Source organism: Malus domestica, chromosome 16 (assembly GCF_042453785.1).
Source record: "Malus domestica chromosome 16, GDT2T_hap1".
NCBI lineage: Eukaryota > Viridiplantae > Streptophyta > Magnoliopsida > Rosales > Rosaceae > Malus > Malus domestica.
The window spans coordinates 34,240,894-34,312,982 of record NC_091676.1 but is presented as its reverse complement, the minus strand read 5'-3'; the positions used below and the strand labels follow the sequence as shown (position 1 = coordinate 34,312,982).

General features: G+C 37.3%; 5 protein-coding genes and 1 long non-coding RNA gene across 13 annotated transcripts; 3 read left to right on the top strand and 3 right to left on the bottom strand.

Moving 5' to 3' along the window:
- Window positions 1–97: 97 nt before the first annotated feature.
- LOC139192775 (zinc finger CCCH domain-containing protein 56-like) lies at window positions 98–4,416 on the bottom strand. The gene is made up of 2 exons (XM_070815444.1): window positions 3,004–4,416; window positions 98–618 (listed from the first exon to the last, which is right to left on the bottom strand). Exons 1-2 carry the CDS (start codon window positions 3,764–3,766, stop codon window positions 338–340), a joined length of 1,044 nt encoding a protein of 347 aa, XP_070671545.1. The 5' UTR covers window positions 3,767–4,416; the 3' UTR covers window positions 98–337.
- Window positions 4,417–35,627: 31,211 nt separating this feature from the next.
- LOC139193128 (uncharacterized) lies at window positions 35,628–38,054 on the top strand. The gene is made up of 4 exons (XM_070816101.1): window positions 35,628–36,973; window positions 37,064–37,460; window positions 37,565–37,819; window positions 37,977–38,054. The coding sequence occupies exons 1-4, from the start codon at window positions 35,628–35,630 to the stop codon at window positions 38,052–38,054; spliced, it is 2,076 nt and encodes a 691-aa protein (XP_070672202.1).
- A 1,638-nt stretch (window positions 38,055–39,692) lies between these two features.
- On the bottom strand, window positions 39,693–41,255 carry LOC103435712 (DEAD-box ATP-dependent RNA helicase 22-like). Of its 8 annotated transcripts, none has more exons than XM_070815442.1 (4): window positions 41,090–41,227; window positions 40,920–40,977; window positions 40,529–40,792; window positions 39,693–40,347 (listed from the first exon to the last, which is right to left on the bottom strand). In XM_070815442.1, the coding sequence occupies exons 3-4, from the start codon at window positions 40,733–40,735 to the stop codon at window positions 40,222–40,224; spliced, it is 333 nt and encodes a 110-aa protein (XP_070671543.1). In that variant the 5' UTR covers window positions 40,736–40,792; window positions 40,920–40,977; window positions 41,090–41,227; the 3' UTR covers window positions 39,693–40,221. The 8 variants fall into 8 exon arrangements, 7 of the variants coding, with proteins under 7 accessions (XP_070671543.1, XP_028954354.1, XP_028954353.1 ...); XM_029098521.2 differs by having other exon boundaries at window positions 40,529–40,643; window positions 40,920–40,970; window positions 41,090–41,225; XM_029098520.2 differs by having other exon boundaries at window positions 40,529–40,643; window positions 41,090–41,221.
- An 8,731-nt stretch (window positions 41,256–49,986) lies between these two features.
- On the top strand, window positions 49,987–52,772 carry LOC139192872 (uncharacterized). The gene is made up of 6 exons (XR_011577379.1): window positions 49,987–50,231; window positions 50,570–50,701; window positions 50,811–50,976; window positions 51,794–51,869; window positions 51,965–52,302; window positions 52,535–52,772. It is a non-coding gene; the product is annotated as an uncharacterized lncRNA (long non-coding RNA).
- Window positions 52,773–52,980: 208 nt separating this feature from the next.
- LOC139193127 (uncharacterized) lies at window positions 52,981–55,322 on the top strand. The gene is made up of 5 exons (XM_070816100.1): window positions 52,981–53,004; window positions 53,053–53,163; window positions 53,278–53,376; window positions 53,455–53,535; window positions 54,739–55,322. Exons 1-5 carry the CDS (start codon window positions 52,981–52,983, stop codon window positions 55,072–55,074), a joined length of 651 nt encoding a protein of 216 aa, XP_070672201.1. The 3' UTR covers window positions 55,075–55,322.
- Window positions 55,323–67,430: 12,108 nt separating this feature from the next.
- On the bottom strand, window positions 67,431–68,482 carry LOC114823147 (uncharacterized). Its single transcript, XM_070816099.1, has 3 exons — window positions 68,211–68,482; window positions 67,898–67,987; window positions 67,431–67,551 (listed from the first exon to the last, which is right to left on the bottom strand). The coding sequence occupies exons 1-3, from the start codon at window positions 68,480–68,482 to the stop codon at window positions 67,431–67,433; spliced, it is 483 nt and encodes a 160-aa protein (XP_070672200.1).
- Between the last annotated feature and the right edge of the window lie 3,607 nt (window positions 68,483–72,089).

The window sequence follows — 72,089 nt, the reverse complement described above, 5'->3', positions numbered from 1 at the left end:
GCCGTACAGCTTCCCGGGCCGAAAGTGACTCCTCCCTCGGCCCAAACTGTTATTTTGGGCCTAAACAATATGGTAACAAGGAAGACTCAGATTAGGATAGTGATACAAAGCTTCAAGTTCTATTTGTAGCAAAAAAATTCTCACATGAAACAAACACATCGGATGTGACTTAACAAGCCCGCGATTAACCTGAACTCGAAGCGAGGATACAGAAACTTTTGCAGAAGTGTTACAGCTACATGATGATACCGTAATCTCTTACAAAGACTAGGTATCTAGTTTTCTATCTAATTTATGTAAGCGACCGCAGTGCATTGCAGGCGAGCAATCTGAAATTCTATTCGATGTCATCAATCCAGTCACCGTATATCCTACTGATTTTGTCTGGTCCCTTCCATTTCTGATGGGCTCTCGGCCCTGATCTCTGAATTACAATAGATGGTCTTTGTGACGGAACTCCAAGGTGATAAACATCAGAAAATGAGAGTAGAGGGACCGATACTACCACAGCATCTCCTGGAGTTTTCGAAGGCATTACTCCCTGCTTATTGTCAGGAGCGACTGAAGAAGAATCTTTAGTTTCTCCCTCCACAAGCCCACCACCATACCGGTGTAATTCTGCAGTCAGAATTTCAGGATTTCAAAGTCAGATACTGAAAGCACTAAACGATTAGTCATGATAGATATTGCACACAAGTTCAAACTGAAACAAAAATATAGTCCTCAGATAGCGGAAGACAAATCATCCAGATTCCAGACAACACATTAGCATGCTACTCTTCAGTGGCAGAAAAGTTTAAGTTGAACAGATGTTGTCAAGTGCGTTCTCGTAAGAGCATATTTGCATTTATTGTCAACTAACTGTGAATACTTGTGATCTTAACAGGAGCATCACCATGCCAATTTTTATGAACACTTTCTAATCTTTCATTTTTCGGCCAGAACTTGTACCGATACTTCAGTAGCCAATAAACAAAAAATTAGAGAAAACAAGTAAACAAACAAATGCACAATCTAGTATCATTACTCATAATACAACAGTAACAGCACTGCGTAGCCAGACTGGATCAAGTTGTACAACAATAGTATGCATCTACATGATCCTTGCTTAAACTTTATATTTTGAGGGTAAATTCCATTGTGCCTTTCCTCATGGAAGATGCACAATATTTCCCTAGACTTCAATGCACAAGTCAAACCACCAATAAGAAAAAGTTGATCAGCTCAAAAGTGTGGCCACATCTCTCTTAAGCTGGTTGCTAATTTGAATTTGTCGCCATCTGTATAGTTGGTCAGGTGATATACATTGTTGGTTTACCACTACCCAAAACCTTAAGTTCATAGGAATGTGCCCATTCTGCACGTGGAGAGGCAGAGGAGAAACATAGGTCCAGCCCCACCCTGCACCTTGCAATCCTACAATAAAGTAAGAATGGGGATTGGATTTTGAACCAATGACCTCCTACTACCAATGCTCTAGTACCATGCTAGACAACCAGATCCCAAAACCCTAAGCTGTTACGATTGTGAACCAATAATTGTTTTAAACTTTAACAGTGGGAATATGCCCTCTGTTTCTGAGAAATTTCCACTGAAGGCATGAGAGAGTCTGGATTTGTCTTCTCCCTCATTAAAGACATGATAGGAGTTAGAAACTTATATCACTTATATTTTTTTATAAAGTCCTCTCACACATATATATGCTCAGAGGCAGATCCAGACAATAAGAATTCCACAAATATCTGTGTCAGCAGTGTAGATTCGATACACCATCTCATTCTCTACCGCTAATTATGTCAAAATCTTTGTTTCTTCTAAACTTACAGAGGCTCAGGTGGTATGTTTTATCACAAGGAATGAAAAAATGGAATAGAGCTTCTAACTAGGAACTTCCCTAGCCTACAATAAAAGATGCTCTTATTAATGATTATCATAATACGAGTGGCCTTCTTAGTTAGATGTAAGCCTCTTTTGGACTGATTGTTCTGTACCAGCCTCTTTGTTAAGGTTTTTCAGTGGGTTGGAGAACAGCCCTAGACCCCCCCTGATGACTTGCTGATTGTTCGATCTAGTGATGGTAACATCGACTCCGCTGCTGGAATCCGAAGGGTATTATTCAGCTGACCTTCTTCCTTCGTATTCTCTAATCATACCCATGTAAATTATAATAATAATTAAGAAACGGACAAACCATCCAGTTGTCCAAATCAGCATAGGCAACTTCAATAACATCTTGGTTCAAGGCCATGGATGGTTAAGAAAAATGAAAGATTGAAGAGCTTATGGGAGATTTCTTCCCACCACCATAATGAGTTCACTCTTTCCTGTCATAATCAATAACACAGGTGAACAAGTAAGCAATAATTCAACAGCATATTTCTGCTACGGAAACAATTCCTCTAAATTCCACTATAGATTGGCTCAAATAAAAGACGGGATGAGCAGCTTCGAATAAAGTCTTATGTTCTTGCAATCCAGAACCTCTGTCCTAACATCGGAATTGGGCTTTCCCAGGCTCTCAATGAAAGACAACAGAACAAAGAAAGGTGTTGACAAGCATCTTTGTCTTATGATGAAAAAGAAACATTCTTTTGTTAAAAGAAACATTCCTGTGTTAATGTTTCCTTTTTACAGGGGGGGGAACACAGGTAACAAAGTCTTTGTTAATGATGCACCAAAACAAAAAGTAAACCAGTACCATGATTTTGAAACTATTGGAAAATAAACTTAAATAGTAGTTGATCATAATTGAATCACTTAACATACTCAAGTACTTTTCAAAATCAAGAGCAAAACAAGAACAGGCGTGGGACATAAATGATGTATCAAATTATAATTTTACAACAATTATTTAGAGTTCGCTCAATGTCTTACTTATTTGGGACAACGGAAGTTGAGAACATCAAGCATCCATGTAAAGAAACTGAAACCAGTATTTCTTAAGTCCTAGAATGGAAGCATAAGCAAGACGGCTAGCTCTATGAAAAAGTATATAAATCATACCTGCTACACCATGAGCAAAATGGCATTTGCTTCCAAATGGGCAATATCCTGTCAATTCCCACTTATTGCAAACCCTTGTTTTCCAGTTTGATGGCTTGTTACTTGCTCCATTCGCAGCAGCAGCACCACCACCATACCCTCCAGGACCTAAACTTATTGCCACACTCTCTCTATTCTTGGACTGCTCATCATGTAGAAAAGTGCAATTATCCCCATAAGGACACCCTTCCTCAGTATAAAACTTTTTGCAATGCCTCCCTTTATAGGATCTTGGAGTCTCCACACCATAACCTGTAGAGACGATTGGAATTTGGTACTCTTCCCTTGGCTCTGAAGATACAGCCTTTTCTTCCTCGTGGGCAGCCACAATTTCTTGCCAATTTGGTGGCGGCCTCCGAAGCTCTTCAATGCTATGAGCAAAGTTACAATTGGTAACATAGGGGCACGTCCCAGCACGGAATTTGCAACAAAGTTTGGTTTTGAAAAACATTTTCCCAATGGCTTTTGACCGGTTAGATGAAGTTGCATCTTGGGAGTTCCTTGATTTCTTATTTGGGGGTTCGCTTCCAGAGCGACTTTGCGACTGCCTTTGATCATAATTTGAGTTGGACATGGTGTCCGCCAACGCGTCACCATTATTCCAAACACGGTACTCATCCTCAGTAGCCCAAACTGCCTGGTCACTAGACCAAATATCACCACCACCACCACCACTATTCCCAGTGATTACATGGACTACATTGCTCTCTCTACCATAATCCATTGGAATTTGGAAGTACAATTCCTCAACAACAAAGTAGAGTGCTTGAAACAAAACAAGACTGCTCTACAAAAACCCGAATACCAAAACACCCACAAGTTAAATTCACTAAAATTCTATCAAAGTTTTAGAAATTTTGAATGGAAAAAAAAAAAACCAACAATCTGAGAAATGGGCATTTCAAGAACCCACCTCTAACACACAAATTACACAGCTTTTAGCTATGAAACTTCCCCAGAAATAACAAGTACCTACTACTACTACTGCAACAACAACAACTACAAGAGATCAAAGAAACATACAAAGGGGGGAAATGGGAAAGTGAAACACTTTACCAAGTTGGAATTGCAGTTGGATCTACAGCCTCAAAATGTCCAAAACATAATTACCAGAAAAGTGGCAGAAAAGTGGCAGAGCAAAATGGGTAACTGTTAATGCATTAATAAGGGGAAAGTGGTAGATAAATTGATAGGAGTGTTCAAATTAATGAGGCAATAAAGCAAGAAAGAAAGAATGAGAGTTTAAAGAGAGAATTGATTCAGAGATCCCTCAGATGGAGGAGATTTCCAACTTTTCACATCAAAGGTTGTAAATTTTTAGAGGAAAGGCTTGGACGAGACTCTCTACTTTTGTTCCATTTTTAGTCATTTCCTATTTTCTTTTCCAACTTTTTGTCTTTTACTTTGGAGGCGATCCTGAGCGTGCGTTAGTATTGAAAGAGTATCTCAGGAAAATGTAAAAATAGTTGGTCTTCTGAAAGGAATTTACCATTACATGATATTTTAATGGGAAATTTTATTTGAACTCAGCTATCTTATTTCTACATCTAATTAAAAAGTTTTCTCTACTAAACTTTTAAGTTTGCCCTTAAATAAATGAGAATAAGAAAATAAACATTGGTGTTTATATCTCTACACCCAATAACTAAAAAAACTGACACACATCTACACTCTTCCATTATTTCTCGCAAAACACACCCAAATGACAACAAAATATGCTCCTGAGTTCATCAACAAGTAAGCTTGCTAGAAACCCGTGTTGCAATAAACCCTTAGTGGCCCTCATTTATAATTTCAGCGGAAAAAACTTCTTACCAATTTGTTGGACATTAAACAAATTTCGAGAAAAAAGCTTTCATGTCAGTGTCTATTTAGATGAGATAGCAACAAGGGTTTCTAGAAAGATGACTTATTAGTTTTAATAATTTATGCAAGTAGCCAACTCCCAGATAACGGTTCAAACAAACAAACATATCAACCTAAAACCTACACTGAAATTATAAAGGATGGCTAATAAGGGCTTTTAGCAAGCTGATTCATTGATGAACTCGAGAGAATATTTTGTTGTTATTTAGGTGGGTTTTGCCGAAAATAATGGAGGAGTGCACCGACGTGCCAATTTTGGAGTTATAGGGTGTAGAGATAAAAACACCAATGTTTATTTTCTTTTCTTTTCTTATTCTTATTTATTTAAGGGTAAACTTGGACGTTTGGTAGATAAAACTTGTTAGTTAGGTGTAGAGATAAAATAACTGGGTCCAAATAAAATTAGCAAAACTAATGAAAATGACTTGAAAACTTTAAGTTTTAACAATAAGGACAAAATAAAGGGTAAAATGAATAGTACCAGGATTGACTTTTTAGTGTAAAAATATGGTTTTTCGTTAAAGTGAACAGTACCAGGAGCTTTTCATTAAAGTTCCCAATAAAATTTCCCTATTTTAATTTAGTAATGCACTATTATGTGTATATATTCTTATTTCATTGGAATGAGATGCTAACGGTAAATTCTTTGCATGTAAATTTTTGTGACGACCCGTCCCAAATTTTATTATTTTATAAATTTTAAAATGTGAAATTTACGAAAATACCCTTAGAGGCGAGGGTATTGACTTTCGTGGATCAGCATATAGTGAGGTGTATGAATTAATCCTTTAATGTTTTCCTAAAGTACTCGATAAGTATTTTTGGTTTAAGTCACTATTTATATATTTTCATATATTTTTATAATGTTTATAATTATTTTTCATATTTAATTATTTGAAAAGAGGAAGAAGAAACGGAGAAAAAGGGACTGGGCAGAACTACCCAATCTAAGAAGGAGAGGAAGAGAACATGAGGGACCGGGAGAAAAAGTGCAACGAATCGGGAGAAGAGAGAAGGAAAGGATGGCCCAATCAGAGAAGGAGAAAGGAGGGGGAAAGGAGAGAGTGAGATGCACGAGATCATGGATCCTTCACCAGATCCTTGCGACCCAACCCTTAAAGCAGTGGAACTCAATGGGTTCCAATGGTTTTTCAGGTCCTATTATAAAATACAGTGTACTAACTATTAATCATTAAAACATAAAGTTAAAACGCACATTTTTCACCAATATCCCTCACATTGCTCAATTCCTTAAACAAAGCTATTGTCTCTATTATTTAATCTCATTTCTTATATGGATGCATCTAACGTCTCATTAGACTGCCTACGTACCCTAAACAGGGATCAAGCCATTCGTAGTTCACGACAGTGTGTCAAAACATTCACAGTAATCATAAGCAATAATCAATTTATAAACATTTATGGAATTGTCAATCTCATATATATAATATACAACAGAAAGGAAAAGACCCACTCACCTAAGGTCCGCGCTACGACTCCCTAGCACGCATATCGAGACATCACGAACCATCGTCGCCTGTGACCAATTATTAAATCACATCTCAGAGTTCTAACTGATAAAATATATAATTTACATAAAACCCATCCCTACGTAATTCAGTTTGAGAGATCTGTATCATGGATTTCCGATCCGTTGCTTCCAAAGATACACATTATACTTCTAGAATAACATCCTAAGGTTTCATTATGATCCAACGGTCGGATCTCCGCCAATTACCAAAATCAAGTGGCGGTCAACATTTTATTTTATGAACTTACAAATCCAATTCGGGAAGATCCGTATGTCGGATTCCCGATCCGTATGTTTCTATGGTCCTTAAATATTATGTGCTATAATATATTAAAGTTTGGTGACGATCCAACGGTTGGATCGTCGATTCACATCTTTACCAAGTAACGTATCTTAATGAATTTAGGTCCAAACGATCAACCTATGATATAAAATCACCACAACTGAACTCAAGACATCTAATTTAGCCTAAGAATGACATCGGCGGTCCCTTGGCCACACGTCGCCGCGGGTGGCGGTCGGCCGCCTCGGCTCGCAAGAAAATTCAACTATTTCTAAAAATTACCAAATTTTGCAGAAATGAAGATCTCAGTGAGTGGAGCAAATTTCATACCTGCGACCAAGGCCAATTTGGCCATGAAGAGCTCTAATTTCACTCAAATCCGCAGGAAACCCTAGAATGGGTTTTCTTCAATTCGACATCCTCGGTGTTCCAATGTCTTCCCCACTGCTTGGGGTTTTTTCCTGGGGTTGAGTAGAGTCCCTTGGTGGTGGTGATTGACGGAGTTAGCTTCACGATCATAAGATTTCCTCCATGCACCCCCGGAACCTACGAGTTCTATTTTTCTTAAAATCAAGGCAATATCTAGTGAAATTTGATTGGAAATGGAAGATAGGAAGTCATGGAAGGTTTCTCAGGTGGTAAATCGGTGTAGCAAGAATTTCGCCTGAAAAACCATCGGAACCTATTGAGTTCCATTGCTTCGTAGGTTGGGTCGCAAGGATTCGATAAGGGATCCATGATCCCGTGCATCTCACTCTCTCATTTCCCCCTCATTTCTCCTTCTCTGATTGGGCCATCCTTTCCTTCTCTCTTCTCCCGATTCATTGCACTTTCTCTCCCGGTCCCTCATGTTCCCTTCCTCTCCTTCTTAGATTGGGCAGTTCTGCCCAGTCCATTTTTCTCTGTTTCTTCTTCCTCTTTTCAAATAATTAAATATGAAAAATAATTATAAACATTATAAAAATATATGAAAATATATAAATAGTGACTTAAACCAAAAATACTTCTCGAGTACTTCAGGAAAACGTTAAAGGATTAATTCATACACCTCACTATATCTTGATCCACGAAAATCAATACCCTCGCCTCTAAGGGTATTTTCGTAGATTTCACATTTTAAAATTTATAAAATAATAAAATTTGGGACGGATCGTCACAATTTTTCTCTTACATAAGTCATTATTTTATTAGATACTAGTATGTACTCACACACAAAGTGTGAAATTTTTTACTTTTGTTGTTAAAATAGAAGGAGTTAGTAAGGACTATGCCTATAGCATCCTGAAGGAAAAGCAAGTCCTAGGGGGATGCTTTGTTGATCTTCTAGCAGCTCTTGGATGCTTAGTTTGGTGTTATGTTGAGTGCCTCCGGCGCCGATAAGGTGTTTCCATTGACTTTGAGGAGCTTCTCATGGCAATCAGATATTTTTGGCACTGGTAAGGTGTTTCCCTCGGCACTGACCAAAAAGTGATTTACGCTGCCATGAAAGCTGAGGTAATGATGGCAGCCAAAGCTTGTTTAGCTGCAAAAAAGATTGAAAATTTAGAGTCTAAGCTCAACCATTTGATAGGGTCCAATGTCTCTACCCTTACTTTCGGCGCATGTCAATCCTTAGAGTGCAAAGACTCCAAAATTATTGGAAACCTGGTGATTCTTTGCTTGATTAGGTTCCCAAATCTTGTGGAACAAGCATGGTCTATCTTAGCAAAATCTACGAGCTTCACCCACTAATTCTAGAACATGATGATGGTGGCATCACTGATCCGTTTAGTCAGCTTTGTGATGGAAGCTGTTGAATTCATGACTGGATTTCTGAGGTGGGCATATTTCAATCCACCTTACTCCGACATGAAAAATCATGGTCCTATAATTGCTCCTAACTATGCATCTAAAAGGACTTGTTCCCTTTGAAGATGGATAGTTATCTAGAGACCATGCCTTTCATAGTAAGTCGAAATATGAACCTTTTTTTTCTTTCTTCAGTCATGTGGCATCTCAGCTTCGTTTTTGGTGAACCTTTGGACATCAAGGTGTTTCGTGTATTAGCGCACTACCTTGTAAATCGTGTTATCAATATCGCAATAATGAGGATTATCATAGTTGCTTGTGAGCAAAAACCGAAGCTTTGTCCGTTGTTTTCTCTAGCCGAATCCAGTTGTCGAATATGTTGATTACGATCTGTATTAAATGGTTAGGCGATTCTAAGACATCATCTTTAAACACCATCTGATTGTCAGGCTTCTTAAAAATTTCTAAACTTTTCCAAAAAGCCTTGAATTTTCTCCCTACAAACCAAGTATGAGATTTCCGTTCTTTTCATCGATCTTACTCAAATCCTTTGACTTTATCCTAAAATCGATGGATACCCCTTCCAATGAACTTTATGCTTATATCACTAACTATGATTCTTAATTTGAGCCTCTTATGGTAAAGGTACAAAGTGAAGAAGAAGCGAAAGTTTTTATCAGTCTCCTTCAACACTTCCTAAATGGTTATCGGTTTGATGGGAAGTTGGCCACCATGTTCAGAATCCTCTCCCTATGCCTGCGGACCATAAACGCCTATGTACCAGGATTCACCTTGGGTACCCAGATCTAGGATTGAAGTTCCATTTGTCTCATTTCTTAAAATAGGTATTAAGCTATCATGACATTGCCCTCTGCAACCTTACTCCAGCATCATTTTGCATTCTTACATGCTTTGAGCTTTTAAACAAATGGTATGGGACGAAGTTAGGAATTCAAGAATTCCATATGCTGTACACTATGCATAAGAGCTTTGATCCTCACTACTTATTCCAATTGCATTGCAGTGTTAGATGGGCCGCCAATATAACCAATCTGCCATGCCATGATAAGGACTGATATAAAGACATTCTAGTTGTGGACAGAAACTAGGAATGGGATATTTCCGGAACCAGAATTCGAAATACTCCTTTTGCCGGTCTTAACTGTAATAATAATGTCACAAACATCAGTCAATGTAGTCCACAACTAATCAACAAGGACTTCAACAACATTCATCTTGCACACCGGAATTGAAGATGGCTAATAGCTCTGGAGAGAACTAAGGAGCATGAGCGAGACGCCATTATCAATTTATGTTCTAATTATCATATCAAAAACTTGGTATGATCAATGCAATGGACGCAAAAGATGAGAAATACCTAGTGAAGATCCTTGATGTCCCGACGTCGGAGAAAAAGAAAAGAAAACACCTTGAAATTGTAGCTGAGAAATATGGTGGTAGTAAGCCTTCAAAAAAGAAGACTATCAAATCGGAAAAATCCATCATCCATGCAAGTTATAGGGTACTAGTGATCCAAGATGCTACCCCTTTGAGTTAAGGCTTATTGAATACGAAAAGCAGCAAACCATGGTGGTTAGAGACAAAGTAGTGTCAACATTACTCGAAGATGAGGATCTCACTGATGGCTCTTGTGGAGCCTAAAATGATCCCAAAAATTCTGGAGGTGACACGTGGACTTTTATTCAAAAAAGACAAGATTGCCCTCAATAAATGGGTTGGCTTCTCAGATTCTCCCATGTGCAGCTCACACCCCTGGAGGTCTCAGCAGCTAAATACGACTGCCCGCATCTCAGCTACCCTTGGCAAGGTATTAAAGATAAGGATTAATTACCCAAATCCTATCTTTAATACATTCCTAATTGAAATTGACTTTAACCAAGTAAGTAATACGAATTTAAATAAATTAGGGATAATTACACCATTATCTAAAGATATTATTTCTTATTTAATATCTTGGGAATATTTAGAGAATATCTCTCCATTAAACATTATATGGCCGGCCCTAGCCCTATAAATACCCCATATTCTACCAAATTTTCAAAGTTTTTGCAACCCTAAAAAAGCCCTAAACACTTTACTCTCTAAGAGAAACTAACTTTGGCATTGGAGATCCGTTGACCTAACCCCCCCCCCCACCTTGTGGGCACGTGAGGCTTTGGTCTCTAATCAAAGGTGTTGATCGTTTTGCAGGTGCATTTTCGTCAAGACTGAAGACGATGAAAATTTGCATCGACAAATTGGTGCTTTCATTAAAAGCTGATTCAAAATACTCGAAGAAGCATCTTGCATTAATTTCTTGAATTTTCTGTTACGTTAAATTTCTCACATGTTGTATCAATTAATTTTTCCTAGAAAAGTTTCTTGATCAGTCCCTGGAGAAAGGATACAATGGTAGGAAATTCAGAAACTTCAACGAACGGAACCCTGTACGTGCAAGGATTTGGATCGAAGAGTGGAGATGAAGACATAGTCCCATGACGGAGATCCTCAAGGCTCAACACGACAGCAGGAGGAGCCCTACCACTACGGAGCTGCATCACCTTTATTGTCATGACCCAATAGCCGCGGTAAGGCCACCAGGCCACGGCCCAAGCCTCAACAATGTTGCCCTTGCAGCACACAGACCAAAACTTAGCAGCTACCACAACAGGCCTAGAGCAGGTGGCCCAGCCCAATGCAATAGGTATTGTTGCACAGTAAGCCCAGACCCAAGCCCAGAATGCGGCAGTTGTTGCCAACTAGGCAGCTCAACGAGCCTAAGCCCAAGCCACTTAGCCAGCAGGCCATGATGTGGCAACCCAACGGCCGGGAGGGTCTACGGCCATATAGGCCCAAGGCGAGGCGCAAGATTGGTTCCATACCCTGCCGCCACGTTCAATCTGGAAGTTCAACAAATTTTCCTTGGTTTGTACTAAGGAATATTCGTCCTACCGCTCAATCAAGAAAAAGTTTGACCATTTCTTCAACATGAAGAATGACCCGAAGTAGTCACTCCGCACTTACGTCAAGAGATTCAAGATGAAGAAGGCGAAGATTGTCGGATATGATGGCAACATCGCATACTCAGCTTTTCGAAAAGAGCTCCCAGCAGATCACCCGTTTTTTGGAGAATTGATTATAGGCGAGAACCTGTCCATGGCAAACTCTTATGCTTTGGCAAAAAAGTACTCCCTCTAGGATGAAGAAAAGCGCTCCTAGAAGCCGCTTGAGCAGTTGTGCAAAGAGGCTGAACCGACCTAGAAAAAGGTGAGTGATAAACCGCTCAATAACAAAAGCAAGCCAGGAGATACACGCAGGGACTGGTCTCCGGCAAAGGGAGGCACAACGCCCAAGACGTACACCAAGTTCTCAAGGAGTCAACGAAGAAGTCTTTCACCCCAGAAATAGTAGTTAAATTGCAGAAGGACGACTCTACCTTCACCCAATAGCAATCACAGCAAGCAGGTCAGGAATATGGCGTTAAGGTCAACAATGTTCTGGTAGATGAATCAGGATGAAACTCGAAGAAGTCACCGAGCACATCTTCCTTGACCTTAAGCAACGGTCAGACCATGCTGAACACACATCCAAAGAAGATTTGAGCGATCCTCGATATCAAGTCCCTTGCTACTCTAAAAGAGATCCAAGGTCTAACCTGATGAGCAGTTGCACTCAGCTAATTCCTCTCACGATCTGCCGACCGATCCGAGCCGAAAGTAGCAGAGAATCTATGCATCTATGTGGCGGTAATTGAGTAACAATGAGCTTTACCTTCATATGAGAAGAGTCGGGGATGCGACCACCTGTATTCAATAGTTCAAAAGCTTTCTTCGATGCGGAAACCAAAAAGTTAAAACTTTAATTTTGGCGCTAGTTGTTACAACGCAAAAGCTCAGGCCGTACCTTTAGACATACGCAATCATCGTCATGACGTGATATTCCACACAATCCAAAGGCACGACGTTAAAGGCGTGAAAAATGGCGGACATTTCCAACGCTTGCACGTCGACGTATCATCCAACTACCAAGGATCGAAGGCAGGCCTAGTTCTTATTACTTCGGACGGTTCGATGCTTGAGCAGGCAATCATTCTAAGCTTCCGATTAGCGTACGAAGCCCTACTAGCAAGTCTTCGATTAGCGAAAAACCTAGCGATGAAGAAGCTCACAATCTATTCTGATTCCCAGCTGATCACCAACCAAGCTTCGGGGGAGTACGTAACAAAGCATCCAAGGATGGCCCGATACCTCCAGAAGGTACGAGAGTAGCTAGCGACGTTCTCAGCGTACACAACCACTTAGGTTCCATAAACAGAAAATGCCCATGCAGACGCACTAGCAAGCCTAGAGTCCACACTAGACCATCAGCTCATGCGCTTCATCCGAGTCGAGTACTTGGAAAAGCCAAACATAGATGAGAAATCAATAGTCGAGGTGGCGTAGATCAACACAACCCCGAGTCGGCAAGATCCTATCATCAACTTATAGTCAATGGAACGCTCCCAACAGATTGTAGTCCAGGAAGCTCCATATAAAGGCAACACATTATTACATGTGGAACAACATCCTCATTCCTAGATCCTTCTCAAGACCACATCTTCGTTGCCTATCGCCTCCCAACGACCTAAAGATTTTTAGTTCAATCCACAAAGGCGTCTGTGGAAACCACTCTAGAGGCCGCTCTTTAGCGCAGAAAAGCTCTTAACGCTGGTTATTATTGGCCAACCAGGCATCAAGACGCCAAAGAGTATGTACAAAAGTGCGACAGATGCCAGTGCTTTAAGCCTATACCTGCACTACCTATCAGTGAACTCCACCGGCTGACGATTCAAGTCATGTAGTGGGCAATTGGCCTGGTATGACTAATGCAACCTTCTACTGAGGGCAAATGCATGATGATTGTAGCGATCAACTACTTCACAAAATATGTCGAAGCCGAACCTATAACTATAACCACCCAAACGGACATAGAACGCTTCATATGAAATAACATCATCTGCTACTTCGGCGTCTCACACTCTATCGTCATCGATAATGGTCCACAGTTCACGGGCAAAGACTTGGTGAAGTTCTTCGAAAAATATGGCATCAAGTAGCATATATCCACGCTTCGATATCTGCAGGGCAACGGGCAAGCCGAGGTGTCCAACAAGGCCATCCTCAACTGCCTTAAGAAGACCCTCTCAGACAAGAAGGGCAAGTGGCCAGACGAGCTCCCTGGTGTTCTATAGACATATCGCACCATCAAAAGACGAGCAACTGACGAAACTCCATTCTCCTTGGTGTATTCTGAGACAATCATTCCTTCCAACGTTGTGGTGCCAGGTATCAACACTGTACTGACAAACTTTGAGCAGAACGAAAAAGAGATGGCCATCAACCTTGACCTGGCAGAGGAAGAACGCGAGAAGGTTATCACCCGCATTGCAACCTATTAGCAGCAGCTCATCTCTAGCTACAACAATAGGGCAAAAATCTAGTAGTTCCAGCTAGGAGACCTAGTCCTCAGAAAAGCCTTCATCACCGCCCTACGGGAAGGCTCTTAAAAGATGGCTCCCATATGGGAAGGTCCGTACAAAATCAGCCGAGTAGGCGAAAATGGTAGCTACACCCTAACCATTATTAGCGACAAAGAAATTGACAAGCAGTGGAATGCCTCCAACCTGAGAAAGTACTATGTGTAATCTCCCACCATTCCTTAGACCCCGTCCAATACAAAAAAATGTTCGAAGACTTAAGCAGCTTGACGAACAAGACCTCGCATGCGGCTAAGAATTATCAGTTGTTATGCCATTACTGCCTACAAGCAAAGTTAATAAAAGTCTCTATCTTCAACGAAGATTGACGGAATTATTCACAAGCCTGGGCTGAATGCATAAACAAACTGACCAACTCCTACGATAAGCAGAAGACACCTGCTGCCTGGCAGACATGGTACAAGACACCCACTGCCCAGCAGACATGGTGTAAGACAACTGCTGCCCGACAGACATGGCATGAGATGCCCGCTGCCCTGCAGACATGGCGTAAAACGCCCGCTGCCTCGCAGACATGGCATAACCACCCATGTGACAAGCAGAAGACGTAATCTGCACGTTCAGACATGGCATATCTGGAATATCCAGACGTGGATGGGTGGTACGACTGCTCAATTTCCCCTGATGTCAGTGACTACCTGAGCCGGATAACTCCCCAAAATTGGCCAAAATAGTCCTTCCACTGGAATAGACTTAGCCAACTGAAGGATTCAATTTTGCGGGATCCTCGGTCTCTAACCGGAAAAGACGCTAAGTGCAGGACCCCAACCCATGAAAGAGTTTGCGTGACAAGATGGTTCGTCCTCAACGTACAAATCTTCATGAAATGGCTTGATTTTAAAGTGTTGCAATACTAGTTAAGCGACTTGCGAGATCAAAGTTGTGACTCGAAAGGATATGGCCTCTGATGAGGGATTTCGCCTACACCTTATGCCATAAAAACACCTCTAAGAGCTAAGAATGACACCTGAAGTAGTTACACGGGTCGTTTACTTTTGTAAGTAAGACACCTGGCTGACAACTAGACATCTAAAAGCCCAAGGCAGCCTGTAAGTTGAAACTTACGCCTGCTATGACTACGCAGACTCACCTGGTTATTTACAAGCAGCACTTCCAGCCAACGGTCTATGGTTTAAGTTTTGCTAGGATAAAGTCAAGTGTCACAACTATAGCAGCTACGCGGACCTCTTTTTCTTCATACATGAAGCACGAGTCTGGCTAACGGCTCTATAAATAAAAAATCCCGCAACATGCCCTAGGAGGCCCAAAGCTCAATAAGCCACAAAGTTGAGTGTCACGACTATAGCAGCTACGCGGACCTCTTCTGCTTCTTACAAGAAGCACGAGTCCGGCTGACGACTTTATAAGTAAAAAATCTTGCAACATGCCCTAGGAGGGCCAAAGCTTAAGAAGCCACAAAGTCGAATGTCACGACTATAGCAGCTACGCAGACCTCCTCTGCTTCCTACGAGAAGCATAAGTCCGGTTGTCGACTCTATAAGTCAAAAATCTCGCAACATGCCCTGGGAGGGCCAAAGCTCAAGAAGCCACAAAGTCGAGTGTCACGACCATAACAGCTATGCGGACCTCCTCTGCTTTCTAAGAGAAGCACGAGTCTGTCCGACTGCTCTATAAGTAAAAAATCTCGCAACATGCTCTGGGAAGGCCAAAGCTTAAGAAGCCATTCGAAAGCCAGAATACAACCATAGTGACCACAAGAACTCCTCTGCTTTCTACGCAAAGCACATGTTTGACTGCTGACCCTATAAGTTAAAAAATTTCGCAATACGCCTCGAGAGGGCTTAAGCTCACGAAGCTACCCAAAGCCAAGATTCACAGCTATGGTAGCTATGCAAACACGCATACCTCTTATAAAGACAACAAGTTCGGTCGCAAGCTCTATAAGTTGGAAATCTCGCATTTATTCCTTTTGCAGGTAAAGCTTTAGAGACCCCAAAGCCAAAACTAAAGCCTAAAGTGACCGCGCGAGTCAACTGTTCCATCGAAGTAGCCAACTCAACTGCCCGTCCTATGACAAAGTTTTACAAGATGCCTCAAGCAGGCAAGGCTCCCGAAGCCCCGAAGCTGAAACTAAAACCTAAGTGACGACGTGGGATCAACTGCTTCGTTGAAGTAGCTCACCCAGCCGCCCGTCCTACGGTAAGTTTCAAGAAAGACATGGCAAAATAGAAAGATGAAGCAAAAACAAGGAAAGCTGTTAATTAAATTTCTAGCAAATTGATAAACCAGCTCGAATGCTAACAAAGTTCAAATAAAGTAGAACAAAAAGGAAAAGAAGAAAACTCCAAAGTTTAAGCAAAAAGACTACTCTTTAGTAGCTTGCATAACCACTGGTTCCTCGACTACCACGCCTTCAGTAGCTGTGGCATTCCTAGCAGCCAAAGCTTCCATCAACTCATCCTTAACTGCCCTTGCCTGGACTGCCTGACCCTCAGCTGCTCCACCAAAGGCAGCCTCAAACGAGAAATGAAGCAGATCAACTAGAGAAATGGAAAAACTTTAGAAGTCCTTCTCGGAAAACTCATAATCCAACGGCTTACCCTGAAGATGATTTACATAGCGAAGCTTGTAGAAATCGATCTGACAAGAAGCAAGGGCCACTTCGTGACCAACTTTCTCATTCTTTATCTGCGCATTGTCATCAACAAGCCCAATGTGAGCACCCTGCAGCTTATCCAATTCCTTTTTCAGGTTCTCACTAGCAAATAATGTACCTTGTAGGTCCATCCCTTGGAATTAAGCTTACTGGCAACCTCCTTGAGACAAGACACTTCGGCATGCATGAAGATAAGCTCATCGTCCTTAGTAAATCAAACTGATCGTAGCTTTGAGTTGACATGCTCAAGGTTATTGACCATTGGAGAAACATGACTGATTTCCTTTTTTACAGCTTCCAACATCGCTTGAGTCGCACTAAGCCTAGCATTCAAATGGGCGACCTCTTGATGAGCGATCTTCAGTTACAAATAAGTGGAGGCAAAGACATCAGACCCCTTCAAAACAGCGAGTTCAAATTCGAGCTTCTCGATCTTTTCAGTAGCTAAACGAAGCTGAGGCACTAACACCACTTTGGCCTCATTAGAACACTTAACAGCATCTTGATCAACGTGCATAAACTCAGTTGCCAGGATCTTATGCATTGTAGCAATCAGGAAAGACCTTCTTGAGTAGGCAAGACACTTCGTAAAGGAATCTAAATGGATGATAACTTTCCCGACACTATCAACAAACTTGGCACATGCATCGACGTCTGCAAGCAGGTCAGCCTTCAGTAGCACACAAACCTCGAGAAACTCTCTAGCCTTAGATTCGGTGGATCTCTCACAACTGCTCGTGCGAGCAGATTTCCCCTTCTCAGCAAACAAGTCAGTCACGGTAGAATGAGGAACTAGCCCAGGCGCCACTTTCCCACTCTTAATAGAGGCAAGCCTCTCAGAAGTCGATCCAGACTTGCCTTTCGATGGACGCTTCGATATAAACCCGAACACCGGAGCCGTCATCGAACCATTTCACTGGGCAAGCCTTTCAGCAATGGATGCGGTCATTTTCAGAACAACAGGTTTCACAAGCTCAGACTCAACCGTCTTCTTGGCCCCCTTGGGGGAAGTTAGATCAATGACAAGCTTTTCGGCAGCAGACAAGCTCCCACAAAAAGCTAAATAGGTCCTTGGCTTATTCTCAACCGAAGGTTCACAAACGGGTGAAGAATACCTTTTCTTTCCATCATCATTGGCAGCAGGTTTTGCAGTAGTAATCAGACGAGCCAACGCCTTATCCTTTATCCGTTTTATCCCTTCCTTCGGAGGCAAGCCATCTTTCTCTCGATGAAAAGGGCTAAGCAGCTAGCGCCACTCAATGTACTCAGCATGAATGCCCAAGGCGACGTGCACTTTCTTCATATCTGCTGAAGTCCTTAGAGTTGAGCCAAACTCTGAATCTACACAAAGTAAGAAAGACGATAAAAAAATTGAAGTCATGAAGTAGCTCAACAAAAATTCAAGCAAGACAAGAATGAAGCAGTTCACTTACCATTAATAAAGGTAGTTGGGACACGTAGCTCAGGAGAAGAGTCAGATTCCCACTCTCCTTCCCTCATCCAATTTCCAGCAGGCCCGAGCCCAGCATCATGTCACCTGGCCCATGCTAACCTCGTGCTGCCAGCACCTCGGCCAAGTCGAGCTGACCCGTGCCACGCCACTAAGTAGCCCCGTGGCTCCTTGTCATGTGTCACCCATACCCAGAGTCCTTGTTGAGCTAATTTTTCAAGTCCCGAGACTCCAAAAATTTCAAGAAGAAGAATATTCAAAATTTTCTTACCTTGGTGCGGCACGGAGAAGAAGAAGAACAACAAGAAACAACTCTTTGCAAGGGCAAAAAAAGAAGAACGCTAGGAGAGAGGGAATAAAACTTTCCTCTGTCTTCTCTTTCTTGTTGGGATAATAATTGTTCTCCAAATTTATTTAATCCCCTGCTTAAGGCAGAGTTAATTAAGTATTGGGAATAATTATTTTCCTTTTCCTAGAAGAAGTCTATCTCAAAATCAAGAAAGAAGATCAAGTTCAAACTAGGAAACAATTCTACAAGCCCAAGCAGCTTGGGATTCCTACACCTACTATCCCTTTCTTGCATGTAGCACAGTAGGTGTGGGGCATTTATGGAGCCTAAAATGATCCCAAAAATTCTAGAGGCAACACATGAACTTTTATTCAAGGAGGACAAGATTGCCCTCAATAAATGGGTTGGCTTCTTAGATTCTCCCGCGCGCAGCTCACACCCCTAAAGGTCTCAGCAGCTGAATATGATTGCCCGCATCTCACCTGCCCTTGGTAAGGAATTAAAGATAAGAATTAATTACCCAAATCCTATCTTTAATACATTCCTAATTGAAGATTGACTCCAATCAAGTAAGTAATCTTAATTTAAATAAATTAGGGATAATTACACCATTATCTCCAGATATTATTTACTATTTAATATCTTGGGAATATTTAGAGAATATCTCTACATTAAGCACTATATGGCCGGCCCCTAGCCCTATAAATAGCCCATATTCTACCAAATTTTCAGAGCTTTTGCAACCCTAAAAAAGCCCTAAACACTGTACTCTCTTAGCGAAACTAATTTAGGCATTGGAGATCTATTGACCTAACCCCCCCTACCCCACCCCCACCTCATGGGCGCTTTAGGCTTAGGTCTCTAATAAAATGTGTTGATTGTTTTGCAGGTGCATTTTCGTCAAGACTGAAGACGGCGGAAATTTGCATCGACACCTCTGACATACAATTTCTTCCACCTCTAAGAATGGAACTACAACAGGTTAGCATTGACACCTTTTACATACAATTTCTTCCACCTCTAAGAATGGAACTACAACAGGTTAACAACAGTAACAATAGCAAAAAAAAAAAAAAAAAAAAAAACCATCAGCAATTCTCGGATAATCCTGTCATCGTCCCTGTCTTAGGAATACTCAATGACTGTCTTACTCCTCCTAGTTCTGGCAGGGAAACTTATGCGGTGAGTCTTACTGACCTTCATCCATCCCTAACCAGGGCGTCGCATCCTTTCTAGTAGAAAATTCATCTCTGATAGTAAAACCAGTCTTTGGTCTGGAGACGCTTCCTTTTAATGCTAGTGGTCTTCATGACATAAAATATACCCAAGCCTTAGTTCATTCGGCCATTGCGCCAACAGATTTCGAACTACTATCTAAGTTGTTAGGTAGTAACCTATATTAGCCCTCCTTGTTTTTCAACTTCTGATTCTTCTACTTGCTTTTGTACCTGATACGCTCTTATTCTATCTACTTAAGCAAATGCGTGGACAGAAGCTTTGCTCTGAAACCAAACAGTCAAAATCCTCAAGGCTGAAGCAGTCGGCAAAGTCGAATTAGGTCGTTGGATTCAATTAAAAAGACATCTACATGAGAGGATTGTTGACTTGGAGAAACTCTCGACCTGGTGAAATGAACTATTAAAGCACTTGCACCACGAGAAAAAAAAAAAAGGCAGATGACTTTGGCGCTCAAGTGGTCTGCTGACTTTGAATTGTTTTGAATTGTTGTCTGAGTTACCTCAGAACCAGAATTTTCCTCATCATCTCCACCACTAGTGGAGTCACCATTCTTTGCCATCAGTTGACTTTATCAAGAGCATGATCTCTGGTGGTACTTCTTGTGCCTTATACCGAAAACCAAACCAAGTAATAAACAAAATAACAAAAAACACAAAACAATTTAAGAGTTCATTTGATATAGAAGTACCTGTCTACCAACAAAAACTTTATTAATCACCAAACAAATACATGAGAACTCACAAACTCACAATAGCTCTCATGTACATAACGAATGCCTGATAAGCTCATATTTATATATATTTTACATCAAATTCACTTGTCTTTTCTTAGTTAGTTCCTTATATTTTTGAGCTATTTACTTTTTTTTTGTGTTTTGTGGGATTTGTCAAGCAAATAAAAGAAAAATAGCACAAGTAGGATTTTTAGTAACAAATTCGTCAAAACTGCCGGTGCAGATCAGCTGACTTTGGAAGCAAGTTGCGAATAGCTCAGAATGAATTAGAGAATGAGCCTTATATTCTTGGAAAGCTACGGATGTCTATTTTGTGGAGCATTTCTCGGATTGTTAATATCATTTTTCTAGAAGACGTTATGGCCGTTTTAACACTGAAAGGTTTCCAAGACGCTGAGCAGTTTGTAACTGCATTGAAGACAATAAATCCAATAAAACTAGCAGCCAAAACTGATGCAACCAAGAACAAGTCAGCCGACACCTATTCAAATATCAGATGAAATGGAATTAAAGATGAGGATTAAGTGGGAGTAATTGGCATAAAGGTTGCCCAAAGAGTTACAATTGTTTTACCATTTCATCTCACTTATTGTCATCACTAAATGGATGTTAGTGGGGTGAGTTATGGAGCAGAAATGGGGCAGCAAGCATGGGCATAAAAGCTGCAGGTTGCAGCGGCAAAAGGGGTTTTCTTTGAGAGGAAAAAAAAGATAGAAAAAAAAAGAAGGAAAGGAAGGAGAAAGAGGACAAGGCAGCTGCGTTGGGGAAGGAAGGAAAGAAAGGAGGAAATCTTGGCATTCTCTTCTTTCAGTTTTATCTTCTCAAACTCATGTCTTTCTTTTAGTTTAATTTGAGAACTATGTGTAACTAAATTTTTAGAAGTTAGGGGCTGTTTTGAAACCCCGAATATGATTGCAAGTTTGTTATGACATTTCGTTTGAATTACTTTTATGAATAGATGAAAATTGGTTCACTACTTGTCTCATTGATGAATTCTTTATTTGTTTTCTATGGATGCATACTTAGTAAGCATATCTAGGATTCTAATGCTATGAATATGTGTGTGCCTGCCCTTGTCGAATGAGGACCTACATATGTTCTAGAGTAGTACTTGTTAATTGTGATTAACATGTGAACCAATTTCTAGGATAAGTAAGACAACGCTAGTACTTACGATGCCTTGTGATGACTCAAACTCTTTTCGTTCTTAATGATTTCTTCTTGTTAAATCTATGAACACGCCATTCTAGATTTCATGCTAGGAACTAAGTTAAGTTGAAAACGCCATTCTCTTAACATACTACGTAAGAAAGAGTAATAGGTTGAGTTCTAACATTGAGCCAACTTGAGCATCTTCATCCGGAAATAAAAGAAATTTGAATGAAACATAACATGTTTGCATGATTATTTGGTGGTGGATAGCAATACCCCTAACTCGTTTTTCTTAATTTGTGAACTACTTAATATCTGTTTCTGTCCTGTTTTTGTTCGATTTAATTTAAATAGCAAATCAACTCCAAAAACCCCCAACATTTGTATGAGTGTAGCTATTTGTGTCTAGTATCTGCATATAAAATTTCGTAAAATTTAGATAAGTGTAAGTCAGTCTAATAATTATTTTTCGGTGGCTGGTCAGTAGGGACATCAACCAGTTTTTGTGACATTTTAAGTAGTTAGATAAAACAATCTTCTGCGGGAAAGACCCTTATTTTCATATGCTACAATTGACAAATCTTATTGTTAATAAGGAAAATCAATAGGACATGTGTGTGCTACTTTATGGTGTGCATTTAATCCTATCAAATTTTTGGCACCGTGTCGCCAGGGATTGTTATTTTTAATTACTTATTTTTCTGTTGTTTTCTTTTCTTGTCTCGTTAGTGTTTTTGTTTTTGTTTTTATTTCAGGTACTCTTCGTAGTATATGCATACTCGAAGGTCCAAGAGCATTGATCTAGCTTCGTACGATCCTGAGCTTGAACGAACACTTCGAAAGCTTCAGAGAAAAATCAAGCCGAAGCGTGCATCGGTGTCCTTACCACCATCTTCTCCACTACATTTGAGTTCTGAAGAGGAGGAAGAACCACAAGAAGGCATGGCTAATAACCGTACTTTGAGGGAGTTGGGAATGCCGAATACGGATCAACAACCATTGTGCATCACCTATCCAAATGCAGACGGAGGATTTGAGCTCAAGTCCGGCATGATTCACTATTTGCCTAAGTTCCATGGCTTCTCAACAAAGGATGCCAACAAGCATCTCATGGAGTTTCACGTGGTATGCTCGGGAATGAGACCAGTAAATGTGGATGAGGAGCAAGTCAAGTTGAGGGAATTCCCATTTACATTAGAAGCCAAGGCAAAGGAGTGGCTTTACAATTTCCCTTCGGGATCAATGAACACATGGAACCAGGTGAAGCAAGCATTTTTGGAGCAATATTTTCCGGCCACAAAAGCTACAAGCATGAGGAAGGACATATGTGCAATCCGACAACAACATGGAGAGCCCTTTGGAGATTATTATGAGTGTTGGAAATATGCCCTGAAAGTCAATCTTTAGAAGAAACCTTTCAGGACAATTGAATCGATATATGGATGACTCTTATACATCAAATGGCAAAGATACTAATTAGGACTATCTCAATAAACGATATATGTCCTAAATAGTGTATCCATGGACAATGGATCGATTGAAGAAGTAATCTAATGATGTTAGACTACAGAGACCTTCTTCACATAACCAAATGTCCAAAAAGGTTCCTGGTCATTGGATTGTCGGAGGGATATTGACAATGCGTAGACCGGTACATACTGTGTCCGCTTCAATTGGAAGGATGGAAAGTCTCATCCCATTCGTGTTGTGACACTAAGAGAAGTATGTAGGTGCTCATTAAGGGAATGAGTTCACTGAACACAATCGAACGAGAGTACTTGCATGGAGGTCTACTCACATGTCAAGCAAGTAACTCTAATGGTTGGAATAATGTAAGTAGTCCTTTGACCTGAGGCATCGTCGTTGTCTTGTGGTTAAGTACTTGATCTTTGATTATGTCAAAAGTCACTCTATCAGAATGTCAACGGCATAGTTGGGGTTAAGCCACTTAGTCATGAAGGCAAGTGTAGGCGCAACAAGGAATCTCTAATCCTCGATAAGAGAGGAAGAATACTCTAAGATATGATTCGGGAATCTTCGGCCGAAGTATCGAGCGTAATAAAGGAAAGCGTTCCTATACGACTCAATTGAATCATATAAGAAGGAATAATCACATTAGGGGTTTGACATAATATATCCATACCCTAATGATGTGATTGAGAGTATTGTTTTAGAGAAGGATCGAATTACATTGTAATTCCAACTGAATAGGTTCTCCGAATAAACTTCTACATTAGCTTGGGTAGCTATGACATATGGTTAGATGTCACTCATAGCTTGTGAGTTCTTCTAGATGATTAAATGTAGTCGTCAAAGAAGAAAGGTGAATTAAAATGAAGTTTTAATTCACTAAGTGATTGAATTAAATATAATCAATTGGATTGATACCAATCACCTCACTGCCTTGCTAATTAGAACCTAAAAGATTGTTCACCAATACACTATTGTAGTGAGTAACTAATGGATGATGGAAATAATTAATTGGATTAATTAAGTGTTGTGATTAATTTAGAAAGTCTAAAGAAATCATAAAAGCGATAAAGATCGTTTTGGGCTTAAAGAAACGTTCGGGTTTAATTGGGCCCATTGGGCTTTTATTCAAGCATTGGATGACTTGAAATAATAAAAGCCCAAAGCCCAAACCAAACACTAAAGGGCCGGCCATTTTAGGTGTGGAAAGGATGAGATATTTAGTCAAGTTGTTGGCTAGGTTTCTTTTGTCTATATAAGGAACTTTATAGAGATATTGTTCATTAGGGTTTTTGTGTGGTTAAAAACAACAAAGAGGCAAAAGAATATCTCTCTAAGAACTACACAAAGGCCGGCCACCTTGGGGTGATTTTACTAACATATCTTTCACCCTTTGGTTATTCCTTCATCCTTCTCACTACACTAGTGGGTGAGGATCTTTAGAGGTTTCCTACTTTGGAAACTTGAAGAGAACCTAGGAGCACTCATTCTATCAAAGTGGAGGAGGCAAGGAGGGAAGCTAGGCTCAAGGAGTTCAAGGAACAAAGGGCTTGGAGGTGGTCCATCCTTGGTCTCAAGTCTAGATCAAGAGGTATAAGACTAAACCTTCACTTTGTTCTTTTCTCTAAATTTTTATTTGATGCATTATATATAAACCTATGAACCTTGAAGGGGATTTGCATGACTATAGCTTTGATAATTTGTTATAAATGCTTCCGCTGCTTTCGTATATTAAATTTGATTTGTATATGCATGATAGTCATTATGAAATCCCTTTATGTGAAAACTCATAATTTTCCCTTCAATGAGCGATTAACACATTTGGTTGCATCTTGTCCTAATCATCAAATTTCAGAGCATCTTTTAATACAGTATTTTTATGAAGGATTATGTGGTACTGATCGTGTAATGCTTGATGCAGTAAGTGGAGGAGCATTCATGGACAAGACACCAATAAATGCTAAGGCATTATTAAAGAACATTACTGGCAATACACGACAATTTGGAGGGAGAGATGAGCTACCTCTTAAGAAAGTTAACGAGGTAAGTGCTAATTCTAGTATTGAATTACAATTAGCTAGCTTAACTAATCTTGTGCAACAGGTTATGGTGGCTCCAAAACAGGTGTGTGGTGTATGTTCAATGATGGGACATGCCACGGACATGTGCCCTTCATTGATGGATCAAAGTGGTCTTGAGCAAGCTAATGCGTTAGGAGGGTTTCAGGGGCAACAAAGGCAAAAGTATGATCCATACTCCAACAACCATAACGCAGGGTGGCACGATCATCCACACTTAAAGTGGAACAATCAAGATAACGGACAACAATCTGTTCCCAACAACTATAACCTTCCGCCTGGCTTTTTTCAAGCAAGATCGCAGGCACCATTTCAGCCTCAACAATAACAAGCTCCAGGTAAGTCTCTTGAGGGTTTAATTGCTTTTTTAGATAACTCTACTCAATCTCATCAACAGAAAACAGACAAAGCAATTGAAAACCTTGAGCGCCAAATGAGTCAGTTAGTAAGTTTGATGGGGCAACAACACCAACCAGGAAGGTTGCCTAGCCAAACCGTGGTGAATCCAAATGCAGAGCAGATGAATGTTGTGACTTTAAGGAGTGGAAAAGAAGTTTTTGAGCAGCCGAGGATGCAAAAGACGACTAGAAAAGACACAAATGAGCAAGAGGAGCAACAAACCAAGAATCTTGAGCAAGATGAGGCTTCAATAGAAACTGAAAAGTCTCCTAAAGCTACAGAATTGAACACAAAAGATTCCGATAAGGTAAGTAAAGAAGTTCAAAATTCATTTAACTCATGTGTCCCTATTCCTTTTCCTCGTAGGTTTATGAAGTCTAAGAAAGAGCAAACTGATAAGGAAATCTTGGATACTTTCCGGAAAGTCCAAGTGAACTTACCTCTTTTAGATGCCATAAAACAAGTGCCCAAGTATGCAAAGTTCCTTAAAGAGCTTTGTACGAACAAGAGAAGATTCAATGATTAATAAACTGTGGCATTAAGCGAGGAAGTATCAGCTATTTTGCAGAGAAAGCTGCCACCGAAGTTGAAGGATACCGGTAGCTTTACCATTCCATGTGTAATTAGAGGCAAAGAGTTTGGGAGAGCATTGTGTGATTTAGGGGCATCCATCAATCTGATGCCATATTCAGTGTATGAGTCATTGAACCTTGGAGACTTGAAGGAAACAAAGGTAGTAATCCAGTTGGCAGATCGTTCAAATAAATATCCCAAAGGCCTATTGGAGGACGTACTTGTGCAAGTGAATGAGCTTATTTTTCCCACTGACTTTTTTATTCTTGAGATGGAACATGACCCTATGCCTACTGCACTTCCTCTTTTATTGGGAAGACCATTCCTTAGAACGACACGTACGAAGATTGATGTCTACGATGGTACCTTAACCATGGAAATTGATGGAGAAAGCGTCAAGTTCAAAATCTTCAATGCTATGAGGTACCCTAGTGATTTAGAATCTTGTTTGTCTATTGATGCGTTTGACTATTTTGTGCAGGATTGTTTTAATAAAGGTGTGGGACAAGATAATTTAGAGAAGGCGTTAGTGCATAGCATTACACATGGAAATCTTAATTATTCAGAGCACATTGAAGAAGAATTAATCCAAACAGTGGCAGCCCTTGAGTCTCTTTCACCAATTAGTGGTAAGTATTCTTCATATTTTATTTCTCTTCCTACTTATAACGAAAAAAACTCTTCTTTCTGTGATTCAGGCACCTAAATTGGAGCTTCAACCGATCCCTGAACATTTGAAGTATGCATTTTTGGGAGAAGATGAAACATTACCAGTCATTATATCGTCACAACTCACAACAGAAGAGGGGGAGAAACTGATCCGGGTACTGAAGGATCACAAAACTGCCATAGCTTGGAGCATTGCAAATATCAAAGGTATAAATCCAGCTACATGTATGCATAGGATTCTGCTGGAGGAAGGTGCAAAACCAACTAGGGAAGCTCAACGCCGTTTGAACCCACTCATGATGGAGGTCGTTAAGAAAGAGGTTATCAAACTTCTTGATGTTAGCATCATATATCCTATCTCGGACAGCAAGTGGGTGAGCCCTGTTTAAGTAGTTCTGAAGCGATCCGGAGTCACAGTTGTTAAGAATGAAGCTAGTGAGCTAGTGCCTACATGTGTCCAAAATAGTTGGAGAGTTTGTACAGATTATCGGAAGATAAATAACACCACACGCCAGGATCACTTTCCAGTCTCATTCATTGATCAAATGTTAGAAAGGTTAGCTGGTCATTCTCATTATTGCTTTCTTGATGGCTATTCTGGATATAATCAGATTGCAGTTGCTCTGGAGGATCAAGAAAAGACTACTTTCACATGTCCATTTGGCATATTTGCATATCGAAGGATGCCGTTTGGACTTTGCAACGCCCCCAACACATTTCAAAGGTGTATGGTAAGTATCTTTTCTGATATGATTGAGAAAATAATTGAAGTGTTCATGGATGATTTTTCAGTTTATGGTGATTCTTTTGATACATGTCTACATAATCTGTCCCTAGTTTTAAAACGTTGCCAAGAAACTAATTTGGTCTTAAATTGGGAAAAATGTCATTTCATGGTTTCACATGGATTAGTTCTAGGGCATATCATATCTGAAAATGGAATTGAAGTTGATAAATCAAAAGTAGAACTTGTTAGTTCTTTACCCATCCCTACTACTATCAGGGAGGTTCGTTCTTTTCTTGGACATGCAGGTTTCTACCGTAGGTTTCTGAAGGACTTCTCAATGATTTCTAGACCCTTGTGTTGTTTACTTCAAAAGGATGTAACATTTGATATGAATGAAGAGTGTGTGGTAGCATTCAACAAGCTTAAGGAGTTGTTATCCACGGCTCCTATGATCATGCCACCAGATTGGAGTTTACCTTTTGAGTTGATGTGCGATGCTTCAGATTATGCTGTTGGTGCAGTTCTAGGGCAGCGTGTCAACAAAGTGCCACATGTCATCTATTATGCATCTCGAACACTCAATGATGCATAGTTGAATTATTCAACAACAGAGAATGAGCTTCTAGCTGTTGTATTTGCTTTAGAAAAATTTAGATCTTATCTGATTGGGACTAAAGTTATTGTGTTTTCTGACCATGCACCTTTGAAGTATCTACTCACAAAAAAAGATGCAAAACCGCGACTCATTCGATGGATACTTCTACTTCAAGAGTTTGACTTGGAGATCAAGGATAAGAAAGGGAGTGAAAATGTTGTAGCAGATCATCTTAGCCGATTTGTGCATTCAAACAGAGAGGAAGATCTCATCCCTTTACATGAGAGTTTTCCGGATGAGCAATTGTTTTCATTAACGATTACTGACCCTTGGTATGCAGATATTATCAATTACAAGGTCATCAAAAAGATTCCGGATGATTTTACACGTGCTCAGAAAGATAAGCTTGTCAAAACCGCCAAATACTACGAGTGGGATGATCCTTATTTGTGGAAATATTGCACTGATCAATTGATTAGAAGGTGTGTCCCCGAATCTGAGTTTAAATCTATTCTAACTTTTTGTCACTCTTATGCATGTGGTGGCCATTTTGGAGCAAAGAGGACAGCCCTTAAGGTGTTAGAGAGTGGTTTTTATTGACCTAGTTTGTTTAAGGATGCATACGAGTTTTGTGCAACATGTGATCGTTGTCAACGAACAGGTAACTTGGGCCCAAGATATCAAATGCCACAAACCCCTATTTTGGTTGTCGAGATCTTTGATGTGTGGGGCATTGATTTCATGGGACCTTTTCCATCTTTAAATGGTTTTCTTTACATTTTATTGGCTGTGGATTATGTTTCTAAATGGGTGGAAGCAAAAGCCACCAAAACTAATGATTCAAAAGTTGTTTCAGATTTTAATAAGTGTAACATCTTTGCAAGATTTGGAATACCTAGAGCAATCATTAGCGATGGAGGGAGTCATTTTTGCAATCGAACATTTGAAGCATTGCTTAGGAAGTACAATGTCACACATAAGGTGTCTACACCTTATCATCCACAAACTAGTGGTCAAGCAGAAATATCAAACCGTGAGGTGAAACAAATTTTGGAGAAAACTTTGAGTCCTAGTAGGAAAGATTGGAGCATGCGCTTGAATGATGCATTGTGGGCTTATAGGACTGCTTATAAGACTCATATTGGAATGTCCCCATTTCGGTTAGTTTATGGGAAACCATGTCATCTTCCTGTAGAGTTAGAGCATAAAGCTTACTGGGCGATCAAAGCCTACAACATGGACATGAGTGTTGCTGGACAACAGAGGAATCTTCAATTGAATGAGTTAGATGAAATCCGGAATGATGCATACGAGTCTAGTCGAATATACAAGGAGAAATCAAAGGCATTTCATGACAAGATGATATCAAGGAAGAGCTTTGTCATTGGACAGAAAGTTCTTCTATTTAATTCTCACCTTCGGTTATTTCCAGTTAAGCTTTGTTCTCGATGGGTTGGTCCGTTTGTTATAAATAATATTTTTCCTCATGGTGCAGTGGAAATCCAAAGTACGAATACCGGAAATGTGTTCAAAATGAACGGGCATAGACTCAAGCCATATTACGAGTCTTTTACGGAGCATGATGTGGAGGTTGTACCCCTCCAAGAACCAGCTCCCCTTGGATGATTACTCTTGGTACCGTCCGACTGCGGACGTAAAAGCAAGTGCTTATTGGGAGGCAACCCAATATTTCTTTCCATTGTCTTTTTCTATCATTTTCCATTTTTCATTTTCTTTTCTTAATTTTCTTGCATGTTGAACTGAATTATTATTATTATTTTTTTTTGTAGGAACATATGGTTATGTCCACCTTTGGAGTTTATTGCAGAATTGCAGTTTGGGGGTCATCGCTTAATTTTACAACAAATTGGGGAAGTTTTCAGTCCAAATGCTTTATTTTGTTTCTTTTTATTTTTTTATTTTTTATTTTATGCATTAATGTGTTTTTTGACATTGGGGACAATGTCCAGTTTAGGTTTGGGGGTAAGGATTGAAAAAATGACCAAATTGAAAATTTTTGTACCTTCGACTAAGAACTGGTTTGATTTGTTTCCGCGTTGTTTCTTTTTGTTTTCTTAATTAGTTTTGTTTACTTTAAAAAAACCAAAAAAAAAACATTCAGAAAATGTGAAAATCCAAAAAATATTGTCTTATTTTCTTTATCATTTTGAAGTAGATTTTTGTTAGTTTCCCGACTCAATGATATAATTGGATTGAATTTGAACCACGGTGATCAAGAACTTAGTAAGCATGTGTTGTGTGAAATTCCTTATTCTCTTGTTAGCCTTGTACATGTTTAATCACCTTTGAAAAACCAAATGCACATAGCCTTGTTAATGTGAAACTAAAGTATGACTTAAAGCTTCACATGTGAATATAGTGACCATATACAACCTATGTGAGTTTTTGAGCCTATTGAAAGTGTGTGCATTTTTCATGCACTCATATTCTTTCATGTGTGATGAACTTATGTGAATTACATCTCTAGAACTTGCGTAACGATCTTTTGAAATGTTTGTCATTGATTGCATGAACTTGAAAAGGATAGAGGCATTAGGTTTATCACCATGGCCCAAATAAGCATGTTTCCTAAAGAAAAATGATATCATTAGATTGCCAATTTGAGTTGTATATGTTGAGCCTTTTATTTCTTATCACCAGATATGTCTACCCTTATACCTTAAACATTTTTCCTTACCCTTTCCAAGCTAGCTAGTGAGCAATGTGAGATTGTCTTATGAGAAATATTTGTGAAGCACTTCGAAGGAGTTTCGCAAAAGAATAAGTGTGGGGGTATTTCATGTTTGTATTTAGTTATGTACGAAAATTGGTTCGAAAAAAAAAAGAAAAAAAAAAGAAAAAGTATACAAAGCAAATAAATTTTTTTTTTAAGTTTCAGTTTAGGGGTGTGGTTAGAGGTATTAGTAGAGTGGTTGAAGAGTTTGAGTTCTTGTAAATCTCAACAAGAGAATTGCTTGCAATGTAGCTTGGAACTTGTGTTTACCTATCCCTTCATTTCTATAACCCTCTCCCTAAGCCTCATTACAACCAATAAAAGTCCTCTTGATTTAAGTTTTGCAATTATGATTGTGGAGATGAGATCTTTATGCAAGCTTATGGTAGATCTTTCACATTTTATTCTTTGAGCGAAACACGTTAAACTAAACATATGTGTGATTGAGTGTATGTCCCGTGAGAAGATCACTTAGTTAGCATGTGGTGTTTTTAAAAAAAAACTTGAAATTGCATTAGCATGGCTATTACACACACTACACTTCATGGATGATTAAAAGGTTACTGCTAACATTTGAATAAGGAAGATGAGCTTGGATTAGCTTGTTTGGTGCTAGCTAAGGTTCTTGATGATTTTTTTTTTGCTTGAATGAAATTCTATGAGGGTCACATAAGGGGAAGCTATTGTTTTTCATATTTTCTTCGTTTTGCTCGAGGACTAGCAAAAGCTAAGTGTGGGGGTATTTGATAAGCTCATATTTATATATATTTTACATCAAATTCACTTGTCTATTATTAGTTAGTTCCTTATATTTTTTAGCTATTTACTTTGTTTTTGTGTTTTGTGGGATTTGTCAAGCAAATAAAAGAAAAATAGCACAAGTAGGATTTTTAGTAACAAATTCGTAAAAGCTGCCTGTGCAGATCAGCTGACTTTGGAAGCAAGTTTCGAATAGCTCAGAATGAATTAGAGAATGAGCCTTACATTCTTGGAAAGCTACGGATGTCTATTTTTTGGAGCATTTCGCGGATTGTTAATATCATTTTTCTAGAAGAAGTTATGGCCGTTTTAACACTGAAAGGTTTCCAAGACGCTGAGCAGTTTGTAACTGCATTGAAGGCAATAAATCCAATAAAACTAGCAGCCAAAACTGATGCAGCCAAGAACAAGCCAGCTGACACCTATTCAAATATCAGATGAAATGGAATTAAAGATGAGGATTAAGTGGGAGTAATTGGCATAAAGGTTGCCCAAAGAGTTACAATTGTTTTACCATTTCATCTCACTTATTGTCATCACTAAATGGCTGTTAGTGGGGTGAGTTATGGAGCAGAAATGGGGCAGCAAGCATGGGCATAAAGGCTGCAGGTTGCAGCGGCAAAAGGGGTTTTCTTTGAGAGGAAAAAAAAGATAGAAAAAAAAAGAAGGAAAGGAAGGAGAAAGAGGACAAGGCAGCTGCGTTGGGGAAGGAAGGAAAAAAAGGAGGAAATCTTGGCATTCTCTTCTTTCGGTTTTATCTTCTCAAACTCATGTCTTTCTTTTAGTTTAATTTGAGAACTATGTGTAACTAAATTTTTAGAAGTTAGGGGCTGTTTTGAAGCCCCGAATATGATTGCAAGTTTGTTATGACATTTCGTTTGAATTACTTTTATGAATGGATGAAAATTGGTTCACTACTTGTCTCATTGATGAATTCTTTATTTGTTTTCTATGGATGCATACTTAGTAAGCATATCTAGGATTCTAATGCTATGAATACTTGTCTCATTGATGAATTCTTTATTTGTTTTCTATTTGTCTCATTGATGAATTCTTTACACTAGTAGAAAAAACACTTTGCACGACGGAAATTTGTGCCACGGAGAAAATTTCGTCGCGCCAAGTGGGTTTGCGCGAGGATAACACACAAAGCGTCGCGCAAATTATTTTGCGCAACGAAACTTTGCACGACGAAGGTTGCGTTGCACAAAACAGGTTTGCGCTACGCAACCTTCGTCGCGCAAAGTTTTGGCGTCAAACGAAGCATATTTACCGCTTTTATCCCAACTTTGCGCGACGCAGATGGAAAGTGGTCGCGCAAAACTTCTTTGCGCGACAGAGAAGGGCAGTGGTCGCGCAAAGTGAAACTAGAAATTATGCTATTTTTACATATTATGCTGTTTGTAATTCAATTATTTTGCATTATTTTTCAGCATCTTACTTTTTGCTTTCTTATATGTAAGTAGAAATATGTTTTTCTCTAGTGGGTTCGACTTGATTTGATCAGGTTTTGGAGGTTTTTTACTTACTGTTGTGTCCAATTTGTCATCTGGGTAGTCTGTAATTTATGGGTTTTAATTGATTTCTGGTCTCGAATGGAGGTGTTTTGGTGTTTGAATATGTGAGTTGTGCTTGACTTGACTTTTTGTGGCAGGGATTTTGTTCCAGGATATTACCACATTGCTTCTGGATACCAAGGCCTTCAAGAATACTATTGATTTGTTTGTTGAGAGGTACAAAGACAAAGAAATCTCTGTTGTTGCAGGTAATTCAATGCATGATCTTTCACTTTTAGCCAGTTTACCCTGAATTTACTTGTTCACGAAATTTTAAGGGCAGTTCAGTTGCTCACCACCTATGATTGGTCACTTATGAGATAAACTTTTATGGATAAGTATGTCATTGATGCGCAAATTTTTTTTAAACTAAACCATATCCAAAGCATAGTCTTCAGCATTCTGGCATTGCAGTTGTGTGGAATTTTAGCTTAAGTGGTTCTTTGATTTAGTGGCTGTTTCGTTGTATATACTGAATGTTGGGTTGTGTTTATGGTCTGAAATTTTATTATGACATAACGCAGGTGTTGAAGCTAGAGGTTTTATATTTGGCCCTCCTATTGCCTTGGCCATTGGGGCAAAATTTGTGCCCTTGAGGAAGCCAAAGAAGTTGCCTGGTAATCTATCAGACCCTTTTCCTTTTCCTCCTTTTAAACTGCATAAATTTTTTAGCTTTGAGAAGTTTCTCCGTAGGAGGGATTTGAGGGATTCATTGGTCAGTGACTGGCTTACTAGGAGAATTAGGATAATTTCATTTTTACTCCATCTCGTTAAATTGTCTTTGTGATATAATTCACAACATCAATTTTTATTTAACTCACATGATGGATTGATCATGTATACATCTTTTGTTACAATGCAAATGTTAACTGATCCAGTTACAGTCTAGTTCTTTAGCCATTTGTTGGACATAGTGCTATACCCAGTTACGTTGAGAAATTCTGGGTAACAGGAATGAGTGTTTATGCCCTTGAATAGTGCTATACGAAAACTAATACGATAAAAAAACTTGTTATTGTATACCTTTGCCTGCGTGCTATGCTCTTTTTTGGTCATGATAGAGTTTTTTGGGATTGAATTTTTAATTAATCTTTATTAATTTTATCTATTTTATTTAGTTTTAGTAATTATTGTGATTTAGTTTATTTGTATGCACATATTTTTGTACATCACGTACAAAATTGTTTTGTGTTGTACGAAGTTAATACTACGTAACTTTGTACCCTTTTTTCAAGAAAAGCTTAGTTTCCCGTTTGAGAATTAGTTGGATTTCGTGCATGGATGCGAAAGCATGACTGCGGTCCAATTAATTCTTGAATTGTCCCATTTTTTGGACAGTTTGGGAATGCATAGTTATGTGTTGTAGTTTGCGGTCCACGGATTAGGTTTCGATAGTGGAAATTTTGGTAACATTTCCTGATGTTCTTCGAGTACACGGTGGATATTATGTATCTACGACGTGCACTTGAAGAACTGTAAGGAGATGCTGCCGAAATTAGCCCACGTTGAAATTTAATCCATTGGAATCGTAAATTACGACACATAACTGTGCATTCTTGAATGGGATAGAGCCTTTACCGGAGGAATAAGGTGACAAGACAATAGTTGAAGTTGTTGTAATTCTTGTACTTTTATTGGGATTGCAGACAAAATGGACAGACAGTGGATACATAATCATAATAGATGTGATGTTGAGTACTTGGATGGAATAGATGAGTTCGTTGAATTCACAACTACACACAACCTAGGTTCAACTCATATCCGATGTCCGTGTAGGAGGTGTAACAACTCAATGTGGGAGACATTCGAGAATGTTCGATTGCATTTAGTAAGAAATGGGATGATGGAGACCTATACTACTTGGTATCATCATGGAGAACGATTAGACCAAGCTTCGTCTTCATACGTGACACGAGTGGAAACTGTTGAATCTAATGTGGATCCTAATGAACAAGTTATGAATATTCTAAATGACGTTTATCCATACGCCTCGAGCAACACCAATCAGGAAGGGGGAGAAGGGGGAGATGACAGTCGTCCAACCATGGACAGTGAGGCATTCAAAAACTACGAAAAACTATTGAAAAATGCCAAGCAAGAATTATATCCAGGTTGCGAGAACTTTTCAGTGCTCACAGCAATTGTGGAGTTGATGCATGGCAAGATCAAGTTTTGTTTGTCAAACAAGTGTTTTGATTACTTTTTGGGAGTTATCAAGAGGATGCTTCCAAAGGAGAATTGTTTACCTGAAGATCATAAAAGTGGCCAAAAAGTGTTGAAGGGTCTCGGATTGGGGTATCAAAAAATTCACTCATGTGTAAATAATTATATTTTGTTCTATAAGGAGAACAAATTGTTGGATAAATGCCCTGTCTGCAATGAGCCGAGGTTTAAAATGACATCACAGAATAGAAAGACCAAGATTCCACAAAAAGTAATGCGTTATCTTCCATTGAAGCCTAGGTTGCAACGATTGTACATGTTGATGCATACCACAACCAACATGAGATGGCATAAAGAAGGACGGTAAATGATGATGTTATGAGGCATCCTGCAGATGGAGACGCATGGAAAGAATTTGATCGGATGTACCCTGATTTTGCAGCTGACCCGCGCAACGTCAGATTGGGACTTGTCGCCGATGGATTTAATCCGTTCGAGGTTTTAAACCAAACCCACAGCACTTGGCCGGTCGTCGTGTTTCCTTATAATCTGCCACCTTGGAAGTGCATGAAAAAAGAATACATGATGTTGACTCTATTAATTACCGAAGATCCAAGAAAGTCCATTGATGTTTATTTGCGACCGTTGGTTGATGAGCTAAAAGATTTATGGGAAAACGGTGTTCGTACATATGATAAATATATTGGGCAGATGTTCACCATGCGAACGGCAGTGATGTGGACAGTAAACGATTTTCCCGCGTATGCAATGGTTTCTGGGTGGATGACTAAGGGTTATTTGGCATGTCCAATATGCAAGGAGAACGTAACATCTTCTTGGCATGCAAGAAAAGTTTGTTATCTTGGTCATCGTAGATGGCTCCCTTGGGACAACGAGTGGCGTCAGAATGATAAAGCCTTCCATGGCACAAAAGAGACTTGGCCAAGACCAAGAGAATGGTCCGGAGATAAGATTTTGGATCAGTTAAACCGTTTGGAATTTGGTCATTTCGGCAAAGGGGTCAGTAACCCCAGACCAACTACACATCTGAACTGGACGCACAAGAGTATGCTATTTGAGCTTCCGTACTGGTCAAAGTTAAAATTGAGACACAACCTCGATGTTATGCATATTGAGAAAAATGTGTTTGACACTTTGGTCGGGACAATTCTAGACATTGAAAGAAAAACAAAAGACACGATCGAAGCTCGCCTCGATTTGGAACGAATGGGCATTAGGTCATCCTTGTGGATGAAGAATGTCGGTGGTACATTGAAGAAAGGCCATCCCTTTTTTACAGTTAAGCCGAATGGTAAGAAAGAGTTTTTCAACTTTATTTCTTCTGTAAAGTTTCCAAATGGGTATGCTTCCAATATATCGCGTTGCGTGAACGTGAAGGGGTGTAAATTTTTAAACATGAAGAGTCATGACTGTCATGTGATACTCCAACGCCTTCTTCCGGTTGGTATTCGACACTTATTGCCTCTTGATGTGGTGAAACCAATCGTGTTGTTGTCGAGATTTTTTTCGCAGTTGACTGCAAAGTGTTTGCGGAAGTCGGATGTTAAACAATTGCAGGACGACATTGTGAACGTCTTATGCAAGTTCGAACAAATATTTCCCCCAGCTTTCTTTACAAGTATGATTCACGTGATGATTCACTTGCCAGATGAGGCATTGCTTGCCGGACCAATGAACTGTCGATGGATGTATCCAATAGAAAGGTACTTGATTAAGCGTATATATATATATATAACATATTCATGATCAACGAATGCTTTGAATAATTTGTAGCATACCTTTTATTTGTGCAGATATCTTGGTGAGTTGAAAAGGTGTGTTCGAAACAGGGCAAAGCCCGAAGGATCACTTGTGGAGGCATGGTTCGCATATGAGTCACTTACGTTTTGTGCAATGTATCTTCAAGATGTTGAGACAACTTTCAATCGTCCTGAACGCAATAATGACGGTGGTGTCAGAAAAGAGAAACTGTCTGTTTTTGCCCAAATTGCACGACCATTCGGCGATCCTGTAAAAGGCGAACCGTTTACCAAAAAGGACATGGAGGTAGCGCATTGGTTCATACTCAACAATTGTGATGAGGCTTTGCCATACCTTCAAGAGCATGAACAGTTGATGAAGCAGGAACATCCTTCACATTCATATGCCAAGAAGCACCATGACTTGTTTCCTTCATGGTTTCACGCACATGTAAGTTGTATGTGGTTTGAATTGAGCATATTTTCCAAATTGTTCATGCCCGTCTTTAAATTTGGTTACACTAACAGGTTAACTTTTTGTATATGTTATATTAGATGAACAAATTGAAGGAATTGAATTCACCATCTTACAATGAAGAATTATATAACTTGGCGAGAGGACCGATTCACACTAAATTGTTCTCAGGTTGTCATGTCAACGGGATCAAGTTCTTGGGGGCAACACATGATGACAAGTTGTCTACTCAAAATAGTGGTGTCCATGTGCTGGGTGCGGGCGATAGTGAAGACATTGATTTTTATGGCAAACTAACTAGTGTAGTACAATTGCTTTACAAAGACAGGTGTCAAGTGATATTGTTTAAGTGTCTTTGGTTTGATACAAACCCACATAACCGAACGAGTGTTAAGCAAGACCATGGTTTACTATCAATAAACACTACGAGACATTGGTACGATGAAGACCCATACATTTTGGCAACCATGGTGAAACAAATATTCTATCTAGACGACCCTAAAGCCGGCAATGGTTGGAAAGTTGTTCAGAAGATTGATCGAAGAGGGTTATATGATATTCCGGAACTAGATCATGATGACAACGTCGCTGACCAACAGTTATCATCTTCGATAGAAATTAGTGAAGAAACACTTCGGGATACTAATATTGTTCAAGAACCGTTTGACGTACCTGGAGTTCCCGAATTCAAAATATCAATTGACCTTGGTGATCTGCCTCAATACAATGCACCGGAACAGGCAAACGAAGATGAGGACGAATGGGAATCCGGAAATAATAGTAGTGAGGATAGCGAGAGTTATTATTGTAGTTCGGATGAGGATTAATATAAACTTGGAAAGAAAAAAGCAGGAGGGTGAGGAGAGGCAAAGTCAAACTAAAAAAGGCACGGGATGAGTTCAAAACAATGCTGGAAGTACGTTGTTATCTTCTTCCCTCAAATTATTCATGTCTACATAGAAATTATATGCTTTGTCTCATTTTCTTGTTCATGGCTTAAATTCCTTGTACGTTGTTATCTGCCACCGACGGCAAAGGCAGTTGGTCGTTTCACTGATGAAAACTTGTTCCAAACTGAGTAAAGTATTTTTGACTCCTATGGTGTATGAACTGTATAAAACAGGAATGGGAGAAACTACTTTTGAAAAGGTGAAGTATTATATAAGTAAACACCATTTTGTTTCCTTCCCAAGTATAAAAACAAACGTTTCCTTCCCAAGTATGCTTAGACAATTGAATGATACCATAAGCTCATTAGTTACTACTTACCGTTCACATCTTGTTAGTTAACTGTTATGTGGTTTGGAATGTTGTCTTCTGTAATACTGCTTTATGAAACTGCATTTTATATTGGCGAATGTGGATTTTGCAGATGTAAAGGCAGTCATGAAAAACTCAGGAACTGTAATGCTCGGAGTAGGTGTTTCCTCAATTCAATCAGCTACTTCCATTCAATCAGCTGATTGGATCTTCAATTCAATCAGCTACTGGCGTTGTGTATAATATCACAGGTGGAGGTCGTAAATTATTGCTAGTGGTTGGTGCTGCTAGCCCCTTTTTCTTTGCTCCTTTCCTTGGCCTAATGAAGTATGCAAACTATTGTAAATGTTCAGGTCCTTCTGTTAACATAACATTTGGGGCTATTGTGGATGATTGCTACAACGGAGAGCTTCATGTGACTATTATTGTAACAGGCTTTTCGCAGTCATTTCAGAAGACACTACTAATTAACAGACCCCAAGGCAGCAAAGCTGCTTGACAAGGTTGAAGGGGGCCAAGAACGTAGAGCCACCACCATTTCATCATAACCGTCGCCGACAAAGCTTTTATTTTAATTTTGCAGATGTATTTTTTCTCAGTCTCTTGTGCATTTTGCCTTGTAATGATACTGAAGTTCCAATCTATGAGATTTCATGTCACTATTTTCAGTCAATTCCTTTTATCTATTTCACCTCCCACCTTTTACTTTCACTGCGTTTTATAACAAAATTTCAAGAAGCACGAACTTGAGATTGGCTAAATCAGTGGTCTCTCAAATATACGTACACACATTACATGTTTAAACCATTTTTCACTTTCGATCTTAAATTTCCTATCATATCCTTTCAACGATTCATCTCTTTCTCTGATCTGAGTTTCAAAAATGGCAGCATAAAGAATGTCATACAATGATAGCCAGAAGTATGTTTAACATTATGAAGGACTATCTTACTATAACCATGTTTGATTTTTATCAAAAGTTTGATGAGCTTCTATCACAAACGGTGATCATATGAAATACAAACTTCAAGAACTCATAACTTGGGAATAAACCCCGTCACATGCTACATTGACCAATAGAAACCGGAAATGAAAGAAGAGCATACAACAGTGTTCAATTCCTATATTTGTTCCAATAGCAGTTTGGTGTATGCATTAAAACAAGTCAACTGTGATTACTTAAAAGAAGAGAATTAAGATTGAAGCAGTTGTTGTTCCATCCTTCTTCAAAGGAAACTTGAACTCAAATCTCTAAATTCAGGAAACTTGTTAGACTGTTGGCAACCATGGTAATGATTTCCTTGATTTTGAGAGGATCATTTCTGTGTTTATGGCTAAGTATTGCAAACATTTCCGCTTCTTGTCTGGAATGTCCATCTTGAAGCCCTTTCAAGTTAGCATATTCTTCCAAGAGCCTGATCATGGTTGTAACAATTTGCACCAGCAAGAGCACGATTTGATCAAACTGAGATAGAAATCAGCATGTACGCTTGATTTCTATCTCAACTTTGTAATCCTGAGTTTTGGACAGTTGAAGATCTGAATTTTTACCTTTTTTCTTAAGCTTATTTCCAAAGCTTCTTTTCCTGCTAAATGCCATCTCCTATAATAGGAAAGCAAACTAATAATTACCAAGATGCACCAAAAAGACTCCATCGTTAATCAGAGCAGTAACAACATAGCAATATGCAATTCATTGTCTAAAACTAAGGATTAGGTGGAAGCAAAACGGTTGATTCATAAGTAAGAATATCTTGTTTCAAATGGTATGTTTTTATACTTACCACAGGCAGATCAAGTTCTCCTGCTCTACGAACTGCAGCAACCAGGTCACGGTTAGATTCTGTATACATGCTAGTCACAAGTCCATATTGACCAGCTCTGGCTGTACGACCAACCCTGTGTATAAAGTCCACAGCATAAGCTAGCAGGAACCGTAGCTGAGTCCTCTTTGTCAAACTGAACAAACCCAAAACCCTTTCTCTTCCCATTTTCGTCTACTACATTGAAAGAGAGGAGAACGCAGGGCCTCTCCAATACCATTTGTCCTTCCCATTTGTAAAATTTGAACCAATTCAAGTAAATATTCAATCACAGCAACAGATGCTCAGATAAAATCGATGCAAATTCAAAACTTGAAACAAAGTAAGAAGTAATTAAACAACATGCACATACCTAAACGATCCCACATAACCCATAATTCGCCAAAAAAATTGCTGATTGACCCTAAATTCTAATCGAAATTGTCAAAACGAAACCAAGAAATTTTTTATCTCGATCATAAATATACGGGGGGAAACAAGATTGAAATAGATATGATCCCAATGTAGAGGGTGATGAATTACCTGATTTAGGGATTGCGAATGTGGGCCGTGAAGAAAGGGGAGATCGGAAGGGAGGGCAAAGACTGATCCTTGCAAAAGGGTGAGGTATTTGTATCTGCAATCGGGTAAAAAGGAAAAAAAAGGGAAATAAAATAAAACACTTTGCGCAACGTCACGACGCATGTATATCTACATCGCGCAAAGTGTTTTATTTTATTTCCCTTTTTTTTTTCTTTTGCTTTTCTTTCGGGGTTCTTGTATTGCATTTTTTCTTTTGTGGTATCCACTTGTGTAAATATTTTAAATAGAAGATCGAATTAGTTCATTATATTCATATAAGGCTAAATATTGTAGCTATAAAAAATCATCAAAATTGCAGTTTAAATAACTATTAAATCATGAATTTTCATTTACAACCGTCGAAACGTTTTGTCTCGTAATCTTACCTTTGACAGTTTTTTTTTTTTTTGAGATTTTCTGCGTATGCCATTTCGAAGCATATACAAGCAAGTTTGACGGTTGGATCGTTGAAACTAGTCTCGTAAAATGCGTATCCCATAAAAACGATATATTCCCTAACACTTAGATTTTTTTATACTTACATCAACTATAACATAAGATTTTGTGGTATCCACTTGTGTAAATGTTTTAAATTGACGATCGAATTAGTTCATTGTATTCATATAGGGTTAAAGAGTGTAGCTGTAAAAAATCATCAAAATCGGAGTTAAAATAACCGTTAACTAGTGAATTTTCGTTTACAACCGTCGAAACGTTTTGTCCCGTAACTTTACCTTTGAACATTTTTTTTTTTTGAGATTTTTTGCGTATGCGATCTCGAAGCATATACAAACAAGTTTGACGGTTGGATCGTTGAAACTAGTCTCGTAGAATGCGTATCCCATTAAAACGATATATTCCCTAACACTTAGTTTTTATTTATACTTGCATCAACTATAACATAAGATTTTATGGTATCCACTTGTGTAAATGTTTTAAATTGACGATCGAATTAGTTCATTGTATTCATATAGGGCTAAATAGTGTAGTTGTAAAAAATCATCAAAATCAGAGTTAAAATAACCGTTAAATCGTGAATTTTCGTTTACAACCATCGAAATGTTTTGTCCCGTAACCTTACCTTTGAACGTTTTTTTTTTTTTTTAGATTTTTTGCGTATGCGATCTCGAATCATATACAAACAAGTTTGACGGTTGGATCGTTGAAACTAGTCTAGTAGAATGCGTATCCCATTAAAACGATATATTCCCTAACACTTAGATTTTATTTATACTTGCATCAACTATAACATAAGATTTTATGGTATCCACTTGTGTAAATGTTTTAAATTGACGTTCGAATTAGTTCATTGTATTCATATAGGGTTAAAGAGTGTAGCTGTAAAAAATCATCAAAATCGGAGTTAAAATAACCGTTAAATCAGGAATTTTCATTTACAACCGTCGAAACATTTTGTCCCGTAAAATTACCTTTGAACGTTTTTTTTTTTTTTAGATTTTTTGCGTATGCGATCTCGAAGCATATAAAAACAAGTTTGACGGTTGGATCGTTGAAACTAGTCTCGTAAAATGCGTATCCCATTAAAACGATATATTCCCTAACACTTAGATTTTATTTATACTTACATCAACTATAACATAAGATTTTGTGGTATCCACTTGTGTAAATGTTTTAAATTGATGATCGAATTAGTTCATTGTATTCATATAGGGTTAAAGAGTGTAGCTGTAAAAAATCATCAAAATCGTTCATTGTATTCATATAGGGTTAAAGAGTGTAGCTGTAACAAATCATCAAAATCAGAGTTAAAATAACCGTTAAATAGTGAATTTTCGTTTACAACCGTCGAAACGTTTTGTCCTGTAACTTTACCTTTGAACGTTTTTTTTTTGTTGAGATTTTTCGCTTATGCGATCTCGAAGCATATACAAACAAGTTTGACGGTTGGATCGTTGAAACTAGTCTCGTAGAATAAGTATCCCATTAAAACGATATATTCCCTAACACTTGGTTTTTATTTATACTTGCATCAACTATAACATAAGATTTTATGGTATCCACTTGTGTAAATGTTTTAAATTGACGATCGAATTAGTTCATTGTATTCATATAGGGCTAAATAGTGTAGCTGTAAAAAATCATCAAAATCAGAGTTAAAATAACCGTTAAATCGTGAATTTTCGTTTACAACCGTCGAAATGTTTTGTCCCGTAACCTTACCTTTGAACGTTTTATTTTTTTTTTGAGATTTTTTGCATATGCGATCTCGAAGCATATACAAACAAGTTTGACGGTTGGATCGTTGAAACTAGTCTGGTAGAATGCATAACCCATTAAAACGATATATTCACTAACATTTAGATTTTATTTATACTTGCATCAACTATAACATAAGATTTTATGGTATCCACCTGTGTAAATGTTTTAAATTGACGATCGAATTAGTTCATTGTATTCATATAGGGTTAAAGAGTGTAGCTATAAAAAATCATCAAAATCGGAGTTAAAATAGCCGTTAAACCATGAATTTTCATTTACAACCGTCGAAACGTTTTGTCCCGTAACTTTACCTTTGAACGTTTTTTTTTTTTTGAGATTTTTTGCGTATGCGATCTCGAAGCATATACAAACAAGTTTGACGGTTGGATCGTTGAAACTAGTCTCGTAAAATGCGTATCCCATTAAAACGATATATTCCCTAACACTTAGATTTTATTTATACTTACATCAACTATAACATAAGATTTTGTAGTATCCACATGTGTAAATGTTTTAAATTGACGATCGAATTAGTTCATTGTATTCATATAGGGTTAAAGAGTGTAGCTGTAAAAAATCATCAAAATCGGAGTTAAAATAACCGTTAAATAGTGAATTTTCGTGTACAACCGTCGAAACGGGTTTTGTCCTATAACTTTACCTTTGAACGTTTTTTTTTTTTTTGAGATTTTTTGCTTATGCGATCTCGAAGCATATACAAACAAGTTTGACGGTTGGATCGTTGAAACTAGTCTCGTAGAATAAGTATCCCATTAAAACGATATATTCCCTAACACTTAGTTTTTATTTATACTTGCATCAACTATAACATAAGATTTTATGGTATCCACTTGTGTAAATGTTTTAAATTGACGATCGAATTAGTTCATTGTATTCATATAGGGTTAAAGAGTGTAGCTGTAAAAAATCATCAAAATCAGAGTTAAAATAACCGTTAAATCGTGAATTTTCGTTTACGACCGTCGAAACGTTTTGTCCCGTAACTTTACCTTTGAACGTTATTGTTTTTGTTGAGATTTTTTGCTTATGCGATCTCGAAACATATACAAACAAGTTTGACGGTTGGATCGTTGAAACTAGTCTCGTAGAATAAGTATCCCATTAAAACAATATATTCCCTAACACTTAGTTTTTATTTATACTTGCATCAACTATAAAATAAGATTTTATGGTATCCACTTGTGTAAATGTTTTTAATTGACGATCGAATTAGTTTATTGTATTCATATAGGGCTAAATAGTGTAGCCGTAAAAAATCATCAAAATCAGAGTTAAAATAAACGTTAAATCATGAATTTTCGTTTACAACCGTCGAAATGTTTTGTCCCGTAACCTTACCTTTCAACGTTTTTTTTTTTTTGAGATTTTTTGCGTATGCGATCTCGAAGCATATACAAACAAGTTTGATGGTTGGATCGTTGAAACTAGTCTGGTAGAATGCGTATCCCATTAAAACGATATATTCCCTAACACTTAGATTTTATTTATACTTGCATCAACTATAACATAAGATTTTATGGTATCCACTTGTGTAAATGTTTTAAATTGACGATCGAATTAGTTTATTGTATTCATATAGGGTTAAAGAGTGTAGCTATAAAAAATCATCAAAATCGAAGTTAAAATAACCGTTAAATCGTGAATTTTCGTTTACAACCGTCGAAACGTTTTGTCCCGTAACTTTACCTTTGAACGTTTTTTTTTTTTGAGATATTTTTCGTATGCTATCTCGAAGCATATACAAAAAAGTTTGACGGTTGGATCGTTGAAACTAGTCTTGTAAAATGCGTATCCCATTAAAACGATATATTCCCTAACACTTAGATTTTATTTATACTTACATCAACTATAATATAAAATTTTGTGGTATCCACTTGTGTAAATGCTTTAAATTGACGATCAAATTAGTTCATTGTATTCATATAGGGTTAAAGAGTGTAGCTGTAAAAAATCATCAAAATCAGAGTTAAAATAACCGTTAAATAGTGAATTTTTGTTTACAACCGTCGAAACATTTTGTCCTCTAACTTTACCTTTGAACGTTTTTTTTTTTTTTTTGAGATTTTTTGTGTATGCGATCTCGAAGCATATACAAACAAATTTGACGGTTGGATCGTTGAAACTAGTCTGGAAGAATGCGTATCCCATTAAAACGATATATTCCCTAACACTTAGATTTTATTTATACTTGCATCAACTATAGCATAAGATTTTATGGTATCCACTTGTGTAAATGTTTTAAATTGACGATTGAATTAGTTCATTGTATTCATATAGGGTTAAAGAGTGTAGCTATAAAAAATCATTAAAATCGGAGTTAAAATAACCGTTAAATCGTGAATTTTCGTTTACAACCGTCGAAACGTTTTGTCCCGTAACTTTACCTTTGAACTTTTTTTTTTTGAGATTTTTTGCGTATGCGATCTCGAAGCATATACAAACAAGTTTGACGGTTGGATCGTTGAAACTAGTCTCGTAAAATGCGTATCCCATTAAAACGATATATTCCCTAACACTTAGATTTTATTTATACTTACATCAACTATAACATAAGATTTTGTGGTATCCACTTTTGTAAATGTTTTAAATTGACGATCGAATTAGTTCATTGTATTCATATAGGGTTAAAGAGTGTAGCTGTAAAAAATCATCAAAATCGAAGTTAAAATAACCGTTAAATAGTGAATTTTCTTTTACAACCGTCTAAACGTTTTGTCCCGTAACTTTACCTTTTGAACTTGTTTTTTGTTGAGATTTTTTGGGTATGCGATCTCGATGCATATACAAACAAGTTTGACGGTTGGATTGTTGAAACTAGTCTCGTAGAATGTGTATTACATTAAAACGATATATTCCCTAACACTTAGTTTTTATTTATACTTGCATCAACTATAACATAAGATTTTATGGTATCCACTTGTGTAAATGTTTTAAATTGACGATCGAATTAGTTCATTGTATTCATATAGGGTTAAAGAGTGTAGCTATAAAAAATCATCAAAATCGGAGTTAAAATAACTGTTAAATCATGAATTTTCGTTTACAACCGTCGAAACGTTTTGTCCCGTAACTTTACCTTTGAACGTTTTTTTTTTTTGAGATATTTTTCGTATGCTATCTCGAAGCATATACAAACAAGTTTGACGGTTGGATCGTTGACACTAGTCTTGTAAAATGCGTATCCCATTAAAACGATATATTCCCTAACACTTAGATTTTATTTATACTTACATCAACTATAATATAAAATTTTGTGGTACCCACTTGTGTAAATGCTTTAAATTGACGATCAAATTAGTTCATTGTATTCATATAGGGTTAAAGAGTGTAGCTGTAAAAAATCATCAAAATCAGAGTTAAAATAACCGTTAAATAGTGAATTTTCGTTTACAACCGTCGAAACATTTTGTCCTCTAACTTTACCTTTGAACGTTTTTTTTTTTTTTTGAGATTTTTTGTGTATGCAATCTCGAAGCATATACAAACAAGTTTGACGGTTGGATCGTTGAAACTAGTCTGGAAGAATGCGTATCCCATTAAAACGATATATTCCCTAACACTTAATTTTATTTATACTTGCATCAACTATAGCATAAGATTTTATGGTATCCACTTGTGTAAATGTTTTAAATTGACGATTGAATTAGTTCATTGTATTCATATAGGGTTAAAGAGTGTAGCTATAAAAAATCATCAAAATCGGAGTTAAAATAACCGTTAAATCGTGAATTTTCGTTTACAACCGTCGAAACGTTTTGTCCCGTAACTTTACCTTTGAACTTTTTTTTTTTGAGATATTTTGCGTATGCGATCTCGAAGCATATACAAACAAGTTTGACGGTTGGATCGTTGAAACTAGTCTCGTAAAATGTGTATCCCATTAAAACGATATATTCCCTAACACTTAGATTTTATTTATACTTACATCAACTATAACATAAGATTTTGTGGTATCCACTTGTGTAAATGCTTTAAATTGATGATCGAATTAGTTCATTGTATTCATATAGGGTTAAAGAGTGTAGCTGTAAAAAATCATCAAAATCGAAGTTAAAATAACCGTTAAATAGTGAATTTTCTTTTACAACCGTCTAAACGTTTTGTCTCGTAACTTTACCTTTTGAACTTTTTTTTTGTTGAGATTTTTTGGGTATGCGATCTCGATGCATATACAAACAAGTTTGACGGTTGGATTGTTGAAACTAGTCTCGTAGAATGTGTATTACATTAAAACGATATATTCCCTAACACTTAGTTTTTATTTATACTTGCATCAACTATAACATAAGATTTTATGGTATCCACTTGTGTAAATGTTTTAAATTGACGATCGACTTAGTTCATTATATTCATATAGGGTTAAAGAGTGTAGCTATAAAAAATCATCAAAATCGGAGTTAAAATAACCGTTAAATCATGAATTTTCGTTTACAACCGTCAAAACGTTTTGTCCCGTAACTTTACCTTTGAACGTTTTTTTTTTTGAGACATTTTTCGTATGCTATCTCGAAGCATATACAAACAAGTTTGACGGTTGGATCGTTGAAACTAGTCTTGTAAAATACGTATCCCATTAAAACGATATATTCCCTAACACTTAGATTTTATTTATACTTACATCAACTATAATATAAAATTTTGTGGTGTCCACTTGTGTAAATGCTTTAAATTGACAATCAAATTAGTTCATTGTATTCATATAGGGTTAAAGAGTGTAGCTGTAAAAATTCATCAAAATCAGAGTTAAAATAACCGTTAAATAGTGAATTTTCGTTTACAACCGTCGAAACATTTTTTCCTCTAACTTTACCTTTGAACGTTTTTTTTTTTGAGATTTTTTGTGTATGCGATCTCGAAGCATATACAAACAAGTTTCACGGTTGGATCATTGAAACTAGTCTGGAAGAATGCGTATCCCATTAAAACGATATATTCCCTAACACTTAGATTTTATTTATACTTGCATCAACTATAGTATAAGATTTTATGGTATCCACTTGTGTAAATGTTTTAAATTGACGATTGAATTAGTTCATTGTATTCATATAGGGTTAAAGAGTGTAGCTATAAAAAATCATCAAAATCGGAGTTAAAATAACCGTTAAATCGTGAATTTTCGTTTTCAACCGTCGAAACGTTTTGTCCGGTAACTTTACCTTTGAACGTTTTTTTTTTGTGAGATTTTTTGCGTATGCGATCTCGAAGCATATACAAACAAGTTTGACGGTTGGATCGTTGAAACTAGTCTCGTAAAATGCGTATCCCTTTAAAACGATATATTCCCTAACACTTAGATTTTATTTATACTTACATCAACTATAACATAAGAGTTTGTGGTATCCACTTGTGTAAATGTTTTAAATTGACGATCGAATTAGTTCATTGTATTCATATAGGGTTAAAGAGTGTAGCTGTAAAAAATCATCAAAATCGAAGTTAAAATAACTGTTAAATAGTGAATTTTCTTTTACAACCGTCTAAACGTTTTGTCCCGTAACTTTACCTTTTGAACTTTTTTTTGTTGAGATTTTTTGGGTATGCGATCTCGAAGCATATACAAACAAGTTTGACGGTTGGATTGTTGAAACTAGTCTCGTAGAATGTGTATTACATTAAAACGATATTTTCCCTAACACTTTGATTTTATTTATACTTGCATCAACTATAACATAAGATTTTATGGTATCCACTTGTGTAAATATTTTAAATTGACGATCGAATTAGTTCATTGTATTCATATAGGGTTAAAGAGTGTAGCTATAAAAAATCATCAAAATCGGAGTTAAAATAACCGTTAAATCATGAATTTTCGTTTACAACCGTCGAAACATTTTGTCATGTAACTTTACCTCTGAACGTTTTTTTTTTGAGATTTTTTGCGTATGCGATCTCGAAGCATATACAAACAAGTTTGACGGTTGGATCGTTGAAACTAGTCTCGTAGAATGCGTATCCCATTAAAACGATATATTTCCTAACACTTAGATTTTATTTAAACTTGCATCAACTATAACATAAGATTTTATGGTATCCACTTGTGTAAATGTTTTAAATTGACGATCGAATTGGTTCATTGTATTCATATAGGGTTAAAGAGTGTAGCTTTAAAAAATCATCCAAATCGGAGTTAAAATAATTGTTAAATAGTGAATTTTCGTTTACAACCGTCAAAACGTTTTGTCCGGTAACTTTACCTTTGAATGTTTTTTTTTGAGATTTTTTGCGTATGCGATCTCGAAGCATATACAAACAAGTTTGACGGTTGGATCGCTGTATTATGTTTTGTACAATGCGTATCGCATCAAGTTTATTGGTATATATATATATATATTTATTTATTTATTATGTAGATTTAAATGTATTAATTTTTTACGTATAACACTTAAGAAATCGAATGAGTTGGAAGTAGCTACCAATTTATTAGTCATGTTTTTGTTATAAAAAAAATATTATTGTGGGTTTTATATAATTGTGAAATTAAGGATTTTATATTATTGTAGGTTGTATAAAAAATTTTAAATAAAATTTACCTTGCGCGACGTCTAATTGTACACCTACGTCGCGCAAGTTGTCATAAATTTGGCGGTACAAGTGAAAAGAATTAACGCTTATTTTGAGTTTTCCAACTTTGGCCAAAATATTCCCAAGCCCTGACTCTCTCACTCAGTCTCTCTTCCCTCTCGCTCATCACGCCCGCTCTCTCCCGTAGCCTTCCTCCTCTTCGCTCATCACGCTCGAACGCCAAATCTTGAACTCCAAAGCGCCCCAATCTCGAACCCCACTGTCGGTTGTCTCTCTCCCTCTCGTTCTATATGACGGGTAGCCACCACCCCCTTCGTCGTGCTCGTCTCTCTCCTTCAAAGTAAGTGTAATTACAAATTATGTAATTGTGAAATTAAGGATTTTGATTGTGAATTGAGATGAATTTTAGAATTTAGGGTTTTAATTTGGGATAAATTACTAGGGCATGGGATGGATTTCAGGGTTTTAAAATTTGTTAATGGGAATTAGGGTTTTAATTTTGAAATGGGGATTGAATCAGGGTTTTTATTTGGGATAAATTATTAGGAAATGTGCTGAATTTCAGGGTTTAAGAATTTCATTGTTGTTGTTTCTTGTTTGCAATTTGAAGCAATTTCATTATAGATTTTCACTTACTAGATTTTTCATGAAACCCTAACTTCCCCTGGTTTTTGAAAGTGGTCAAGGATCCAGCAGTGTAGCACATGTAGCAGAAGTGTGATAATTACCCAGATTGTCTGAACACCTGCATAACAGCCGTAGTTTCCCTCATAAGTTGAGTAACAGGGATAGGTTCCTGTTAGTGTTGAGGTACACTGCAAACGACCAAATTTTAACACTGGTGCTTTCATATGAATGAAGCATATTTGTTATGTTATTTGTGATAGTAATTCTCTTAAAATGGGTGATCTCTTTCCAGGTTAATTCAATCTTGATTGGTGAACTCTGACTCATTCTGCGACCACAACCCTGTACTAGTTATCTAAATCAAACAACAGTTAGTATTTAAGAGATGTCTGTTGGGCCACAATAAGAAACAAACTCAATCTTCTGTTGGATTTCATGGTTTCAAGCTTACTGAATCTGTAAGTATTCTTGTGTTGTTAGCTTTGCTTTGCCTCCATGTTTATGAATCTCTGAGCTACTTTGTTATTGAGCTTTGGTTCAGTTAAGTTGCCCCCTTTGACATTTTAACCTTTTTTTTATTATTGATTCATATACGATTGCTTGTGTTTCATCGTTCAAAGTGTTTATAGTCGAACATCGAATAGGATCTGAACTTGTGGTTGACTCAGTTCGTCTAAATCATAGTGTTTGTGCCTTCTTTGTGAAGGAGTCAGGACCTCTAATCAGTTGGTAGTGACACACCACCATGAGAATAAGGCCTTATTGGATTTACTGATGAGGAATTACAGATGTTGTTTGTATCGTTATTGATCATTGAATTTATGTGTTCATTGTATTGGACCTCTTGAATCCAACTTCTTTGATTGTGCGTTTAATCATTTCATATCAGATATTGTTGCTTACTAAGCTTTGTAGCTCACCCTTTTCATATCAGGTTAATTCAATCTTGATTGCTAAACTAACAATTTGTCATGTAGTAAGCATAACAATCTGACCATAATCTGTTGGAACTGCACTTGATGAAATTACAGTTAACCATCTTAGTAAAAGGTTCCTCTTTTAAATTGCACTTGTAATTACCATACCAAAATCTTACAGTGGAATCTCGATATAAAAAACAGAGATAATGCAATTTGGTTTTGCCTCATTATAAGACCTATTCCTTTGATTTTTTTTCTTTCTACTTCCGTCATAATGTATTTTAAATTCCACGTAAATTTTGTTTTTTTATGGTAGTCAATAGTTACCGATTGATATTCCTAATTGTTTAAACAGTGATACTGGAGAAATTTATGCACAGAAACTTGCTAACTTTGTTTAAAAGCGACTGAAATCAGAACGGGCTGCTTCTGTAAGCTTCAACAATATCTAATGTTTAGTTTTAATTTTGTTGCTTTCCATATTAAGTAAATGATTGTTGTTGGTTGATCCTTGTTTCTCATGTAGTCTACCTATATCTGTTGATCCCAAAAAACAAGTCTACATCTCTCTTTTACTAAAAAGTGTATAGATGTCGCGGTTGATCACTCGTTGTCAGAGTGTGATCGAGGCGGCTCCCTCATTATCAGCATCTACTGCTCCAAGCGTGAGTGCTCCATTGATTGGGGAGCCTACACCCCTTACTGAGGCTACTCCTACGGCATCCCAGGTGCCCGTCTCATCGACATCATCAGTGTCGATTCAGCCGCTCAGTGCACGGCGGCCTCATCGGCGCCGCCGCGAGTCGGAGCCTTCTGATCACACTTCCTTAGCATCCAGAGTTGAGGATGAGGCCTCCCATCCAGGTAGTTTTTTCTAATTCTCGATCACTACGTTGTATTTTTTTTTCCATTTAAAATTATTATTTTTATGATGATGAAAATTTGCTGGATTGTGAAAATGTGTTGCGGGTTGTGAATTACCGTTATTTTACTGTTTTAAGGTTTTCGGAAATGCTATACTATTAGGGGAGGTTGTGTCGAATTTTGTGTACAAATTTAAGCTTATGGTTTTCACCATTTAAATATTTTTGGCTAGCTAAAAAAACACTAGGGGGCCTAGTCGAATGCTAAAGTCGGCTCAGAGCGTACGTATGATCGGCTCCAAGATCAAGATTCAGTATGACTCGCGACATTGTGGAGCGACTACCTCACAGCAGCATAGTGGCGTCGCTAGTGGCTGTGGTGTTGTTATTAAGCAAAATTGTCCTATGCAGTGGGACTCTTGGACAGATATTCCTCAGAGGACGATGGAACTGGTGCTAGACTAGTTGTCGGTTAGTATATTAATTTTTAGCCTTTGTCATTTCTTTAAAGTTGTTGGTTAGTATATTAATTTTAGCCTTTATCATTTTTTTTAGTTTTGTTTACAAATATTAAAAACAAAAATATATTATCTTAATATTATTAAATTTCTTACTATTATTTTATTGTTTTTCATATTCGTAGGTCGTTTTTTATCTTAAGGACATATCCCCCGAGGCCATGGCCTACTTAGAGGAGGGCTTAGCAACCCAGTACAAACATTGGAAGAACTATCTTCACACGCATTTTTAGCGATACGATGATCCGGAGGTTGCTCGCCTACATGGTTGCCCAATCGAGTTGAAGGACCGGCCAGAGGATTGGGAGTGGCTCTGCAAACATTTTACGGACCCAAAATTTGTGGTATGTACGTAATATTTTAATAATAATTTATTATTGTTTTAGTTATTTTTTAAAGCTTTTTTTATTAATTTATTTCAAATAGTTGCACTAACATGTATATTGTGTGTTTAACAGAAGAAATCTCTTGCTGGCAAGAAAGCTCGGGACTCAAAGACACTTCTTCACCATTCTGGTTCGAAGCCCTTTTTGTATAGGCTTGAGGCACGATGTCAGGTATATTAATTTTGCAATTTTATACAATTTATTTATTATTATTGATTAATAAAATTTTCTTAATGTTTTTTTCTTCAGGGGGGTTCTAAGTTCCCAGAGATCAACACGTTCGAGGAAGTTTACGTTCGACCTGGAAATGAGATCTCTGAGCACCTTCATGTAAGTATATGTAATTGTTATTATTCTTATATGTATGAATTGTTCAAATATTGTTTATATTTTGTTATTAAACATTATATGGAAACGATAGGAGATAGGGTGAGGCCAAATCAGCCATAACCCAATCAGACAAATTTAAGTTACAATGTATCCTCAACAAGGATGTTGAGAATAAAAGTAAGGCTAGTAAGCCATTCACATTAATTGACTACCAACATTCAAACTAGACTTGGCTAAGCAGTGAGCAACATCATTGGCTTGACGTCCGTGGGTGCACCGGACTTCAGTGATTGCAGCAAGAGCACATTTCGACCCTACAATGTCTCTGTCCAACTGACGACAAGTTGATGGAAGGGTCAGATAAGGCTCCTGCAATCTGAAGTGAATTTCCTTGAATTTTAGATTTTTTTATTGGTGCCTTTTGAGGGTTTTGTGAGGGTGGGGGCAAAAATTCGATGTTATAGTTGGAACTTCTAAAGTTGGGATAATGGGTTTGGTTGATAAGTTTCTTTGGTGTGATAAATCTCGGTCCTGGTATTGAATTTTGTTATATTTATGTGTTTACTGTTGTCGGAGAATTAAACATAATTACTTTACTGGATATTGAACAAGAGTTGGTATGTAGTGTAGTTGATGCTAAATGAAGTTTCAATGGTTACATTCCTTGAAGTATTGGTCCTTATAATTCAGTTGCTGCTAGAGATTGGTTGACAATTACAACTATGCTAAATCAGTTGAATAGTGGGGTTCGCTCTGCAATACATGCTGAAGGTTCACGGTTATTTTTCATGTCACAAAACTCTTCTATATTTTCACTGCTATTTTGCATGTCACGAAATTCTTTTAGTGAGAAAGTCCATCTATGGCAGGTGGTTTGAAATAAAAAATGAACCTTGAATTCTAGCGATCAATTATTTTTAACAGGCACCATGTACTCACTTGGATCATTATTGCTTTCCTTTTGTGTAAATGACTCTGTGGATTTGAATTTTTCTGCATACGATGTTCTTGAGACGTGAGATTTTGATTTCTAAGCTTTATATTTTCCCTTGTTTATCTCATACGTGGTTGGTGGTTCAAATTCACAAGGGTTTACAATTCAAATATCAACTATTATGAAGTGTGCATTGGCTTGCTGGAGATGTTTGTCTTCTTGAAGAAATGAATGAAGATGTTTGTCCCCTATTGAATTTATTTTTACAGGCTCTTATGGTGGAAAAGCACGCTGCTGTTGTCCAAGAAGCAACATCACAGTTTCCCCCGAATACCCCGATCGAGGACGTCACGGTACCCGAGGATGTAGGTTTTCAGATCGTGACTGATGTGATGGAGCAAAACTTCGGTCGTCGTCATGGTAAGGTTGTTCAGTGCATGGGGAAAGCGCGAGTTCGTGAGATGGGTGCCTCTTCTTCCAACTCGAACATAGCAGAGGTTGATGCATTAAAGGAGCAAGTGACAACCCTACAGGGTCAGCTTGAGATCCAGGGCGAGCAGATGAAAGAGCAGATGAGGGTCCAGGCCGAGCAGATGAAGGAGTAGATGAGGGCCCAGGCCGAGCAAATGAAGGAGCATATGAGAGACCTTGTACGAGCCATACAGACGTTCGGCCTTCAAATCTCGCTACCAGTACCTGATCTTGCTACACCTTCGACTTTTGAGCCACGTCAACCTGTCGATACCTAGTAGCCTGATGTATAGAAGACTACTTGTAGTTTTTTCTTTTTTATTCGAACATCTTGTATGTACATTTTCATATATTTTATAATTAAATACTTTTATTTGCTTAATTAATTATTGTTTAGAATTTAATTACAATATTTATTAAAAATCTAAAAATTAGTATTTTTGGTTTTGGCCAAAAGTATTATTTTTTCAATTTTTAATAAGGCTTTGCGCGACGTAGGCTAGGTCGCACAAAGATGTGGTTTTGGCCAAAAATATTTTTTTATATTTTTTAATAAGGCTTTGCGCGACGTAGGCTACGTTGCGCAAATAGGCTTTGCGCGACGAACATGGGCATGCGTCGCGCAAAGCTTGTTTGCGCGACGCATGCCCATGTTCGTCGCACAAAGCCTTCTGTCACTGCCTTTGCGCGACGGTTTTCGCGCGACGAAGGTTTGTTGTGCTAAGTTTTGCTCGACGTTTTGGGACTTTGCGCGCGCGACGAAGGACTTGCGTAGCGCAAAGTGTTTTTGGTAGTAGTGTTATTTGTTTTCTATGGATGCATACTTAGTAAGCATATCTAGGATTCTAATGCTATGAATATGTGTGTGCCTACCCTTGTCGAATGATGACCTACATATGTTCTAGAGTAGTACTTGTTAATTGCGATTAACATGTGAACCAATTTCTAGGATAAGTAAGACAACGCTAGTACTTACGATGCCTTGTGATGACTCAAACTATTTTCGTTTTTAATGATTTCTTCTTGTTAAATCTATGAACACGCCATTCTAGATTGCATGCTAGGAACTAAGTTAAGTTGAAAACGCCATTCTCTTAACATACTACGTAAGAAAGAGTAATAGATTGAGTTCTAACATTGAGCCAACTTGAGCATCTTCATCCGGAAATAAAAGAAATTTGAATGAAACATAACATGTTTGCATGATTATTTGGTGGTGGATAGCAATACCCCTAACTCGTTTTTCTTAATTTGTGAACTACTTAATATCTGTTTCTGTCCTGTTTTTGTTCGATTTAATTTAAATAGAAAATCAACTCCAAAAATCCCAAATATTTGTGTGAGCGTAGCTCTTTGTGTCTAGTATCTGCATATAAAATTTCGTAGAATTTAGATAAGTGTAAGTTGGTCTAATAATTATTTTTCGGTGGCTGGTCAGTAGGGACAGCAACCAGTTTTTGTGACATTTTAAGTAGTTAGATAAAACAATCTTCTGCGGGAAAGACCCTTATTTTCATATGCTACAATTGAAAAATCTTATTGTTAATAAGGAAAATCAATAGGACATTTGTGTGCTACTTTATGATGTGCATTTAATCCTATCAATGCCTCACAATCTTATGTCTTAAATTGCTCTTTAGATCATCTATTTATACTAATAGATGACAAAATCCTAATAAGACAAAAACCTACAATACATAAGAAACCAAATTATACACACACACCCACACATGTAGGGATGGACAATGGTTATGGAGGACGGGTAACCGCGGTTATTTATCCATAACCGTTTATGTTCATACTCGCATAACCGTTTACTCTTTGGGTAATTGCATAAACGGTTATACCCATACCCATAACCGTTTATAAACGGTTAACCATACCCATAACCGTGTACCCATTTAACCATAACCATTTACCCGTTTACCCATTTAACCTTTTTTACCCATTGACCTCTTTTTTCACCCATCTACATGTTTTTTTTAACAACTTGAAAATTACAAAAGAAAAATTTGTCATAATTTTCATTTTTTGACAATTAAACACTGTTATAGGTACATTTTAGCATGCATTTCCCTATTGTAATCATTTAAGTCATTATACAATTCCAATAATTCAAATAATAATTTACGAATGATATTTTTCTGCTACACCCAAGCAAATCTTTAATTATAATCCATATGATTACAAAGTAAAGCTTCTAAAAACAAAACATAGTCATTATCTTGAATACTAAATTATTCAAAGTTGCAAAATAACGTCAATTAACCTTGTTAGTTGTAACTTTATGGTAAAGTTAAAGGAACTAAAAGCTTCTTTCTTAACTTGAACATAACCAATTCCAAAAGTACAGAATATCAATTGGTTCACAATCTTCCACATTTTCAAATATTCCACAAACACTTTTTGTCCATCGACATTTTCTCCAAATAATCAAAACCAACAAAAATTCATCTCAGGTTCTTTCAATTCCAACTTCATGGCAGCAAAAAATTGACGTTAATTCTAATTACTTTTCAATTACGGTTTTTAATTTTTTTTAATTTTACATATATTAAATTAAATGGGATACCGAACCAAAACTCTTGTCCCGATTCCCAAATCGAAATTTTCAGGAATCCTAATTTTGAGACTGATCCCAAACCAAATTTTCAGAAATCCCAATTTTCGAGAATCCCGAAATAGTTTTGGGCTTTTGGACTAAAACTTGGCATATTGGGCTTTTGGGCTAAAATTTAACCTTTTGAATATAAGGCCTCAACCTTCCATGTTTTCCCATGAACCAAAAGTTCTCTGCAAGAATGGGAATCCATGTCTTGAGGACAAAAAGTGACTGACAATATAGAGTGGAAGACTAAAAATGGTCTGGAAACGAACTTGGAGGAAGAACAACTTCAAAAAAATTTGAGATTACTAAAACTGTTAAATGTCGCGAGGAAAATCTGTTCTCCACTTATTATAGCTTACTGCGTATACTACTGTGCAATTCAAAAAACAAAACCCCAAGAAAGGGCATTCGATTCACCCACACATAGATGGCATTATCAAATGTAAACCATATCTATCAGAAAACTCCAGTTATAATGCCTTACGATGATGCTTAGACCAAATATGCTGATATACTAACATATTAAGAAGAGAATAACTTTAAACGTAACATAGTTGACAATATAACAATTTCCTAACCAAAGGTTTTCTTTGGAGAACTTTTAAGAACCTCAATAGCATTAATACGAAATGTTAACCAATGCCCTCCCTAACAAAGAACTTATGACAAGTATCAAATCATGAATGCATTTAACAAAAGAAAAATTAAACGAAATAAAACGACACTTACCCGAGTAGACCCCTACCTTGCCATGTTCTAGGTGTCATGGTTAAGTTGACTTGAGCACCCTGCCTTACAAGTATTACAGGTATCTCCAAGCTGCAAACCATCCTCTGCTGCTGGTGATGCATCAGATATCTCATCCACCAACGCAAAGGGTACGCTCACAATCACATCCATGTGCATGGCCTTGGTAGAACCAGTATGAACATTGGTTGAGGATGCAGATGCAACCATGTTGATGGTGCTGCATTAGAAACATCCCAAAATCCCATGGTTAATTCTGAACTCCATTCATCAATTTACACAAACTCTCGAAATTCATTTCAGCAACTGCAATTATTGCTACAACTATGAACTATGAACTATGAACTATCAACCCGTAACAAATTTATGCTTCAATTGTGAGTCTGTGACATAAAAGAAACCCTAATCTCGAATTCCAACCACCCATTCAACCCCTAAACCCTCAGTATGCAGTATACTCTATATTCCAAGTGCTAAATTTCACAAACCCTAATCTCGAATTCCAACCCTAAATTAAAATTCAAACCCTAAATTAGCTTGTGAACTTTACCTAATTTGGGGGAGAATTGCACAGTGCATTGGATGACTGGAATCGAGAGAGATTGAGAAGGAGAGTGGCGTCGATGGTCGTGATTCGTGAAGGAAGGCTCATCCACTGTGACTCTGAGTGGGATGAGAAATCCAAAGAGGTGATAGCGAGAGAGATGTGACTCAGGTGAGTCACTTGTGTGGCTGGATTCGAAAACGGAGAGACAAATCGGGTGGTGAGGTGAGGGTTTAAGTCTGAGGCAAGTCTTGAGAGATAGTGAATGAACTAAGTGTCGAGAGAGACGAGAGAGACAGAGTGTAGGTGTAGGGTTTGATTTCTATTCAACGGTTGAGATTAAATCTCAACTGAATTCGACGGTTGTTACAATTTCAAATATAAATTTAAAAATTAAATAATATATATTTTTTTATTTCTGTTCGGTTTGGGAATACCCAAAAAACAAAAACTTGAAACCGATTCCTGTACCGAAAATTTCGATTTGGTTCGGTATTGGGTACTGAATGTTTTGGGATTTTTGGTTTGGTATTTTTTCGGTATGGTTTCAGGAATTTTTTGGTTTGATTTGGGAAATTCGGTATTTTTTTCCACCCCTAGTTATAATTGTGGGTAATACCCATAATCGATGGATACCCATTATAACCGCTGGTAATACCCATAACCGGCCATTTAAATTTCACGGATAAATGGTTATATCCATTAACGTTTATTCGTCTAAATGGTTACCCATAACCGTAATCATGAACTTTAAATGGGCGGGTAACCGCGGTTACCCAAATCCATGGGTATTTTGCCCATTCCTACATACATACATACATACTGCAAGAGAAAAACGTGGTACTGTTCATTCACCAGTGTTCTTCCAATTTTGCCCTTCAATTGTTCTTCAAGTCTTGCATTTTTGGTCTATTACATAGTAAAATGATGGTTTTGACCCTGGATGTCCAATAGGGGTGCGTTTGTTGCACCGAACTGTCTCGGACTGGACAGTTGCAGGGACTAAGCTGGACTGGCTTAGACTAGACTAAGTTGGACTAACTTAGTAAAACGTTTGGTGCAGTGTCAGACTAAGAAGCAGGATAATGAAAAAATATTGTTCACCAGATTTGTGTTTGCTTAGACTAGGACTACATTATTGTTCTATTTTAATAGCTCCAATACCTGTGCCCAACGCCCTAAAATTTTTGCCATTGTGTAATAGAGTAATGCTACAAATCTCATAATCTAGGTTAATTGGAGCATATTTTTTTCCATGTATATTATGAATCTTAAAAAAGAAAGGACAATTGTTTTGTTTTTAGTACCTGCTAATAGAATTGGGACATATTATAGGTGAGTTTAAGATGGCAAATTGGTGATCACATATTTATAAATTTTTAGAATTCTTCAGCTTATCATATAATGACCAACATTACATTTCAAGTGGATGAGACTCCCCACCCCTTAAGGCACATTCAGGCAGCAAAGTGAGTGTTTGGGAACTTGAACTATGGAATTTCTCAACTCTATTCTATATAAAAGCTTTTGCAGCTAAGCTCTCACTGACTTATGGGATCCGTGTACACAAACTCTGAGCTCTTTTAATCCATATCCCTTCTCTAAGCTCTTTTAATCTGCAAATGTAACTTGGTTTAAACTTTATCACCCAAAAGAAGAAAAAGAAGATGCCCAATACATGCAACTTCAACAAATGCAAGTACATAAGAAGATACTTGTGACAAGTCAATCTTTGCCATTGATTGACTTTTAAAACATCATTCACTAAACTTTCATCCAAGATATTTTACAAAATGCCAATTAACTATAGTATAGCATTCCAAAGTAAATCTCCATAATTTACAAAATCCTAGTTAACATTAGCCAAAATACTTCATAGTGCAAAGCTAAGTTAGAAGCCATAACCTAAGATTGTACGATTCATAAAATACATCCATGTCAAAAGGCACCACATAATATACTCATCCGCTTGCTTTGTCGCTTAAAAGCCTTTGGACGAACACTTTCTTGAGTTCCGAATTGATTGCCTTGAACACTCCCACATTTTGTGGGTTTTCCAAAATAAGAGTCAATGCATCAATTTGATCCATAGGCGAAAGACCCATTGCTCCAAGTTCGTTAGCAATGTCACTATGATCTGCAGTACCTTGAACTAAAGCTCTAGTTACAATTTGCATCCTCTTCCCACTTTCAACATAAAATTCTTTCAGTCCACTGATAATTACCTCAGTTCCATCACTTGAACTTCCCATAGCTCTTTTCCTCTTTCTTTGGCTATTTTCAGATGGGGTGCTTTGTTGGTTCATTGAAAAAACAACATTTTCACCTCCAATATCACTTGCACCAACCTGATCATGACTTTGTTCCTCCATCATTTCAGCAGGGGTTTTGGCTACATTACTCGTAGCTTGATCTTTTCCAAATATATATTCAAATATATCATACAGTGGAAAAGGTTTGCTTCTCCATCCATCGGCTTCTTTATTTTTCTAAGATTATATCAACATAGAAAAACTAAAATTTAGCATGCGTAACAAATATATCAGCAAGAATATATCTAATGTATAAATAAAATAGGATATGAACCTGCACATAAGTTTGCCATGCGTCATCACTGTCAACTTCAATGCACTTTTTGACATCATTCCTTTCAAATCCACTTGTGTTTATTATGTCAAGGACCAAACTATATGTTTTTTTTCCATTTCTTCAACTTTGACTCAATATGTGGAGTTGCCTTTATATATGAATTAGGACATAAAACATTGACAGCTTTCACTATTTCAATCAAACTACCTTGTTTGAAAGCACCTATGTCACACCGTTGCTTCCGAGCAACAATATCCTCAAGAACGGATAGTAATACTTCTTCCTCAAATGCTTCCCATTTACGCCTTCTTCTTTTTGGCTATTGAGCAGCATTCAAATTATTATCGTTATCCATACCTAAACAAAAAATATTTGAATGTACTAAAATACAATACAAAGAAGCAATTTGCATAATATCCAATCAATTTGCATAATATCCAATCAATTTGCATACCATCCAATCAATAAATCGAATGACATTCACTGATGAGCAATATAATCATTTTGCTAATATCCAACATATGCATGATAAAAAGGAAAACTAAAATAAAATGTTATCATTAACACATATAGCTAGTTCGATTGTTGGTTCCTAATTGCTCTCCACTCATTATACATTTCCTGAGCCATGACATTCCTTTTTGCAGTCCACTGGTCAGATGTTTCAACACTACCAACATATTCACCTTCTTCTATATTTTGTCCATCTTCTATTATTGGAAAATTCTCCATTGGATCTACATACATCTCTTGCCTAATAAGATTGTGTAGTAGGCAACAAGCGGTAATTATTCGACCTTGTGTCCTTATTGGATAGAGAGATGGACTCCTTAGTATCCTCCACCTTCCTTTTAGCAAGCCAAAACAGCATTCAATTGCATTCCTTGCCTTAGAATGTTTCATGTTAAAATATTCTTCCTTATTAGAAGGTGTTCGTCCCTCCCATTCAGATAAATGATAAGGTATTCATCTATAGGGTGCAAGGAATCCTTCACCATTTGTATAACCACCATCTACAAGGTAATAATAACCTAATAAAAAAAAGAAGACCTTATTAGTATTTTGTAGTTCACAAACAAAATTAGACCTAACTTACAAAGTTGAGACTAACTAATAGTCTTACCCGCTGGTACCTTTAAACCATTAGGCCTAGTAATTGCATCATATAGCACTCTAAAGTCTGATGCGGAACCCTCCCACCCCGGAAACACATATATGAACTGCATATCTCCTGAACACACACCTAACACATTAGTTGCGACTAGACCCTTTCTAGTTCGGTATCTTGGTTTGTCAATTTCAGGTACATGCACATCAATGTGTGTTCCATCTAATGCTCCCAAGCAATTCTAAAAAAAAAAAAAAAAAAAAAAAAAGCTTTTGTTAATTTATACAAAGGGAATGAAGAGTTAAAGCTTAGGGAAAATGAAAAAAATTATCAACATACCTTAAAACATCGTCACCTTGGATCTATAGAATCAATAGGCACAGGCTGAGGGACTTCTAGTAGGATACCTTGTAATTGCAAAATTTCTTGCAATACACTATTGAAATACCTACTTATAGTCTCTCCCGACCTATAAAATCTACCACCAACACTACGATTCTTAGTATGATATGCTAGTATTTGTAAAGTCATACACACCTGCTCCTCTACAGACACCAAACCATCCATTTTTACCCTCCCATCTTGACGAAGCAAGTCACATAATATGCCAAAATCCTATCCATTCTCAATTCGTTGACACATTCAATATCAGTATTCCCTATTATACCATTCAGATAACACAAATTAATCTCTCATCTAACAAGTGAACGGTTAGTCAAAGTGCATCGTTCAACATGTCTCTGTTTGACCCTTAGCATCAGCAACACAAGAATCGTACAAATGCAAATTGTCTCTAAATAGACATCTCTAACAATAAGATCAATAAAAGCTTCCTTCGATCCATATATATCCAAACAAAAAAAAAAGGAAAAAAAAAATAAGGACATTATATATGTAATATTATTGTTATTAAGGGTGATGAAAATGAAGTGATTATGATATGAAATGAACTAGTTCAAAAGAAACGGTATACAAAGAATTCTGAAACAACTAACTGCATCAACAACCCAAAAATAACCAGCCAAGTCACAATTAATGTTGGATCAACAAATATACAGCTGATGTTGAAATCCCGTGAAAGCATTATTCTTTGTGTGAGTTGGTTGCCTCTTTGATAGGGGAAAAAGACACAGTCTTCCACATGTAGCATGTGTGTTAAGATTAGTCAATTATGAAATCATGCACAGAGAGCTTATTCCAAGAAATAACTTTGTTCAAGATTGAGGATTAAACAATGATAATCGATATTTGTTACAAAATACCTAATTTTTGTTAAGTTAGGATTAGGGACCCTCAATATTTGTTACAAAATACCTAATTTTGTTGCTTTGTTATTTAACTTTTCTTTATTGTTGTATTAACAATGTCATACTCATTTGTAATTAACAAAATATATGCTACTCAACAAGATTTAAACATGGTTAATAAAAACAAGATTTAAACATGAGAGTGAGTGAGAAACATGGAAGAAAGGCGGGGCACTCAAGAACTAAAGAGAAATTATTCATTATTTAATATGATTAATGCAATAATCTTACAACAAAAAAATGAGCGAGAGGGGGCACATGTCCCCCAAGGCACTACCTCCCTCCGCCCCTGATATATCATATACCATATTTCTATTCTTAAATGAGACATCACACAAAGAGATAGACAAAGGTTTTGCATGTAACTCTTTATCCCCCAAAAAACACAAATCTAACGTCCAATATTTGCGTAAGCAAGTCTTTTTATGAAAGGGGCATTTTTCAAGACACAAACTTTACATTCATTGAAAATATATGAAATGTGAGCTTGCATATTAGCAAGTTGAAATTATCCAAACTAATACCCCCAAAACTGGGACAAATGCCTTGGTCCTTATGGATATGAGCCTTGATGGAGTAAAAAAGGCCTCAATTTTGCATAGCAATGTAACCTAGTGTTCAATAGAGCTCCACAAGGCAATTCACAGCCAAAACATACAACAAAAAAAAAAATCACAAAACCCAATTTTCAATCACTTCAAATTAGATCTAGAGAGAGAGAGAGAGAGAGAGAGAGAGAGAGAGAGAGAGAGAGGACTATCAAGATAGGCAGCAAGTGAAGTGGAAAGGAAAATATCTTCTGCCCTAGCCCACGACATGAAGTAAGAAGTATTCCTCCTCTTCTTAATCCTACTGGGAAATTGGGAAATTGAAACTGCAACTAAAAGAACCCTTAAACCTTCTCCAATGGCATTGGTTTCTTCCCACCAAAAAAATAAAAATCCCTAATATCCCCAAAGCCCTAAACTTTCAATCACACACTTCCTCCAACAACCCTAATTCCAAATTTTCAACAATACCGTATTTTTACATTGCCTAAATAGTTAGGTTTTTCTATAATATCACAGAAGTCATATTCACAGAGATGCAAAGCAGACTTTCACACATCCAAGGACTACATTCAATAGATCCATGTTAAAAATTGATCTATGGGTTTAGGAATTATACCTTCTTCTAGACTCGAGGGTTTTGAGTTGTTTGTTACTTGTTTTCCCTTGGGTTTTGAGCACTGGCCACTTTTGTTTATGCTCCTTTTCTCTGCAACCAACAACCACATAATATTGCAGTTCAGCATCAACCCCAACCCCACACAGTACAAAACATTCACATTGTAATATCATGGTTGGGCATTGACATGACATATGGAATTGCTTCCTGCCTATCTCCAATGCCATTCAAACAAGGTGGTCCGAGGAAGGTAAAAGGAAATAAAAAAATGCAGAAACAAAACCAAACAGATGATACGACTTCAAACATAACTACAAACCATTAAAGAGTGCATAACAAAAATTTCTTCAGCTCACACAATTTCTCATCCAAACAATTCACAAACATCCAACCCTACATGCAATTTAATAAAATAAAAAGAGAAACTGGTAAAGATTAATGAACCAAGAACATAAAAACGAAAAACCACATAGATTTATGCTAACATAACAAAGATGGAAGTATGTGTCCCTTCTGCAAAAGAAACTTGTCAATTTTATGGCCAAGCAGGTTTCTAAATTCGGATTTGAAAGAAAAGTTGAAATATGAAAACCCCAAATTCTAATCTCAATTTGACCTAAAAATCAAAACCCTAATTTGTTCAAGTGCAGAGGTCTATGACTGAAAATTTCTTAAACCCAAAACAACAAAATCAAATAAAGCTCAGTAATATCACGATCTGCAAAACAAATCGACGAAATAAATTGAACATTCGAAGTTTACCAAACAACTCGGAGCAGATGAGGGCGAGCAGATGCAGATGAGGGAAGACACAGAGATGAGGGTGAAGAGGATGATGATGAGGGAGTAGGGCAATGACGACGATAAGGGAAGAATCAGAGATAAGGACAAGCAGGACGAGCGACGTTGGGGAGTTCTTGGACGAGTGACTCTCTCGCGGTTTTCTCTCTATCAGAAGGGCTTACGAGTTCGCCCGAAATTGGGGATCCTTGTTAAGAACTCGTAAGGAGGTGTATAATCCGAGCGAGTCTGACCTAAGGTCATTAAACCTAATCCTAGTGCAGACCAAATAAGGGACTACAGTCTAGTCCAGTCCAGTCCTTCCTAATCTGGTCAAACAAACGAGCCCTAGAAGTTCATAAAGTTCATCATACTAAAACCACAAATACTAAAACCCCAAATGCTCAAAGGCTCTCCATAAACACTTTAATGAAATCTGGCTTCCGTGAGTCATCCAAGGTAGACCAAATACCCATCAGATTGGTACCTTTCACTAACTTCATTGAAATTCTTAGCACCTGATAGTATGGGAGACCCATGGCCTGAAGCTCAGAAGGCAGTTTAGCTTTCGCTTCTCTGAAAGTAAAACTTTCACCTAATTTCTTCATTTCAGTAACAGCTTTATTCCAACCTTCACTGGTAATAGATTCAATATTTGCATCACCATCATTCCTACTCCTCTTCCTCTTCCTAACAGGTTGAGATGCACTAGATGTAGCAACAGAAGGAGATGGGGTAGGTGAAGGTGGAGGCATCTCGGAAGTCTCACAATCCTCACTTTCAAAACCCATATTTTCGATTGCATCTGCTGCTGATTCAGCCATACTACCCATGGCTTGGTCTTTCCAAACACCGTACATAGCCATGGATATAACGAGAATGGCTTATTTGGTTTGCAAGATGCATTGGGATGTTTCTACAATAAAAACCCAAAGAAATCAAGGTTAAGACTTTCAAAGCAACTAATTGATAAAGAATAAGAAACAAAATTTACCTTCACCCACTCCTATAGTATTTCATCACTATCCACAACAACACATTTTTTCTCATCATCCTAACCAAATCCAGATGTATTCATCATGTCATATGCAGATGAATATTTTTCTTTTAGATGCTTCAATTTGTTTTGTATATGCTTCGGCTTTATATTAATATCAGGAATCTATTCCCTCATCTTGGAGGCAACCATTACAAAAGTACCAGCCTTAAAACTGCCGGTCTCATACCTAACACCATCAACAACCATCTCCTTAAGGATAGTAAGTAGTACATCCATCCAATTACGTGAGGTAGCCATATAATCTATCAAAGAAGCCATATATTACATAAGTAACACAAATAAACATATTAGAGAACTCCTAATTACATAAGTAACACAAATAAACATATATTACATAAGTAACACAAATAAACATATCAAAGAAGCCATAACATCCAAATAACTCCCAATTACCACATTACAATAATAAACATCTTAATAGTCTTGATGTTACGAATTTTCAAGCCAATTACAACAACTACATTGAGTCCACATCTCAATAAAAGACAATTACAACAACTACCATGTCAACCAATTTTCAAGCCCTCATTCCTTTCCACTCATCATATATTTCTCTTGCAAGATCATCCCTCCATTGAGTCTATATCTGGCTTGACTCAACGGTTTCAATGTAGGCTAATAGTTCTTGTAAATCTTCCCCTATAGGTAATTCATCAAATGCAAGCCTTGCATTTTCCTCAGGATCAACCGCCATATACATTCTGATAAAATTATGAAGTAAACTACATGCGGTGATCAATCGTCCCTGAATCTTGATTGGATAGTGGGAAGGACTTCATAAGATAGCCCAACGTCATTTGAGGAGGCCAAAACATCTCTCAATCACATTCCTAGTATGTGAGTGTTTCATATTAAAATATTCTTCATGATTCCTAGGTGCACGTCAATTATCTTCCTACTCTTGCAAATGGTATCTAGTACCTCTATACGGTGCCAGAAAACCCTCACCAGTCGTATATCCGGAATCAACCGAATAGTATGTACCTATATTAGTTGATAATAAATTTTAGTTGTTGGCCAACAAAGGTAAGGAAAAATACTAAGTACTTGTCTATCTTACCAGTTGGGACCTTGAGGCCATTAGCTTTAGTAACAGCGTCACCAAGAACTCTTGAATCAGTAGCTGATCCCTCCCAACTGGATAGAACATATACGAATTTGAGGTCGTGTGTGCATACGCCTAACACATTAGTTGCTATATGACATTTCCTTGTTCTATATCTTGTCTATCGACATCAAGCACAGTGACCCCTATATATGTTCCATCTAGCACTCCTAAGCAACCCTAGACAAAAGAAAAATTATATTAATTAGCAACTACAAATAATTATGTTATTAATGATTTTACTATGATGATTACCTTAAAGCATTTGCATCTCGATTCTGTGCAATCCTCTGGGATAGGGGTTGGTTTTGCAAACTGAGCAATGCACGCAATACTCTGTGGACATATCGACTAATAGTTTCACCAAACCTAATGAATCTAACTTGGATTGACCTATTTTTATTGTGGTGGCCTAATATGTTAACAAAAGTAGCTACTTGCTCCTCTATTGTAACATGACCATCATCTACCAATCCACCACGAGTTTGTAGTAAATCACATAAAATTGCAAATGCATTCCTATCCATTCGCAACTCCCACAAACAATTAGTATCACTCAATCTCGTGATACGATTTATTTCCTCTCTCCTAACATGAAGTCTAACAAATGTCCTATGCTCTAAACTAGCTATTTCCCGTTGTCTCCTTTGTTGTTGTCTATACCTCAACAATTGTGCATTCATAGTAAAGACTTGTGCCATTATAATCTAAACGTTCAAAAGAACAAAGAATTGAGTCTCATATTCATCCATACCTTCACATGCAAAAAAAACAACACATGAATGAGTGGAGAATCAACATACGCTAAATTCATTTTAGATACTTGGACTTGGTAAAATTAATGATAAGAGTGAATACTTGAACTTGGACTAAAAATTCACCATGCATAAAAGTGAATATTAATTTTACAGCCATAAATGAATCAAAAGCAGTGCTGGCCACAGAGAACATTAACTTGGAAAAGGGAATTGATAACTGAGCTTTAGTTGGAACATAGGAATCATGGGTGTATATAACAAGGGAAACATAACTGGGGCAATTATATCTGTACGACCCTGCATGATCCCCATCCTAAACATGTATAGCATTCCAAACCCAAACTATGCTGGTATCTATAACAAATAAAAAGTACCCATCTATGGGAAGGAAGAAAATAGAAGGGATGGAGGGAAAAATAGTAAAGGACAAATGAACGGTAAGCAACATATCCACAAGAGGATAATTTTCAAAGAGAACCTCATACCAAATAATAACAAGAGGATACACCTCTAACTATATCTCACATTTAAAATCTCCATACTTAGGGCCTGGTCTAAATCTATAAACAGGAACAATAAAAAATAAATCAAAGTAAATGCTGAACAGAAAATTTAGTAACAAGAAATCTTTGCTTTTCTTATGCATTATGCCATTTTATGACGATACGAGCATATTTCAATTCCTGAAGTCTTCAGACGGCAAGCATATCAAACTTTTTCTCCCCAAACTATGAATTGAACCGTTATCTGAAGATTCAAGCCAATCCAAATTGTGCAATTTTTTTTTCTTCTAGTAATTATGTTCCTTCTAATGATAGAGAAGAGAATACCTGATGTGTTCATTGAGATTAAAAACCTACTGCAAATAATAAAATGTTCAATTATAGGAGGGAGATTGATGCGAAAATTATCTTAACACACAAATTTAACCATCTTTTGACAATTGTAGTACAAGTATAAGTAGGGACCGTTCTAGACTGGGGATTAGGAGGGCTTGCTAATAACCTCTAAACTGACTCAAAAACATAAAACTAAACTTAAAAACACTTAACAAGACTCACAAGACTCAAAGCAAACTTAAAATACTCAAAACAACTTAAAACAACCAAATAAACTTAAACTAGACACTAGGAATGACTTTGGACGAAAATTGACTTTTACTTGAATCAAAACACTTAAAAACACAAACTAAAACAGATTTGAAACACTTTGAAACAAGAAACTAAAAGGGGGGTTTTGATTTGGATGAAGTTGAAACAAACAAACAAGTATGAAAAACTAGACAGATTGTAAAACAAATGTGAGAAATAAGATGATGGATGTGATAGCTAGAGGCTTTTTCTCCACACATGACATGTATGCAAATAACTCGATTTCCAGTTACTACTTCATTGAATTATGATTGACAATGCCCCAAATTAACCGTGACATCACTAGTTAACTCTCAGATTTTCCTTGTTTTATTGGATTGGATGACATCATTCGATAACCCAAAACATTCTTCAAAAGTTCCCTACATGACATCATAATAGAGATACAATCAAAGATCATTATGTCTAATGAAAATCATAAGCATTGACAAAGCACTTGCAACTATGACATCATGTCACTCATGCTAGGAATTGAACTTAACGCAATCGTTTATAAGCGACCTTCACTACATGTGAATATAAGTTTGTAACGATTATGTGAAACTTCCTTATATTCTAGCAACGGATTTATGCATGCCAATTAAGTGTCGACCCTTAATTAACAAGTACAAATAAGTTATCAATTAAATAGTTAAGCCAATTGCATTCACGATTCAAGAGTTCATAACTGGAATTTATCAAATTATATTGCACACATAGTCATGGCTTTGAAATCACCCCTAGCCAAGAGGGGTTTAGCCACTCATATTTACAACAAAACGAAAGGAAATGAATTTAAACATTAGAAACAAAAGAAAGAAAACATCTAAACGCTCCAACGATCCAAGTTGGACAGCAAGCACGTCCAAGCACTTTCCTTCCCTTCCTTTGCAACGGCACAAGGTGTTGGTGAGTGTTTGAAGGTTTGTTTGTATGGAGGAATGGATGTGAAGATGAATGGATGTGTTTGGATGAAGGTTGTGTTGAAATGAGAGTGAATGATCTAACAAAGTATGAACTAAATTTATGTTACACACACTTCCTTTTATAGAGGAAGTGCATGGCAATGGAGGGGAACATGGAGTGGTGTAGCAATTGAGTGCAATGATGCATGAAATTTGAAATGATGGAGGGAACAAGGAATGGTGTAGCAATTGAGTGCAATGATTCAATGTAATGATGCATGAAATCTGAAATGATGGAGGGAACAAGAAATGGTGTAGCAATTGAGTGCAATGATTGGTGTTTGAAATGATTCAAAGGTGAAAGTGAAGTGATGATGCAAAGCATGGGGGTAAAATGGAGTGGTGTTGCAGCTAGGGAACATGAATGATTGTGCACATGGTAGAGAAAGGAAAGAGAGGTGGAATGATGCAACAAATGAGTCAATGGATGGAACATGGATGATGATGCACGACATAGGAATCCAAAGGTAGTGCAATGGTGGTGCACGGCAATGATGGAAAGGTGAATAGTGGAGTGACACCCCTTTGTGGCTGAGCTCTTTGTCCTTTTTACATTAATTCTTCTTTCTCTTTAACACATTCCTAGCCTCTTTAGTCTTCAATTTCGTCCATCCACCTTGCTCCATGCATGTGCTATTCATTCCAAGCCCAAAACAGCTCCAAAATGTACCAAAATGCATCTTATTGCTTCATAAGGCCTATGGACCTATAAACATACGAAAATAGCTTAAAATACATAATTAATTAAGAAATAACAACGTAAATGCATGAGAACAAGCTAACTCAGTCGCAGAAATATGCTCCTATCAAATTCCCCCACACTTAGCTTTTGCTAGTCCTCGAGCAAAACAAAACAAAAGAAACAAACAAAACACAACCTAGACCTTCCAACATTTGCCTCAGGGATTTTTAATGAAACATGACATGTTAAAAATCATCATTCCCATAGATTTTGGTCATCTTTACACTTGAGCACATACTTCATCACAGTCACCACTTACTAGTTCACAATTAACCAATTAAAACGATGTTTTGAATGTAGTAACATGCCTTAGAGAATTTGCTCAATTTCTTACAAGATACTCTCTATTTTCACACACATTTTTTGACTACACACCCTACACTAGTATATGTGAGAAGATTAATGTAAACACGAAAGACTAGGACTCACATATGTTATAACAAAGAAAGCAATTTTCTGGAGTTATTAAGCATGTTTCGATATGATCTCATGAATGGAATGCTACTACTTAGACGCGAGAACCAGTGACACCATATGCT

Coding starts and splice junctions, on each gene's coding strand:
- LOC114823147 (XM_070816099.1), bottom strand. CDS start 68,482: ATGGATAGGAATGCATTTGCAATTTTATGTGATTTACTACAAACTCGT. Junction 67,988..68,210: donor CGAGATGCAAATGCTTTAAG/GTAATCATCATA, acceptor TGTTCTATCCAG/TTGGGAGGGATCAGCTACTG. Junction 67,552..67,897: donor CCAACTGGTAAGATAGACAA/GTACTTAGTATT, acceptor TAATTTTATCAG/AATGTATATGGCGGTTGATC.
- LOC103435712 (XM_029098513.2), bottom strand. CDS start 40,735: ATGGGAAGAGAAAGGGTTTTGGGTTTGTTCAGTTTGACAAAGAGGACT. Junction 40,348..40,528: donor GAGAACTTGATCTGCCTGTG/GTAAGTATAAAA, acceptor TTCCTATTATAG/GAGATGGCATTTAGCAGGAA.
- LOC139192775 (XM_070815444.1), bottom strand. CDS start 3,766: ATGGATTATGGTAGAGAGAGCAATGTAGTCCATGTAATCACTGGGAAT. Junction 619..3,003: donor TTTTGCTCATGGTGTAGCAG/GTATGATTTATA, acceptor TTCTGACTGCAG/AATTACACCGGTATGGTGGT.
- LOC139193127 (XM_070816100.1), top strand. CDS start 52,981: ATGGCCTACTTAGAGGAGGGCTTA. Junction 53,377..53,454: donor GGCTTGAGGCACGATGTCAG/GTATATTAATTT, acceptor TTTTTTCTTCAG/GGGGGTTCTAAGTTCCCAGA. Junction 53,536..54,738: donor AGATCTCTGAGCACCTTCAT/GTAAGTATATGT, acceptor TTATTTTTACAG/GCTCTTATGGTGGAAAAGCA.
- LOC139193128 (XM_070816101.1), top strand. CDS start 35,628: ATGAGGCATCCTGCAGATGGAGACGCATGGAAAGAATTTGATCGGATG. Junction 37,461..37,564: donor CTTCATGGTTTCACGCACAT/GTAAGTTGTATG, acceptor ATGTTATATTAG/ATGAACAAATTGAAGGAATT. Junction 37,820..37,976: donor TTTACAAAGACAGGTGTCAA/GTGATATTGTTT, acceptor TATTCTATCTAG/ACGACCCTAAAGCCGGCAAT.